This window comes from Chiroxiphia lanceolata, chromosome 20, assembly GCF_009829145.1.
Source record: "Chiroxiphia lanceolata isolate bChiLan1 chromosome 20, bChiLan1.pri, whole genome shotgun sequence".
Taxonomy (NCBI): domain Eukaryota; kingdom Metazoa; phylum Chordata; class Aves; order Passeriformes; family Pipridae; genus Chiroxiphia; species Chiroxiphia lanceolata.
The window spans coordinates 10371513-10439590 of record NC_045656.1 but is presented as its reverse complement, the minus strand read 5'-3'; the positions used below and the strand labels follow the sequence as shown (position 1 = coordinate 10439590).

Sequence of the window (68078 nt, the reverse complement as noted above, 5' to 3'; positions counted from 1 at the left end):
TCTGCTTAGGACCTGCTCCCCTGATGCTGCTGCTTGACTTGCAGCACCAGTGCAGGTGGGATGACTCTGATGTTTCACTTGGTGGGCAGCAGTGCATGTGTGTTCCTGGCTCTGGGATGGGAGCTGAGGAGGAGGATGGGCCTTGTGGTGGCTGCTGGGGTTGTGGAACGTGCTGTGTTAGAAACAGGGTGAGCAGCTGCCCTGGCTGGTGGAGAGGTGTTTCCCCATTTGCAGGAGCCCGTTAATTGTTTCGTGTTTGATGACATCTGGGGAGCTGTTGGTTCCCTCTGTAGCAGCTTCTCAGAATGGTCAGGCAAAGTGCTTTTGGAGGAGGGAGGTGTGACTTCAGAGGCAGTGCAGTCCTGGCACTTGGGCTGGCATTTGGGCCTTGCTTGTAATCTAAGCTTGAAGGTAAAGGATTCAAAGGTGTCTCCTGACTTCTCAGATCACTTTGAGGCATGACTTACCTCAAAGTGCTCGGGGCAATGCAGCCTGTAAAGTGAGTGAGTGCAACAGAAGGCATCCAGAAAGAAGTTGGCCTTTATATCCTGAGAGTGTGTTGGGAGGAGGGAAGCAATTTGATGCACCTTCATGCCCTGGCAAGAAAGCCTTTTCCTTACTTCAAAGGTTCCCTGCAAAGAACTCAAACTGTTGCTGCTGTCTGAGACTAGCACTAGCTTTAATCTTGGATGTTGAGTCTGTTCTTCTGGCTCTGTCTCAGGGGAGAGAAGGGTGTTCTTGGGAGTTGTGTGTTAATTAGAGGGAGGAAAATGGTCTTTAACCCTATCCTACCTGTTAAGTAGGAGAAGACTACTGAACCAGCATTCAGCTTGCTCACCTCTGACCTCTTGGTCTCCATGTGTTCTCTGGGCTGTGGATCTGCCTGCTCATTTTCAATGTGGATTCTTTCCCCTTTATGTGTACAAAAGTCCTGAACAGCAGAAACCAGGCTTATTCCTTTTTTTTTAGGTGACCTTTCAGCTCCTTGCTGGAGGAGACATGCCAATACTTTATTTTTTGTGAGTGGGTTTGGAATGGGAGAGAACTATTCCCCTAAGTAGCCTACACACAGGGCCTGGATAGTGCTGTTCTGAGGAGAGCTCTTGCCTCTGCTCTCCCTGCCCAGGGCTAATGGGTGCTCCAAGGCTCAGGAGTTGTTTTGCTCCAGTACAGAGGTCTGGTTGCTTAATAGAATGGTGTCTTCCAGTGGGGAATCTCAAGATGCTGCAGGTGGGAGGAGAGGCGATAGTGCGTGAACAGAACCAGCTCAGAATTTGTGCTTAGAACTATTTTCATGTGGGCTTTCTTGGCCTTAATGCCTCTCTTCTCTTTCTTCAGGAATTTGACAAGAAATACAACCCAACTTGGCACTGCATTGTTGGCAGAAACTTTGGCAGCTATGTAACACACGAGACAAAGCACTTCATCTATTTTTACTTGGGTCAGGTTGCAATTCTTCTCTTCAAGTCTGGATAGGAAGTAGGAGCGAGTGAGATTTGGACTGTAATGCACTGATGGCTGAAGCCACGACTCCCTCTAACATGGCTATGCCGCTGCATGGACTGTATACTATATTTAATGTGTATATGTTGCAGTAAAAATCTACTTCTGTTTAGTTGCCTGGGAAGAAGGCGGCATTTTTTTGTTACTGCTTTTTTTGGTTGTATTGCACTAGGAAACCTGTAAATGCTTAAACAATGGCCTTTACGTGGGAAGAAATAAAACTATTCCACAACAGCTCCCTCAGTGGTAACTCCTTCTTTGAGGCTGGGAAAACTTCTTTGGGCAGGCCAAAAGCCCCTGACTTCCCTACTGAGTCCTGTTAGACTGTTAATCTTGTAAAGAGGAGCAAAGCCAGTGTGAGCCTCTGTCCCACCCTGCAGACTGTAGAGAGCTGGCTCTCCCAGTACCCTCAGGGCAGGTCTTAAACCTTCCCTGAAAGCTGGTGGGGTGGCTCTTGGTGCCGTGGCTTCCACACCCAAGTCGAACTCCACCTCGGACTGTGATCCAGGCTTGCAGCTGGCACCCTCCGTGTTCGCGCTCAGTGCCCATCGCTGTATCTTTGGCTCTGCTGAAACGTTGACCTAGACTTGTGTAAGCAACTCAGCCTGGTCTAGAAGGCTTCAAAACCACCCCCTGAGCTGCTGCTTGCTGCAGAAAGCAGCATCCTGTGGCTGAAGTCTTTAGACCTTGATATTGAGCTCTAAAGCCACGTGGCCCAGCCCCGCAATGGAGTAGGATATCAAATTGGTGACTACTGACAACAGCTCTATTTGGCATGTTTGTAGCCAGTTGTCTCAACACTGCCTTAACTTGATGCTCTCCTTAAAGCAAGCTAAGTCGTGTGGAAGACTTGTAAGTGGCCACTGTCTTTTTTTGTTTTAATTTTATTTTTATTTTCTGTAGCTGATAAGCTATTTCTGGAGGACTGTCCTCCATGTTCTGATATCTGCTTTTGTTCTTAAAGCACAGTACCAAGAAGTTAAATTTACATGTGATGTTTGTGTGAAGGAAACTCATGTGACATCTGCTTCAAAGGCAGACAAATGTCTTGGTCTCCAATAGGTTCAGCAGTGATGTTGTCTTAGTATGTACTGACTTGGGATTATGCTGCAGGAAGTTCTGATCTGGGTGTGGAGAAGTACTCTGTGATGGCAAGTCAAACCCTGGTGCTTGTCATAAGCTCTATTTATTGGTTTGCTGACTAATGCATTGGCAATATCACTGAGCTGCTGAGCCCACCTCGTGTCTCTGAGATGCATTTGGTGTTGGGAACAAATCACTGCTGGGTGGGGAAGGGCAGAGTGAAGGGAGTGCTTTGTGAAATGACTTGGTGACCCAGGTTCACGACTTCCTGAAGTAAAAGTCCTTCTTGTCTCTGTGCAAAATCCAAAGTATGCCTAATTTTGTATTATGGATAGAACAATGTTGTAACTAGAAAGAATGTAGCTGTCATAATTTCATGTTGATGGAAATGTCTGCACTGGGGTAACGTGCCTTGGACTGTCCGGGGCACTCGTGTGGTCTTGTCTCTTCAGAACTCCATTCTGGGTCTGAAAGGAGAATGTTTTGGGTTTGTTTTTTTCCAAGCATGAGTCTAATGTGAATCTGTTCACGGTCTCTCGTGGAGCAAGGTCTGTTCCCTTCATAACTGCAATGGCTCAAATACCATTTATTTTTTTTTCAAACATTAAAGGTGAATTGACACATTTATACAGCCTCTGGTTTCTTCTTCTTCCTTACCAGCTGCCCTGAGCAAAACTTGTGAGTTCTCTGCCCTGGAATGTGCTGACGACCCAAAGGAGGCAGGTCTGTGAGGAATGGCCTGAGGAGCACGTGTGGTCCCTCTGTGCTGGTGCTGACTTCCAGCCTGGCTCAGAGGCTGAATCAGAGGGAGGGATCAAGGGAATTGTGTCCTGCTGCACCCTGATGGGATGTTCTGTGCCGAGCGACCTGGATCTGAACGTGCTGGGACTGACCTCTTAATGGCTTCAGACAGCCGGGGGTTGGTACAGCAGCTGGGATCCTGGCTCCCGCACACAGAGGTGTCTCCCTGCTTCCCAGGAAAGCAGGTTTTCCCTTCAGGCCTCCTCCCTGTGTTGGAGAGAAAGCTGAGAGCTGAACTGATGTGTTTAATACTTCTCTCACCACGGGGGCTGCGGGCTTGCCCTCAAACAACCCCCTCAGCTTGTTATCTTGCTCCTGCTGCAACCTACATTTGTGGTTGTGGCCTCTGTGATATTTTGGAAAAGCTGTGGGCTCTCCCCAGCTACAGCAGGGTAGCAGCTCTGCCGTGGCACAGTAACACAGTGTGACTCATAGGGAGCAGCTCCCTGGGGCTGCACCGGCGCTCGCAGCACCGCCCCGGCTGTTACAGCCCCGGCTGTTACACACGGCCCATCTGCTCCCCCCGCGCCTGCCAGGGCCCGAAAGCAGGGGTGGTTTCTACTTTAGGGGAGCTGGGAGTGATGTTCTTTTCTTGGTAGCCCCAGCCTTTTAGCTGGAAGTGGAGTTGCTGTGCTTAAGCACCAGGCAGGCTGTGCTGGGGCTCTGCATTCCAGGCCTGGCACTGTGGCTCCAAGGGAATGTGCAGCCATATGGGGCTGAGCTAAGTGAGCAAATGGCAGAGAAACTGGCTCCTGAGTGCCTGCTGCAGCACAGGAGGCTGCTGATCCAAACCCCAGGTGAAACACTTTCCTAGCCTGAGTTCCATCTGGAAAATCCCCCCTTCCAGCCATGTATCCAGGGGCTGTGGTGCTGCTGGAAATTGATCCCTGGTGGGAAGGGGAGGCCCTGCCAGGGCTGGAGGGATGGTGTGCCCCGGAGCTGACACGTGCAAGTAGAAAGTGGGCTTGGTGCTTCCTTGGATGTGTCACTGCAGCAGGAGTCCTGCTCCAGGCTAAGGAAAAGGAGCTGTAGCTCGCATCTTCAGGAATTTGGCAGTAAAATGTAGCCCTCTTTCCCCTGAACCATCTTCCTTGTAGCACTGGGGCCCTGGAAGACCCAAATTGCCTGAATCTGAGCAGCGCTTCCCTCTACACAGCCAAGAGCAAGGGGGGGTCTGAACATGGAGCTTTGTGTCCTGCTGCCCTCCCCTCCCGCTCCCCAGCAGCTGCCTGACAGCTTTTGGCTTTGACTTTTTCCATTGCTGGGCTCCACTTTGTCTCCAGTTTCCACCAGGCACAGGTGTCCTGGATGAAGCCTCGGAGCGTTAACTGTTTCCATGCTGGAGAGGCCAACGGCAATCCACTCCGTTTTGAGCTGTTTGGAAACATCTGGATCTGGGACACTGAGGGGAAGGTATGTATCTGGGGGGGAACATCTGGAGAAAGAAACTGCTTCCAGATGTGTTTGGGCAAAGCCGCTATTGAAATGTAATCTCAGCGTGTGCTGTCCTGCCTCGGGGCGCTGAGGAAGGGGGTTTGCAGGGGAGGCTGAGGCTGCTGCTGGGGGTGAGCTCTGGGTGCAGATGTTTCTCCAGATGTGTGTTCCCGCGGGGGACGGTGCAGTTCGTGGTTGGCGAGAGTGTCACATTGTTTTCTCTCCTACAAGCCAGCTCACTCAGTTTTTTATGCTGAGTATTTCTTCCAGATGTGGAAGTGCCCTACAAAGCAGAGCTTTGTGGCACTGGAGAGCAGGCAGGCTGGGGTTTGGGAGCTGTGCTCCGTGGGTGTCGCTCCTAGACATTATCTGGGATTCATTCTTCTACAGAGTGAGCATGGTGGAAAGCCATGGGAGAAGGTGTGTGACTCCATCAGCAGGCAGCCTGGCTCCCTGCCTGCCTGGCACAATGTTCTTCCCCTGCACTGTGACCACCTGGGACTCCAAGAAGGGACAAAGTGACAGCGCAGGGACCTGGGAGTTGCACCTCCTCCTCTGGGAACACCCATGCTGCAGGTCAGTGCTCTCCTTCCCTCCCAGCCAGCCTGCAGCACTGCCATTGCAGTGCTAACCTTCCCCAGGCACGTGGGAACAGAGCCTGTCGCTGGAAAACCCAGTACCCAGTGGACCTGTTCCTTCTCCCAGCATTTTTTGCAGGAGGTTTGAGATGAAGAGAGAAAACACAGAAATAATTTTATATCTGGCTTTCAGCCTCTGATGGGTAAATCCTGAGGAGGCCGGTGGCACGCGGTGAAGGAAGTAGGGCTGTGCCATCCCTGCCCACCCGAGGTTTCCCTCCTTTGTTCTATTTATTGAGCAAGGATCCTGACACCCTTTCCCAGACGGTGACTCACAGCAGCTCTGTCTGTGCAGAAGCCATGCGGCTCCGAGTGCTTTATAGATACAGGAGCTGCAGGAGCCTCGCAGGAGCCAACTGTGTTTATTAAAAGATGATCAGATGTTTCCTTCCTTAAGGCAGTGTCTAGCTGAGGCTGAGTAATAACTCATTACCAACGAGACAAATAACTGCTCATCGTCAGGTCACTGCCTTCACCAGCCCTTCTCACAGTGGTGGCAGGTGCTCCAAGCACTGGTGGGCTCAGCACCCAGCACAGGGGTAAGAAAACCCCGCTCCAGTCCCTGTGCCTGAGCAGGGGCAGCCTTGGGGAGGGCAAGTCCAGGCTCTGCTCTGCTACTCAGCAGGGCTTGGCCCTGAGTTAAGCTCAAGGAACAGTTTTATCTGGCCCTGGTGCAGTGTTTTCCCTCCTGCCTGTGCAATCAGGCTGCTGTAGTAGCCTTGCAGGCCACGTCGCTCCGTCCTGGTGCTGGGGACTCAGAGCCAACGTCCCAGAGCTCGTTGTGGCCTGGTGGAAAAATCCCTGGTGGGCCAGGGCAGTGCCACGGAGGCGTCCTGGGAGCGCTGCCGGGCCGTGGGGGAGGCGAGAGGTCACACTGCCACGTCCCCTGTCCCCACATGCCCTGTGCTGATGGGCCTCTCAAGGGCTGGGCTGGAGAGAAGCAGGAGAGCAGGGCTAGCGCTGGTCCCCTGGCAGGATGTGGGGCCGGACCCTCAGGGGCCAGCTCAGAGTCTTCCCTCTGACGCCATCCCCCGGCGCAGCTCTTCCCTGCCAGATGCCGTGGCATCCCTCCATGTCCTTTGTTCCCTCCCTTGCTTACGCCTCTCCCTTGATTTATGGCCGTTGCGGAGCAGCCCGGCTGCAGCTCAGCTGCTTGCCCAGAACCCGGCCGGGCTCTGTGCCCTCGATCCCAACCTGTGGGCAGGGAAGCTCTCGGGGAGCTCTCCAAGACCCCCCCCCTGCATTTGGGCCCCCCTACATTTAACCATGTGCGTGGCTTTTTCTTTTGCCTCCTTCCAGCCCGGGTGTGAATGAAGTGCTTTCAGGAGGGAGGAGATTGCTGGGATCCCTGCTCTCCCTGTGCATTGGTTGCAGCCCATAGAAGCATCCCAGGAATTCGCCTCTGCCGTCCCTGTGCGGGGTGAGCCACTGAAAGCCGCCCTTTGTTCCCGCAGCCCCGGCCACCGAGTCCCACACACGGACAGGGCTGGAATCTGCAGAGCTGGCTGTGTGCTCCCACAAGGTGCCACGCTGCACCGAGACCCTCGGGAAAGGGTTTTCCCACGTCTCACCCTGGCCAGGGCGAGCATGTTTGGCCCTGCAGAGAGGCTTTCCCGGGGTTTGCAGGCAGGTCAGGCCGGGCGCACGGCACGTGGTGTGAGCCCCGCGCGCTGCCTGAGCTGAGTCAGAGACGGAAATCCCTGCTTACAGGGATCCTTCCCCACGCAGTGTTTGATTACAGGTCTGGGGTGTGATGTTTCCCGCTGCGGGGCCGCTCTGGCCGGGAAGGGAAGGGAAGGCCAGGCCGGGGGGCTGGTGGGAGCCAGGCCGAGCCGCCGCCGCAGCCCGCACACAGCCGGCTGGCGCCCGGCCCAGAACATGGCTCTGGGAAAAAAGAAACGCCTTTGTTGTGGAGGAAAGCCCAGAACGCTCCGACAAGGACACCACCTCTTCCTAAGGCTGGGTTTCAAAGCCCTGGTTTCTCGAAGGGTTCAAAATGACCCGGCCAAAAGCATCTGCTCCTCCGTGGGTCAGCCCGGATGGAGTAAATCCTGACCCCCCTTGCAAGGGGTCCCTCTGAAACCACAGCCTGTGGGGGGACCATGTGGCCCCTTCCAGCAGGGTCCCCACCCCGGGGTGCTGACAGGGGGTCCCTGGAGCTGTTCCCTGTTATCATTAGCAGAAGGAAAGTGTTGGGTGACTCAGCAAACGTTGGGTGCCAGGCCAGGGCTCAATCTCTGCCTCTGATTGATAAATGCAGTTCAGGCAGAGCCTGGGCTGGCTAAAGATACCGTGGTGCTTAAATATTTTATAGAAAATCATTAAGCAATTAAATCTGGCAGATCTCACACCGTAGAAAAAGCAGCTTGAAGTCTGTGCAGTAAACAGGGCAACGCTTCCTGCTCGTTTGGGATGTCTTCTTGGAGTCTTAACTACAATCCTTGCTTGAGAATAACTATAATTATCTCTTAATTGCCATTATTGTTTAACATTTTTAGCATTTGCAAGTGCAAACTGTTACAGTTTTCCGTGCAGATACAATCGGTAGCCAGGGCTCACAATGAAAGCAGTTAAAATCCTGTGATTATCACAAGGCTGCGTGTCTATCCACCAGCTTCAATCTGCATCACTTGCCAAGATGTAGGCTAGAAACTCAGACAAATTTAGCATTTATTTAGTAACCCAGCAAAGCTACTACCTCTTGCTGCCTCCAATGATTTGCATCTACGGCACTTTTTGGAAGGACGGGAGCGGGGAGGGGAGAGAAAGCAGTTTCTAGAATACATCCCGGGAGAATATACAGCAAAGACAAAATTATGCACATGAATTATGCATCTGAATTATGATTTCACTCCTATTTTTGTCCAGATTAGCTCATGTTTGGTGTGCATCCCTGGCAGGGTGCTGGCAGAGCACACTCCAGCTCCCAGCAAGTCACTGCGGTTTCGGGTCCCACGGTCCCTGCTCTGCTGGCAGCAGCTTCCCGAGGGCTCACGGAGCTTCCTGGGGATCCAGCCCCCCAGTAACGATGGCACCCCTGCTCCTGCACTGCTCTTGGGCTGGGCAAGTTGTTTTTCTGTGTTAATTGAATGCATCTCTTCTGTAAACATGCAGTGGATGAAAACAGATTTAGGTATAGACTAAAAAAGCAGGTCTGTGCTATTTTGTACAGACAGGGAGGTGTCTGTAGGCTCTGCTGCCACCAGCCAGGCTTCTCTGGTGTCCCCCAGGTCCCCACCATCTCCTGGGGAAGGCAGGCCTGGAAACATCCCAGCCTCTGCCAGCTCTGGGGAGATAAAGCCCAGGAGAGGAGCACAAGGGGAGGGCCAGTAGGAGGGTTTCCAAAATGTGCTCACCAGGTCCACAGTCAAATAAAGCCAGCACTCCTTCCAGGAGAAACAGCTTGGGAATCCCCAGCCTCCTTCCCAGGAGGGCTGGTGACCCCAGCCCATGGTGTTTCCATGGAATTTCAGTGGCCCTCCTTGCAGCAGGAGAATTATCCTCACTGGCCAAATCACCAGGGCACCTGTACCCAGGTGGGGTCCAGGTTGGGGTGGGTGTGAGCACAGGCACCTTTCTGTGATGGGAGCACATGGAGAGGCTTGGGGGGCTGTGGATGATCCCTGGCTGGGTCCTTCCCTCCCCAGACTGCACGTCCCATCTCTGCTGCTGCCTTGGTTTAACATCCCTGACATCCCTGCAGTTGTTTGCATGAGAAAATGAGATTAGGAAAGTATTTCAAGCATTTGTGTCTGTTGTTCAGTGGCAAACAAGGCCGGAGCCAGTGTTGTTTGTCCAGTCAGCTGGCCCAGAGCTTGGAAAAACAGCTGGGAAGGCAGTGGGAGACACCCAGCCAAGCACCAAGGGCTGAATTTGCACATGCTTTTGGAGAGTGGGAAATGCAGAGCGTGGTGCAGGCAGGAGCACGGACTGAATCCCCTCCCACACCTGTGTGTGCACCTTTGCAGGTACCCCTGGGGCTCCCTGGGACAGCCCCTGCCCCTTCACCCATCTCCTGATGGGTGTTCCTGATGCTCCTGTCCCCAGCCTGGCTGTTCTGCTGCTCTGACCTGAACAGGTCACCTGAGAACCAGCACAGCTCAGGACACTGGTCTGGAACCCACGGAGATGCTCCATAGGCAGCCTGTGCACTTCCCTGGTGGGTGAGAACCCCAGAGGATCAGGATTCTTTTAGGTCCAGGTGTTTCTCATGAGCTTTGAAATGCTTCTGATAGGAAGTGAAAAGTCAGTAAATTTGGACAGTCACAGGAAAGAGGAGCAAAGGCAGGACTGATGGAAACAGCCCCCCAGGAAAAACTGGGACTGAACCCCCAGAATTCCCCTCAGTGTTTTGGAGCAGTTGTGTTCCCAGAGTGATCAGGTTAAGATGAACTCTCTCCATTTTGCCTTTTGCAGGAAGAGACACAGCTGATGAATGTGAGAGGGGAGGAGGAGGCCAGGGGAGCCACAGCAGCTCCAGGTCACCACCACTTCAGGCTCAGCAGGTACCTGCCGTGCCCTGGAGCTCTCCTGTGGCTCCTCTTCAGTTTGGCTTCCCCACAGCACTGTCTCTGTGTTATTAACCACCTGCCTGAATGTCAAGGAAGTCATCCGTATATTCAACAGGAATATCAATCTCCAGGAGCTCCTGGGGACCCAGAGATCAGAGCAGCTAACACAGGGATTCTGCTGAGCTGTACTCATCCCACTGGAGCTGGAATTCCTCTTGGATAGGGTGTCTGCTGGGGGCTGCAGGGAGGTTGGGGGTTGTTCCAGCTTCCCCTGGTCTGTCTGAGGCTCAGCTGTCCTGAGGCTGAGCCTCCATCCTGGCAGGATCACGGCTGGTGGAACCCAGCCCAAGTGATGCAGCCCAGGGAGGACACTTTCTCCATGTTTTTAAGCCAGAGGTCGCTGCTGAAATCAATACTGAAGGAGATTCCTCTGCAGCCTGGGAACCACCCTGTCCACATTCTTCCCTGAGGCCTTCAAAGGAGCTGAGGAATCCAATTCCCACTAATTTGCTTCGAAAACACCAACCTAAAATTGTAATTACAGCATGGTGTCCTAGGGGGGAGGGAAGACCCCAGCAGACTGCAGCTTCCTTGCTTCCCTAAGACATCAGTTTTGATGATTTATTAAGACTTACATTTTTAACAATATGATGTTGGTTAATGTTGGAAGATGTTCCTACAATTAATGAAATTTTCATAGACTGACAGGGGAAGAAAGAGACCATTTTATGTCCCCTACCAGATGGCCTAGACCAGCTGCTCACTTTTTTCTTTGAACTGTGATTCTAATGACTTCTCTGTCCTTTGAAGTCTGCTTGGAGCTGCCGAACCAGATGTATTTGCATGATAGTAGCAGAGCACGTTTAACAGTGGAGGACTTGTGCTATTTTCCCTCATGGCCACTGCTGGAAGCTGCAGTTTGGGGATTTGGAGGCGTGAGTAAACTCGGAATATTGCCAGGCACTGGTAAAATGTGTCTTGATGTAACATCAGTGGCTTCAGTGGACTTATTCCCAAAGCCACAGCATCCTTACCCACCCCTAGCAGCTGCTCCCCTTGGAGCAATGTCCGGGCTGGGCTGGCACAGAGCTCTCTAAAATCATCCCTGCACAGCAATAATAATATGCTTGGGGCTGTCTCTGTGCTGTGTTTCCCTGTGCCTGCCTTACAGAACAGTTAGGGTCTTTTGAGGATCCAATTGTAAAGGATAAATGGGATGATAAAGGTAAGGAGCAGAGCAATTAGCCACAACCAGCCAGCCCAGGGCACTGGTGGCACATTATGTACTTTTCTTACTCGAGGTGGTCATTGTGATAGGGAAATGGAAGGAAGGTAAACCAGAAGTAAGGCTTTGCCTGGCTGTGACATGGAAGGAGAGGACACGGTGTCCTGGCCCCTGAGCCCTCCTGTTCTCTCCCAGGTGATGCAGATCCAGTGCTGGCAGAGGTCCACGTGCAGCAAGGCAGCAACACTTGGCTCAGCCCTGTTCAAGTGAATGTCCCCATCAACCAGGGCCTTTCAGTCCTTGGCTGCTCTCCCGGGATCCTGTTCACAGGGAATGGCAGGAGACAGACAGCTGATTGATGTTACCCATCAGTGAGAAATTAATTCCAGTGAGGTGCAGATCCTGTCTGGATCGATGTCTGTAAGGTGAGGGGGTTCCTGTTCCCAACCACTGGTCCCAGTGTCCCCAGTGCTGTCGGGCTGAATGTCCGTGTCTGTGCCTAAAACAGGTACAGACAGACCTGCGTTCAGGACAGAGAGATGAGGGTGTGGGACAGGAGCACCCGTGGGCCGTGTCTCATTTTGGGTTACAGCCATCACATCCTCCCTGTTGGATGTTGGGAACAATCCTTCATGGAAAGCGTGTCCAGCCTTGGCACAGGCAGGGGTGGAGTCCCCATTCCTGGAGGGACTGATGTGGCACTGGGGGACACGGGTTAGCCACGGACTTGGCAGTGCTGGGGGAACGGCCGAACTCGACGGCCTTGGAGTCCCTTCCCAACGCGAGTGACTCTGTGGTCGCACAGTCTTCAAGCCCAGCCGGCGGTGCCCGGGCGGGATGTCCCACAGACGGGCGGCATCGCCACCTGCCGCGGACCCGTCCCTGTGCCCGTCGCCCTCCCTGTCCCCTCCCGGCCGCCGTACCTGCGCGGCCCCGGAAGGTGCGGTTACCATGGCGACGCGGGCGGGGCGGCGGGGCGGCAATGGCGGCGGCGGCACCGGCCGAACCGGGCCCGGGCGGGGCGCTCCGGCGCTGCCTGGCCCGGTTTGGGGCCCCGCGGCCGCGGCCCGACCGCACCGAGCTGCACCTGCTCTTCGACCAGCTCATCTCCGAGAGCTGCGGGCCCGAGCCCGCGCCCGCTCCCGCGCCACAGGTACCGCGGGGGGACGGGGCTGGGACACGGCGGGGACCGGCGGCTCCGGGGCTCCGGCCGCCCGCGGGGATGTGCCCGCGTGGGGAAGCGGAGGAGGAGCAGGAGGAAGAGGGGTCGCTCGCACGTGTCGCGGGGTGTGCGCACCCACCACCTCCGCGTGGTGCCGGTGTGTGGGACGCGCGTCCCGAGGGCGGTGGTCAGCGGGTGTTTGCCCCGCCGTGCCCACCCGTGGGTGTGTGACGGTGGCCTGGAGACCCCGCAGGGTCCCGCCGATGCCCCGAGGCAGGAGCCCGGAGGGTCCCAGCCCGCAGCCCCCCGTGGCAGGCAGGGCTGGTCCCGCACGCCGTCCTCGCCCCGTCTGTTGTCTTCCACGTTTCTCCTGCCTCCACCCTTCCCCACCCGTTGTGGGACACAGAGCTGCCCTGTGCCCGAGCCCGCGGGCGGAGGTGGTGGGTGACACCGGTAGGTGGGACTGTGGGCACGGGCACTTGGCGATTTTCATAGTCTGTTACTGAAAACATAAAAGCTTTTTAAGCCTTAAAGCAGACTCTTCAAAGCTGAGCACTGTAGTTGTGCAGAGTGGATGCTGCTCCCTTGGGAACACGTGGTACTTCATTATTACACTGACTTACTGGTTTGTCTTTGTTTTAATTCCAAAGCAGAATTACTTTGCACTTTGGAATGTATTGGTTTTTGGAGTCTTCTGTTCCTCGATCTAACTTTCTTTGTGCCTTATTATTGGCTTTGTTTTGCTGCCACGTTTAAGTGGTGTTGCCTGAGCAGCACTCCTGCAGCCTGAACCCATGTCCCTGTATCCCTGTGTTGGGATGAAGGTCTGTGGGTAAATGAGGGGCAGCTCCTGAGCTGGGCATTCACTCACTTCACTGCACTGACTGTGGGTACTGGTGTCAGTGGTGCCTTCACACAGACCTGGCTCTGTGATCAAAGCCTGAGCCAGGTTTCCACCCTGGCTTTGTAGTCACTAAATAATGAACAGAGGCTTTCTTTTCCAGGATGTTTGTGCTCTGCTTGTCCAAGCCTGTCAGCTGGTTCCCCTTGATCAGGAACATCTTGTCAGCAAAGTCTGTCAGCTTATCCATCACTTGCTTAACAGATATCAGGTAGGAAAAGTTTGGTCTTGTCCCTCCTTTCTCTCATGCTGGTTCCTAGTCCCCCACTAAGCCAGGGGGTCCTCTGTCTTTTTCCAGGGCTGTGGAGCCAACCTTCAGGCAAAGTTTCTTGTATTTTCACTGTATTAGTTAGTTATTTTTGGCTGAGATTCTGATCTGGCTCTAGTATGATTCCTTATGTAAAACCAGCTCTCAGTCAGAAGTGATTCACCATCAGAAATGCTCTTGGCTTTAGGACACTTGTGTTGATTTATTCATTGCTTAAGTGTCAGCTGATTCTGTGCTGGTGTGTGATTTTAACAGCCAGATTGCCCCAGTCTGTGACCAATATCTCTAGATTTATTGACTCCAACGGTACATGATGATGTTAATCTTGAACACAGTCCTTTTCTGTTGCCACAGGTGATGGTTGATGAGCAGAACTTGAATTTCCTTCTCTCCTACTGCATCTCTACTCTGAAGCAGTGCAGCTCCTGGACACACGTTGAAATTCTGCAAGCCTTAGCAGCTCTTTTTTACAATAATGGGCCTAAATGTCAGAAGGTGAGTTTACAGACTAAGAGGAGTAACAACAAAAACATTTGCACCATTTGGCTGTTTCTTCTTTATTTTATTCCTCAAAGAAAGAATAAAAAAATTCTCAAATTGTGTTACCTTTCATGCTAAGATTAGTTCCCATCTAAATAGTGATGGATGTTTATGAGAAAGTTGAATTTCAGGTGTACATACTAATAATAAGAGAGGACAAGATTCTTCTCACGTGGGATACCTCTGTACCTGCAGCTGCAGGGACCATCTGGCCCCAGCCCTTAAGGAAGGGCACCAGGCTCAGTCTGCAGACCAGCCACCCTGTGTATCAGGCAGGCAGAACACAGGGAGCTTCAAATTGCACATTACTCCACAGGCTCCACTGGGGATCCTGAAATTCATCCTGTAACCAGACCAGGTGTTTATTGTGCAGTGGGCTCGGAGCCGTTTCAGGTGGAGACTCTCAGGTATCAATCCTCTGTGAAGCTCCTTGTTGCTGCATGGTGACAGTGTTTGAAATGCTGAATCCTCCTGCTGTCACCAGCTTGTGGCAGCTTGCAGAGCAGTCTCTGGGCTGAGCATGGGGTGGTGATGCTCACAGTTTTGGAGCTGCCAGCTTGTGTGGGTTTGTAGCCCATGTAACAGCAGCAGTTTGGTGCAGCAGTTGTTCCTAGCTTGGCTTCATGTCTGGGAAAAGAGCATAAACTGGGACTCAGCTGAACTGAGCTCACACTCGATCCCTTCTTAATGCAAAATAAGAAAACTTAGGGAATTAAGTTTTTCATGCTGTTTTTTATAAACATAATCTGTCTCTGGAGTCTGGAATTGCAGCTGACAATTTTTAGGATTTGTTTTACTTCTCATTACCCTGCTCTGGTTTTGACTGGTAATAAATTCAACTAATTTCCCTAAGTCAAGTCTGCTTTGCCCGTGAGGGTAATCAGTGAGTGACCTCTCCCTGTCCTTAACTCATGAGCCTTTCCTTTTATTTTCTCTCCCCTGTCCAGTTGAGGAGTGATGGAGCAGCTTTGGTGGGCACCTGGCGTCCACCCCACTTAGCCACGTTTAGCTGCCAAACCCAAGACCCAGGAGGCTGAGGGTCATTAGCTGCCCCCTAATGACTTCTGGTGTTTTGTTTCAGTATCTCCCAGATTTGCTGGGCAGGCCTGGGCTCCTGGTGCAGTTCAGTGACCCCGCTCAGCCCGATGTGGAGCTCAGGAGAGCAGCGGTTCGCAGCATGGCAAACCTGTGTCTCAGGTGGGTACGAGCCTTTCTGGGTGGTTTGGAAGAGGTACATCTGCCAGCACAGGGCCAGCAAGGTGTATGTGCATGAACCTGAAATTTAAAGCTTTAAGTGCTCCAAGATACTGTGTCATAAAACAACATACTCTCAGTCTTCCAGAAGTAGTGTTATGGGGATTAGTTTAGAGAAGAAAAGAAAAGGTGTTGTGCTCTCTGGTCCCTGCAGTGATTCTTTGTGCAGCAGGTTTCCTTTTGTTCTCTGTGTGGTAGAGCTGGTCCCTTTCAAAGAACCATCCATTCATCTGGGGCTCTTCAGGCTAACAGAGGGCTTGGATATGAGTTTGTGTAACTTTATGAACCTGTGGACAGAATTTAAACCAACCTTTTGTCTACTCCTGCTCTAATTGTAGTGTGCCTGGACAGCCATACTTGGATGAGCCCTACAGAAGTGTCTGTTTTCAAACCTTCCTAAGTGTTCTGCAGTCTTCAAAAACCTCTGATGTAGATGACATCACTTTTTGCATGGTAAGTGTGAGTCTAATTGTCCAAAATACCATGATTAGGAGATTGTGCTGCTGGAATATATGAAATTTGGAATGTTGTCAACTGAGATTTTGCTTTAATAGTCTGTAATTTTTTATTCTGTCACTGTAATTATGCTGAGCAAAACTGTAATTGCCTATAAAGTTACTTGAAAGATGTGAACCTTGAGTGATTTGGGAAGGAAAAGTAAGTAATTCTGTGTTTTCAGTTACTCCAAAATGCACTGAAAGGCATCCAGTCGCTTCTCAACGGTGGGAAGATGAAACTAATGCAAACTGACCAAATTGGAGCTCTTCTTGCAGTATTAAAGGTAAATACTTAAGTCCACCTTGAGAAAGAGGCAGACACTGGAAGGTTCCAGATATTGTTAAGTGGGAGACAGGAGATGAGCAAGAGGGAGCAGAGAAGCCTGAGTGTGGGGGGAGATGGAGTGTGAGATACAAAGAAAAAGACACTGAGTTTCTCTCACAGCATCTTAACTGCACAAAAGTGAGAGAAAGATGGGAAGCTTGGGTTTTTTTGGACCTATTTAAGATCCTTTTGGACGTAGTTGAATTTCAGAGGTAGCAGGACTGTTCCATGTGGGGAGAGGCAAGACCTGGGGGAAGAAGGAGCACAAGCCCAGCTGAAAGTTGGTGAAAACCTGAGTAAATACACAGTAAATCTTTGTGCATCAGGGAGGGACAGAACACTAATGTTTGTATTCCTGCTGCAGAAATGCATGTTCCACGGGCTGCCAGGACTGAGCATAGAGGTGCCCCCAGCCCTGTACCCTGCTCCGTTACCTCAGTATGACAAAAGGTCACCTGTCAAACAGGAACAGGCAGAACCAGCCAGCTTTAAGCAGACAGGGGTAAGCTGGGATGATCCTGATTCTACAGCATGTTTGTTGTGCTTGTGTGTTACCTGCCATGAAGATGGCTCTTCATGTTCTGAGCCTGGGATAAATTCAGTTCTTTGCTTTAAAGGTATTGATTAGAAATTCTGCACTGAGTAAAATTGCTGTGTGAACTCAGCTCTGCAGAGATTGGCTTTCCTGAGTTAAGCTGTGTTTAACAGTTACTCATCCATAGCCAAGAATTCCTGGCCTGCAGGCACGGGATTGATGGGTGCAGACAGGCCAAAGCTTTTGATTTTATAAGTTACATTTTCTCTCCTAACACTTGCACAATTGTTTGACTCTTCCTTGGGGAAGTCAAGTTCATCTAAAGACTGATTTCTTGCCTCATCTGCTTTGCTTAATACTTCTACAGGTTATTTTTTAACCCTGTAAACATTTTGGATTACTGATTATCTGAAAGACATTAGAGAAAATAAAGTTGCATACTCATGTTGACTTGTTTCTTTTTAGGTGTTGAATACCTATAGTAAATCTAAAAGAATTACAGAAGTATTTAATGTTCTTTAGTCACTTTTGTGTGAAATGTGATTTTTAACTACAATTTTTCTTAGAAATACTTTGCTTTACTGATAAAGCATCCAAAGCTTAATATTTGAGGCTCTTCAATTACAAATGCTTGCTTACACTAAGGTATTACTGAACTGATGTGACTGTTGCTACTAATAAACAGAATTTATAAGCTCAGATACTAAAGATTGACTGTTTCTGTATGTACAGTGTTGCACAGACATGTAACTGCATTTATGGATTGGTTAAGTATTGGCTACACTAAATCTTATCTAAAAACTCATTTAGAAACCTGTATAATGTGATGGTAATATACTATACAGGGGGCATGATTTATTATATTAAACTATGCTTTTATTCTGGTTTAGCAGTTACTTTTGTTTTCAGATGAGACCCTTTTCCCTTAGATTTACAACTACAAAACCTTTGCACATCTTTCTGTGTATTATTTCAAAAGATTAAAAGAAAAAAAATCCATTTTTTGTCCTTAAACAGAACCGAAGAAAAAAATCCAAAGGGAAACAAAAGAAGGGAGAGGAAGAGGGAAGAGAAGATTCGGGGGATGCAGGAAATGAGTCAGTCCTTGGAGCAGACATGCTGAAATTGCACTTGGGGGATGTGCAGAACAGTCCTTGTCCGGATCCTCGGCCTCGTGCCTCGGGTGCTGCATCTGTGTGTGCTGGGAAGGAGCCCTTGTCCTCCCAGGGCACTGGCTGGAAGAGGATCAGCAGCAGTGAGTCGGAATATTCTGATGCTGAAGGTGGAATCCAGAGCAAAGTGAGGTGATTGTTGTGCACACAAACATAAAACATGAGACACTTCCACAGGATCCTCGCACTTTGTTCTAATCTGCTAATCTGTTCTAATCTAAAACTGCTGAGGAAATCACTTTCCCTTTTGATTTATGAGATGATACAAGAAAATTGAAAAGCAGTAATTTGCGTTGGTTTGAAAGTAAATTTGTCCTTCCTCTTCCTGTTCTTGGTCTAAAGAATTTCCTCTCACAGCCAGGCACTAATACAAGTGAAAGAGGTGAAGTCCATCAGTTTTTCCTGCTATTTTCATTAACCTTTTTGTTTGTTTTTAAGATCTTACCAAGCCAATGTTCGTCAAGGGGCCCTGGCCTGTTTCCTCTCTGCTATAAAATCAATAGAGAAGAGAGTTCTTTATGGCTACTGGTCAGCATTTGTCCCTGATGCCCCTGGTATTGGCAGCCCCCAGTCAGTGTCCCTGATGACTATTGCTCTAAAGGACCCATCTCCAAAGGTGAGGCACTTCTGAGTACAAAAATTGTTGTGTTTTTCCCCATATTAATCTTAGGAGTTGTTGTCTCTGGCCTTCAGTAAATATTTGGCTACTGTGTCACTGTACCACAAGAAATAAATAGGATGTATTGGCTAAGGATTGGTTCTGTACTTCTTAAAGTTACTAGAAAAGATAGTTGGAGTTGAATTTTCTCTTGCTGGAGAAAGATTTTCACGCAGTTAAAAATTCTCAATCGGCTCAAAGGAGGCGTTAAGAGGTAACAGAAATGTTTTATCATTTCAGACCCGTGCCTGTGCTCTTCAAGTCCTCTCAGCCATCCTGGAAGGTTCTAAGCAGTTTCTCTCAGTTGCTGAAGATGCCAATGATCACAAGAGAGCTTTTACTCCCTTCTCTGTCACTATTGCTTCCAGCATCCGGGAGCTGCACCGCTGCCTGCTGCTGGCCCTGGTGGCAGAGTCCTCTGCTCAGACACTGACACAGATAGTCAAGGTAACTGCACTGGAAGTGGGTCAGATGCTGCCCAAGAGGTGATATTAGTCTGTAGATTAAGTCCTGAAGAAAGATTGCAGAGAAATGATTGTGGCTGTGGAGGACTTTGGTGGTGGGAAATAGACTGTTGTCATCTCACAAGGCTTCATTCACCGAGTCATAGAATCCCAGAATGGTTTGGGTTGGAAGGGACCTTAAAGACCATATAGTTCCAATTTCCCTGCTGTGGGCAGGGGCACCTTCCACTAGACCAGGTTGCTCAGAGCTCCATCCAGAGTCCCAGGGATTTTTTTTCAGCACAATTCTCTTGTTTCTGCTTTTCCTTAGTCTTTTTGGAGCTGAATGAACCTATAAAAGGTTCATTCTGAAGACTCACATTGACTTTAAAACCGGAATCCAAATTGATAAAAATATCTTTCCATGGGCTATTGAAATTCCTTGGTCTTTATGCCACATTATTAACTCCTTGTTCTTTGAAGCCAGGTTTGTAAACAGTTTTCACACAGAAGATAATTGGGGCCTTTGTTTTCAGGTGCCCTCACATAATGAGCTGAGTGACCTAAATTACAAATGTGAAAATAAACCTGTGGAAGGCCAGGCTGACAGTGTAACCATCACCCCACATGTTCTTTTGTGTGTTCCAGTGCCTTGCAAACTTGGTTTCCAATGCACCCTACAACCGATTAAAGCCTGGGCTGCTGACGAGAGTGTGGAACCAGATAAAGCCCTACATCTGTCACAAAGGTTTGCATTCTCTCTGTGTATGTTCTGTCTTCATTCAGCATTGGTTATTACCAACTCTGTAGATTCCCTTCCTCCTCTGTGCTTCATAAATACAGAATTCACTAGCAATAGATAAATGTTTATATGTTCTAATCTGTCTTGTCTGAAAGCTGCTGAAGGAGGATAATGATGGACTGGTTTTTTGGCTCTTTCTTTCCCCACCCTGTTTTCTCCTGCAGATGTTAACGTTCGAGTTTCCAGCCTGACATTATTAGGGGCAATAGTGTCTGTCCAGGCACCTTTACCAGAGGTGCAGTTACTTTTGCAGCAGCCCAGCTCTTCAGGGCTGAACAACAGCGGCAGCACAACCCCTCGGCGCTTTCATTCCTCTGAGCAGTGGAGGAAAGCTCTCCCCTCAGAAGGGGAGCCTCTGGAAAATCCAGCAGGATGTGTATCTCCAGAACCCTGCTGGCTGCTCCATCTCTGTGTTTCCATCATCGTTCTGCCCAGAGAGGATTCCTGTTCTGACAGCGACGTGAACTTCCCGTCCTTGTCCAGCGTCTACGAACCGTGTCCCCTCCGACTGGAATCCCTGCAGGTGGGATGAACAGCAGCTTGGTGCAGTACCAAACTGCCTCCTGGCAACCAGACCTCAGTTGTGGGTTGCCTTTGTTCCGTGCTCTCTCAGGGAGATTTTTATCTTCGTTATTTTTAAATATTATTTGGTTGTGTGTACTGGCACCTGGTGAAGACTGTGAGTCTTCCCCGTGCAAACTCCTCCACAGAGAATCTAAAGGAAAGTTTTGCTGGAAAACAGCAAAGAGCCCTGCAGTCAAAGGACAGGGAACTGTGGAATGATGCTGGTGTGACTCAAGGAGTACCTGTGAATGTTGAGGCTTGGCCTTGTTTTCCTCATGTAACCACAGAAAAGAGTAAGATTTTGTAAAATGCATCCCGAGAAGTCTCACTCTCTTCCTGGAACAATAAATAATTGTTAAATCCAGCTTCACAGAAGGCAGCAGCAGCATTACAGGAGGTACAGAATGTCTTGCTCTTACACTCTTGCTTATTTTTTTAGCTACAGGAGTCCTCACTCACAGTAAATAATTCATGGTGTTGCTACCTGATAGTGCTTCTGTGGCTCTTTTTTGAACAAGATAATGGAGCAGGGAGGTTTTTAATTAGCTCTACTATTCTAGAAGTTGTGCTGCAAGGTGTATCTGTTACATCAGAGTTCAGTACATGGTGCCAGGGTTGATTAGCCCATTAACATCTTGACTCTGTGTGTATTTGGGGTATTTTGGGTTAACAGAAGGGAAAAACACAGAGTGGAATTTCTTTTGTCCATGTCTAGGTGTTGGCTCTTCTTGTGAAAGGTTATTTCCCTATGGCTCAGAGCTATTTCCTAGAACTTGGAGAAGTGGCCTGCAGATGCATGGAAGAAATGGATCCCTCCATTCAGCTTCATGGAGCCAAAGTAAGAGCAGAGGACACATCAACTTTGTTTTACCCAATGAGTTTTATCTGAGTGTGCTTTGCAAACACAGATGAATAGTGATGAATATTCAGAGCATCTGTGTGTGTGATGTAGAAATGCAGTATCCTGACACTATGAGAAATGCACCTTCAGCTTCCAGTCTTGAAGTCTCAGCAGAATTTGGTTGCTCTGCTGAGTCACCAGGAAGCTTGGGAAGTGCAAGGACTGGTCCTTCCCTGATTTAGTATCAGCTGGTGCAGGGACTGTAGTCTGTCACCCAAAGGAAAGCTCAGAGAGATTTGTCTTTGTGCAGCAATTTTTCCAGCTGAAGGCCTTATGTAAGAAAGGCTTTTTTCAAATTTCTTCACTAACAGGGACAGAATAGAGTCCAAAACAATACTGAATCTTTTATTTTTGCTCCCTGGGTAAGTATGGTCCTAGATGAAGGTTGCTGTAGTTCCTTGGTTCTTGAGTCATCCCTGATGAGGACCTCCTTGGTTTTTCTTCCTCTGCAGCTTCTGGAGGAGCTGGGCACAGGTGTCCTGCAGCAGTACAAACCCGACTCACCCACTGCCCCTGCTCAGAGAGTGCCAGTCAGCCTGGTAAGTGTGAGATTCCACTGCACTGGACTCTGCAAAGTCACTGGCATGGATACAGATAAATCCTGCAGGGAAGCAGGAAGGGACTCGGTACTCTGTGGCCTTACAGATGCTGATATGAAGAATTTTTGTAGACTTCCTGCATTATTTTGGCAGTTTTTGTCGGTAGGCAGGTGTGTTGGTTTTCTCTCTGCCTTTCCTCTTCCTGCCTCTTCCTGCCTGCTTGAGATCCGGGGGCTGGAAGAACAGCACCAACTCTGCATGTGTCATTACTGCTGCATAAAACTTTTAAGGTTTTGGTGAGTTTGTGTTGTTAACGAGCCAACCTACCTTTTCTGGCTGCTCACAAGTGCAGAGGAAGTGGCCAAAATCACAACAGATGTGAATGCAGAAAAATTCCTTAGCTGTTTTTTGCCTAAGTTTGCAGAAGCTGAGGAGCTGGCATCCTAGTTGGTAACACAGGCCTGTTTAAGTCTTGCTTCTGTGAACAGAAGGCAAGTTTAAAAATTTTCTTGGCTCATGCTGAGTTTTGAGCCTACAAGATAGGAAATGTGTTCAGTAGCACCGGGTTCCTATTACTTGCTATGAATGTAAATTGTCAGGCAAATGAAAATACCCAGCTGTGGATTCAGGAATGGGATTGTAACTCCCCCTAATGCAGTTTGATCTGGGTGTATGTGGCCTTGAGAAGGAAACAAATAGAACTTGGTGAAAAACTGCTTCATAGCAGTACTTAAATGTCTTTAAAATGTTTCTGAATGTCAAATATTTTGGGCTCCAAACAATTGTAATCCCTTCCATGTGTGATTATGCTTGCTGCTGTAAGTATTTCTAAAGACAATCATCTTTAAGACAATCTATTATAGAACTTGTGCATAATTGCTGAGTTTAAATGGGTAAACCTGGCTGCTTCTCCTGTAGGTTGTGACTTTCTGGAAGATGATGTTGAATGGCCCTTTACCTGGCACTCTCCAGAACTCCCCATATGCCACTCTCCAGACAAGTGCCTGTGATGCCCTGTCCTCTATCTTGCCAGAAGCTTTCAGCCTTCTGCAGGTAAGAGAACACACCTTTAAATGTGGTATGTTTACCTTTGAGGCTTTTTCCTTGACCACCAGATTACAGTAGTATAAAGCCTTTTAAAATTTATTAGGAGAGGGTGAAGAAAGCTTCCAGAATCATTAGTTTTCTTACATTCTGAACATTGTGACTGTTGAAGGCTGGAAAGGGCAATGTTGGGAGTAATTAGTCTGTCAAAACAATTAAACTGTGGGTCACAGCAGCTGTTTGGCCCTGCCATGAATACTCAACCTTGGAGATGTTGCACAGGAGATGGAGGACAAGGATTTCATGGCATGAGGGAGGGGTGAGGGATTGTTATTGTGCTGGTTAATTCTTTGAAAAGCCAGCTGAGCCAACAGCCACGGCCTGACGTTGTGCACCCGTTTCCGTGAGTGTTTTTTAGTTTTGGCTGGCTTTGAAAACACCAGCCTGTGGTGATTGCCCTGGCAGAAGCAAACAAATGTGTTGGCCTCACTCTGCCTTTGCAACATGAAATATGCTTTTAAACATGAAAGCCTTGGCAGTGGATCCCCACTGCATTGTGCAGCTCCTTCTGTGTCACCGTGCCCTTGCTGGGGAGTGCTCTGCCAGATCTCATTTGCCCAGGAATTGCTAGTCCAGCAGTATCTCTGGAATTCTCCATCCAGCTTCTCCAAGTACAGGGTGTACTTCATCCTCCTGTACTTTGATCCCATGCACTCTCTTGTCCCTGTGGCCACGTGGGGTCAAGTCAGTGTCCACTGTGACCCTTTGTCACGGGCTGGTGAACTGACAACCTGCCCAGGATGAACTTACCCTGCCTGGCTGTCCTGGTTAATGAAGAGGAAAAGAGGGAAGTAAGGAAAAAGCAACCCATTCACTCTGTTTTACCTCTGATGGATGGTAGTTAATATTTTGGTTTCCTTTGTGGTCTTGTCTTACAACAACAAGATCCTGTTTGCTGGAAGTGTTCTCGTTTCCCGTGTGGGATCCTGAAACACCAGTGAATTTACTTTTGACTATGCTCTGAGTGGAAACTCCTACAGATCCCACATGTTAGGGTCTTTCAGAGTGTTTGTGTGTGTTTGTGGGACAGAGATCTCTTCAGTCCCTCCCGTTGCAGGATGACCAGCAGATCCTGTGTGTGACGCTGCTGCTTGGCCTGAACCACAGCGAGAACCCCCTGGTCAAAGCTGCTGCCGCGCGTGCCCTGGGAGTCTACATCCTCTTCCCTTGCCTCAGGCAGGTCAGAGCCAGCCTACTTCCCTTCTTCTCAGCCACTTTAGAAAGGGTTTGATGAACCATAAGTCGTGGAACGTGGATTCTTTTGAAATTAATTGGTTTTACTTCTGGTCTGTCGTGTATTTATAGCTTTTCCTTACTGGCTCCAGACCGGCTCTTGCCTTTTGTGTGAGAGCAGAACCAGTGCAGCTTTAAGTGGATGAAGCAGAAGCCAGAGTGCCTCGTGAATGAGAGGAGAAGGAGGGAGGTCAGGATCTTCCCTGAGCTCTTAGGGGTGGAAGTTAGAGTGGTTAGGTTGGCACAAAGGAGCTGTAAGAGGTGAGGTAGAGCTGGGCCAAGGGGAACAGCTCTGCAGGGCTCTGTGGAGTTTAATGGTTGGACTCCCTCTTACAGGTCTTTTCCAACCTTTAGTATTCTATGTTTTAACAAATCTTTTATGTGAAGGCTTCAGTTTTGCTTAAACTCTAAGAAATAAGAGTTTATTTAGAGAAAAATGCTGTTTTGTTTCCACAAAAACTCACATCTTGGCTGAGCTGTAAGACTCGAAGCTTTTACCATGTGGCCTTAAATAAATGATTGTAATAAAGAAATTATGCAGTAGCTGACATTGGGGTTTGACTCCAAAATATTTCTAAAGATCCTTTACCATAGGCACATGTAATGTGCCATAGAAGAGAAAATCAGACAGGCAGCTCAACAGGGAGTTTGAAGAAGCAATTACTTTGAGAGTGGGATTTGATGAGTATAAGATTGGCAGTCCCAAGTAATTATGTTAAAATCCAAAGTAACTAAAGCACCAGTGAAATTAAATAATAGATTGAAGCCTTCCAGCAACAGCTACCCAAAGGTGGTGAACTTGGTCAGCATTCAGGCTTGGGAAGTTAATTAAGGTCAGACAAAGCTGTACAGAGCTTTGTTAAGCTTAAAAGGTGTCACCTAAAAAAGAAGAGTATATGAACAGAGCTGGTCTCTCCACAGGTATCATTTTCCCTAGAAAATCCAGAATGTATGTGTTGTACTTAAGGAAATCACCTGAGTTTTGAAAACCTTCTAACTTTGCAGCAGTTTTTGCTCTGACAGGATGTGATGTTTGTGGCAGACACAGCAAATGCCATCCTGAATTCCCTGCATGACAAGTCTCCCAACGTCCGTGCCAAGGCAGCCTGGTCCCTGGGCAACCTGACAGACACTCTGATCATCAACATGTACGTAAGGACACCTTGGCCTGTGTGTGAAACCTCTCTGCCACGTCCCCAGAGTGTCAGACACAGGGCACTGGTCTACAGGAGGACACGGCCTCAAGATGCACCAGGGGAGGGTCAGGTTGGACATCAGGAGGAATTTCTGCATGGAAAGGGTGGTCAGGCATAGGAAAGGGCTGCCCAGAGAGGTGGTGGAGTCCCCGTCCCTGGAGGTGTCCAAGTTTGAAGTTTCTCAGTTTGAAGCCATTCTTCCCTGTCCTATACATGCTCTTGTAAAAAGTCTCTCTAAAGAGAGACTCTCTACATTCCAAGTTTACTTTCTGGGTTTCTATTTCTTGTATGTTTCTTGGTGTAATGACATGGTTCCTTTACTTTCAACAAAACACAGAAGTAAAAGTAATAAATATTTAACCCTTCCTCCAGCCAAAGACTGAGGGAAGCCCAACCTACTGTTACATTTTTAACAGGAGAAATAGTTATCATATATTCCTGCTACAGAATTGCCCCTGAGCAATTCCTTGCCCTCTGTTTTTTATTACAGACTTAACCATTGCTAACCAGGTTTCTTGCATTGATAGTTTGGTTTTAAATTAATAAACATAGTGGTCACATGCAGAAACGTCTGCCTTACATATTAGCCCTCTAAAGAGTGAAGGTTGTTTGTTCGTGGGCCTTTATAAAGGGTTGTAGCACATCTTTGGGGATGGGTCAGCTGAGCTGGGTGTTCACAGGGTGATTCTCCTGCCAGGCAAACCATGGGACAAAGCTTTCAGGAGGACCTTTCTGATCTCCTGCTGCTGAAATTGTTACGGTCTGCCACAGAAGCATCCAAGGACAGAGACAAGGTAGGACTGAGGGGAAGGAGGGTAGAGTTGGTGTAGTTAACTCTTGCATTTTTATTTAAAAAGGAAGAAGTTTCTTTGGGTCTCTTTGCCCCAGCAGATGGGGGGAGCTGTAGCTCAGCATCCTCCCTCGAGTGCTGGTGTTTGGAAGTTTCCTGTGTTGTTTGACTTGCAGGCCACTTGATTGTGCTTTTCCACAGCACAGGGATTTTTGGTTTGGTCTGGGGCCATTTGCAGTGAACGATCTTTCTGGTGGCATTTAGGAAGTTGCCATGTGATAAGATCACCAGTGTGATTCCAGCTGTGCTCCTTGTTGGCTCTGAGCGTGACTTCACAGCGGGCTTGACAAACCTGGAGACCGGGGTGGTTTTTGTGTCTGTGCATTCCAGGTGAAGAGCAACGCCGTCCGTGTCCTTGGGAACGTGCTCCATTTCCTGCAGCCCTGCCACATCTCCAACCCCAGGTTCAGGGAGGCCATCGAGGAGGCTCTGCAGGCCCTCATCGGCACCGTGCAGAGCGAGGCCACCATGAAGGTGCGCTGGAACGCCTGCTACGCGCTGGGCAATGTGTTCAGGAACCCTGCCCTGCCTCTCGGTGAGTCCTGCTCCCCCTGCACCCACACAGCAGTCGGGGTTTTGGTCAGACCATCTCTGGTACCAGTGTGGTGAAGAAGAAGCAAACGGAGCTGGGTGTTGCTGTCAGAGCTTTCCCAGAGCTCTTCCCAGAGGAACAGGCTCAGCTCCTGCCAGTGCCAGCACAGGTGTAACTACTGTGTTCAGCTGGATCTGTCACGTTAGAGAAGAGTGTGAGGATGGGGTTATAGCTGTGAATAGATGCCAAATGTCACTTTTCCTCTTGGAAAATATCAGATTAACTTTTTAAACTAATATTTAATTTCATAACACCTGGTTCTCTCACTTAAACCACAATAAATACAATAAATGTAAGCCCATTAAATATTTTGGAGATATAATTACAGTTTTGTAAGTTACGGTTTTGTATATTTTAAAATACAAAATATTGAAAAGGGGTTGATTAAAAAGGGGGCTTTGGGGGGTTGTTTTTGGTTTTAGGAGAGGCTCCTTGGACCACACAAGCATACAGTGCACTCTCCTCAGTGGTCAAGTCCTGTAAGAACTTTAAAGTCCGAATCAAGTCGGCCATGGCCCTGTCCATCCCGAGCAAGAGGGAATGCTATGGCTCCACGGAGCAGTTCTGCCAAATCTGGAGTGCCTTGGTGGTGGCCTTGCAGAGGAGTGAGGACACTGAGGACTTCCTGGAGTTCAAGTACAGCTCCAGCCTCAGGACGCAGATCTGCCGGGCTCTGCTGCATCTGCTGCGGCTGGCGAAGGGCACGGACCTGCCCGTCATCTGGGGCACTATCAGGGACCACGGGGAGGCCATCAAACCCTACATCCTGCAGTACCTGAGCTCTGGGGGGGAGGACAGTGACACAGGGGCACCCATGGACCTGGGAGAGAGGGAGAGAGGATTGCAAGGAGCCATCGACCATCTCAGTGGGATAGAGAAACAGCTGGGGGGCAAGGCGAGGGTGAGAGTGTCCCTGTACCTGGAGGATGTCCTGACAAACCACACCAATGCCACGGAACTAACAGAGGCTTAGAAGGAAACACCCACTTCAGTGACCAAAACTTCCCCAGGAAGCACTGAACTGTGTTCCCTTACACAGGGCATCCAGAGGAACCATTTCCCGCTGCTGATATTAAGTATTTTGTTTCGAACTTATTCATAATGCCTGATGAAAAAACCTGTAGAACTTCATTTTTATATTATTATTTTTTTTTATTGCTGTGCTTGCTGAACTCTGAAGTTGCCCTCCCCAGGGCTGGTTTGTGCATTCGCTGTTACAGTGTCACCACTTGGAAAACAAATGCCTTTTCCTTCTTTGTCTGTTTTACAAAGCAGCCTCTTCCCTCAAAGCTTATCTCAAGCATTTTGTTCCTATTGCTGCAGGATCCAAAATCATGTTTGTAAAAGAGGGGGCTGGAAGAATTTTGTTTTTCAGAGCACTGCAAATGTTGTCACTCTTGTGTTCCTGCAATAAACCCAAATATGCCAATATTTGAAGAATAGCTCAGAGCAAACACCCTTTGCCTTTACCTGTCTGTGTTCCCAGTGTCAGACACCAGGCCTGCACCTCCCTGCTGCCTCCACTCATCCTGTCTTCCAAAAACTCCCAATTCCCTGTCTACAGGTGGATGGTACTGTGCTGTGTGAGCCAGAAAATTCCAAGTAGGTTCTCCAGGGATGGAATTTTGGCTCTTCAGGCACATCTGTGGGAGGTGCAGTGATGTTCTAAATAGCCTGTGGGTTCGTTTCTGATTCTGGAGTTCTGTCCCCTTCCCATTCCTTCCTGCTGGTGTTACTTACTCTGTGTTTGCTCTGTGCTCACTCTGCTGATACTGGGGGAGCACTGAGCCCTCTGATGTTGCTGGGGACAAGTCAGTGCCTCCAGGAATGAGCAGGGCCGTGGGGCACTCAGAGTTAAGTGCCTGCTGGCCTAACCTCGGGCTGGATGTTTGAACAGAGCTCAGGGCAAGCCCTGCCTGCCATAAAACCTCTTCGGGATACAAAATTCATCTGCTTTGTTCTTCCATCCTCACCGCTGGTTTCAACAGCCCTCAAGTGCTGTTCTGAAAACCTCTGAAACCCTCTGGAGTAATGGAGTCTTTTTTTCCCTGGGTGGATGGGGCCAGCTCTCTGCCAGGGGTGACTTCTCCTGCCATCCCAGCCTGCAGCAGGAGCTCTGCCAGCAGCTGCTGTGTGGTCAGGCTTGTCCAAGTGCTGGGAAATGCTGGGATGGAGACTGAGGAAGAGAGGGACAGAGCTGAGCATCCCTGCTGGTCCCTACTGGGACAAGGGCCCTACCCTGGCTCAGGAGCACCCTGACTGCTTCAAGTGATAGGTTTGCACTTCAAATGCCACTTGCTCCTTTTCTCTCTGGCTGCTGCAGTTGTACCTGTACCTGAACCCATCTTTGAGCTCCCACACCTGAACCAAGCCTGTGTTTCAGAGCTATGTTCTGCCTCAGGGAGAAATCTGCCCCATTACCACTGAGGGAGGTGCTGGTTTTTGCTCTGGCTGGTGGAACCAACTCCATCCAGCATCTTTTGAAGATGAGATAAACATCTCAGCACCTGCCTTCTCCCAGGGCTGAGCAGCTGTGTGTGTGTGGCACAGGGGCATTGCTGGGGAGACACACATGGAGGGGGCAGGTGGGGAGAGTGAGGCCTGATTTCTGGGGGCAGCACTAAAAAGCCACTGGGTGGGGACCTGGGTCAGTTATGGGGTTCAGCTGTGCCTGGCCCTGGCCCCACCAGCTACTTCTGCTGCTTGTGGCTGCACCTGGATATGGAGCTGAGGGAGCTGAGCAGAGCTGGGATGGGCTCTCCTGCCTGATACCGAGGTCAGTGATGCTTTTACCTGTCTCTTCAGTGTCATGCTCATTTTTGGAGCCCGGCAGAGCCCTGGGGGCTGTGTGTGCCCTGTACCACCTGCTTGCTGCCAGCGAGAGCCCCAGGGTTGGATGCAGCCTCTGTCCTCGGCCGGGGCCTGGTGGGGCAGGAGGTGCTCAGGGCCAGGGAAAGGCAGCACCTTCCCCACCCCGGCCAAGGTTTTATTGTGCTGCCTCTTTATTGTTGTGTTTACAAGCCAGGCACTTTATAGGTTTTCCTATGAATAGTTCCAAGGAGAAGGTAATTACCTTATCACATGCAGGATGATTTATAGCCAAGGTGGCAAGGGACATTCAAGCTCCACATCGGCTCCGTTTGAAAGACAATCCTCCTGTTCCTCCGCGGGGTCACTGGGCGGGGGAAAACAAAAGGGCTTTAGTGCCCGGCCTGATCCCAGCCCAGGGCTGTCTCCTGCGGCTGAGCAGCCCCGGAGGGAGCGTTTCCATGGGCTTGTTGCCCACCTGCAGCCCCGTGGGTGCCCCTGGGGCTGCCCGCGGTGGTGAGCTCTGCCCTGGGCACCCCTGGGGGTTCAGAGCTGGGGTGGCAGCTCAGGTCGTAATGCCTTATGGTTGTAATGCCCTTTGTATTTACCTGCATTACCCTGGTGACCACGCAGGGACTGTCCCGGTGGCTGTGTGGCAAGTGCCAGCGTGGCTCTCGGTGGGACCAGGTTGGCATGGGCCATGGTGGCTCGGTGAGCTGAAGAGCTTGGGTTTTTTTGGCAAAACTCCTCACCCGCATCTGCAGATCCACTCACAGCATCCGTTAAACACCCCGTCCATCTGCACCGAGCCATTTTGAGTGCTATTTTAATCGGGTTTTTTCCTCCTCCCCCCAGTAACTGTCTGTGTGGCCTGGGAGCAAAGCCAGTGATTTACCGGGTACCCTGTGGCTTTTTGGGGCCTCAGCATCCCGGTGCAGCCGCCGCCGGGTCGGGCAGCGCCGGGAGCGGCCCCGGTCCCGGGGCCACGAGGTGGCACCATGTCCCCGGGCACGGCGGGCGCGGCCCCGGCCCCGGCGGCGCCTCCTGCGCGGGGACCCCCGGGGGCGTCCCGGGAGCCCCTCGGGAGGGTCCTGAGATCCCCTCTCAGAGTGCTCAGGTGTCCCCCGGCAGAACGTTTGTTCGCCCCCGGGAGGGTCCCCGAGGCCGCGGCACCCGCAGCTCACACAGCGAGGTCCGAGCTGGTGCCGACACGAGTTTCCCCGTGTGACAAACAGAACCCTTCTCCGTCCGGTGATTTTCCATCTCGATGGTTTTGGGGCGCTGGGAGGGCCTTGACGCCCCCTCCGTGCAGCCCCCGGTGTCAGTGAATCGGAACATGAGCAATGGGGTGGCGAAGGCAGGGGTGACTTCCAGTGGCGGGGTGAAAGGGAAGAGGCTGATGCTCAGTTCATGCCTGCTGTCTCTCCCATAAAAAATGGCTCCGCGCTCTCTCTCAGGCCGTCCCTCCCTGGGACCCGCTAATTCGGTGATTTTTATCCTGTCTGGTTTCCTTCTCTCCCCCCTGCCCCGCTGTAACCTCCCGGCGCTCCTCCCGGGGCGGCTCCGGGGTCGTGGCTGATGGATGGTCCCCGGCAGCGCCCGCACGGAGGAGCCGACGGCTGGCGAGGGGATTTCGGCACAGCCCGACCCTCGGTGGGTCTTACCCGGCCCTCGCACCAACCTCCGCTCCCAGGCCATGCTCTCCTGGGAGTTAAAGCCTGTCTCAGGAGGCATCCCAGCGGGAAGAGTGCGGGCAATGAGGGAAGAAGTGCAGAAGAAAACCACGAGCCCCAGGGCTCCTGGCACGGGCAGGGCCAAGCAGGGAAGGGGATGGAGATGATAAAGGGGCTTGGAGAGCCCCGGGGAGCAGGATTGTCCATGGGGTCATACTTCCCTGTGCCGCTCCAGGGAAAGGGAGCCCGCGCTTCTCCGGGGGGTCCTCCGGCTCCCCGGGAGCCCAGACTGGTATTTCAGTCTAGACGTGCTGGTATTTTTTCAGTCCAGCAGATTTCCTTGATGGCCCAGCGGTGGAGCACGGGCATGCTCGGCACGCTGGCACCGGCGGCGGGGGGTTCCCGCGGGGGCACGGGGGGCACAGCCCGGGCAGGAGTCCTGCCGAGGCGACGTGCCCAATCCCTGCTCCGGGGGACGTTTGCATTGGAATGGGAGGGAAAACTATGTGGAACTTGAAATTTGCTCATAAACCCGGGCTTGCTGGGTGAGAAACTTGCCGTGTCTTGCTCGAGCACTGGCCCACGTGTGCAGGGCTGCGATGGACTGGGTGAGGGCTTGATCCAGCAGCCACCCCCATGCCCCCTGTCCCTGTGCCCACCTGGTCCTGCACCCACAGAGCTGGGCTGGGTAAATACTTTGGGGGGCAACAGGGGCTTGGCACTGCTGGAAATGTTGCAGTGACTGGGTCAGTCCCATCCCCTTGATGCTGCTGGCATGGGGCTGATGCTTTGACCAGCCTGCCTGCCCTGGACACACACCTCAGCATGCCACCCGCCCGAGGGACCCCCAGTGCCTGACTGGGGACTGCCAGGGGGACAAAGGCGGCTTTCAGGGCCCCGGCCGTGCTTGGGCGGCCTCGGAGATGTGTGAAATTCGGCTTTTGCCCAGCTCCTTCCTGGAGCGGAACTGTTCTCAGCGAAACTGTCCCCACCACCCGCCCTTAATGGCTTTTCTCTGTGCGCCCGCATTAATGAACGCGAGGCCCAGCCTAATCGGGGGGAAGCCATGCAAGTAATTGCTTGAATTTTTAATTCGGGGTTATGATAGGGGAATCAAAGTCACACGGCGGCCGCTGAGGCCGCCCGCGGCTCCGCGCCATTGACTCCCGCAATTTGCTTTTGATTTTTGCCCTCCCGGCTCCCCCCACGGCCCGGCGGGGACCCTGCTGGGGGCCAGGGCTGGACTCTCCCAGGGAGGGCACCCAGTGCAGAGAATGGCACTTGAGGTGGGGGTCCCACCTGTGGCAGGGGCTGGGGTGTGCTCGGCTGTGCCCATGGGGGGCTCTTGCCACTGGCAGGAGGTTGTTGCCAACCCCCAACAGCATTTCCTTGCTCCAAAATCCCTCTTCCACCTGGACTTCCCTGTGCTGCCTGTGCTGAGCTGGGCTTTACTTTTCTTGGAACTTTTTGAACGTTTCTGGTTCCATTATGGCAGCTCTCGCCCTCGGCCTGGGGAGCCACCAGTGGGGATTCCTGGCCCGGGGCACGGACATGCCACTGTCCGCACAGGAAGGGGCAAGTGACACAAACAGGCCCTGGTAACCATGGGGTGACACATGGGGCTGGACAGGGTTTGAGTTGGGGTACCCGGCTTGGGGTCTCCCTGCAGTACAACCAGGACTCCCACCACAGCTGCCCCAAATTTGAGACCCCCCATCCTCAGGGAGCTCCTCCAGCCCCTGAGCATCTCCTGGGCCTTGGCACTGCCCACGCTGCTTTTGTTTTCCCAGAAAACAACTCCACCTCCGCGCTGGTTCCAGCTCACTTCCCTCCCCTTTGTCTTAAATTAATAAGAAGTCAGAGGACGCGCGCGGCGCGGCAAAGCAGAATGGCATCCGTGCAATTCCTGCCCCCGTGGGGACACGGCGAGGCCGGCCCTGTGCGGCACCGGGAACGGGGAGCAGCGGGAGGAATGGAGAGGAACAGGGAGCAGCGGGAGGAGCGGAGCCGGTGCCGTGCTCCACGTCGGGCACAGCCGCGCGTGGGACGGTCCCGCGTGCTCGGGGCAGCCCAGCTCTGCTCGGGGACCCGCTGCCTGCCCGGCTCTGCCCCGTGACCCCGTGTTTGGGGTTTGGGCCGCTGTTGTGGTGTTCCTTGTGCCGCGATCCCTGGGCAGATAGCATTGTTTGCCCTGACACGTAAGCCAGTGACAACCTGCAAGGGCTCTGGCATGGATTCCGGCCCCGCTCCCAGCCTGCCCCGCTTCCACCAGCGCCTTTTTATAGCCCAGCAGAACTTGTTTTGCTGTGGCAGCGAAGCAGAACCCGAGTGGGGCTGGAGCTGCGGGGGGACGTGTGTGTGGCTCGTGGTGGGTGCTGGGTCACGTCCGCACCCCTCCGCCCCCAAACGCCCCTGTGCTGGGTCTCTGCTCCCCCACGGTCGCCCAGCTCCAGTGCTCACCTCCAGCTCAACACTTGGGGAGGCCCCCAGGCTCTAAAAATGAGGGGTGCAGGGGTTTGAGGGGGCCCAGAGTGGGCTGGGAGCCAGCTTCAGGGGAGGGGATGCAGTGGTCAGGCCACCAGAGCAGAAGGACACATTGTCATGTCCACGGGCAGGGGACAAGCCGAGGTGATCCTGAGCCTCACCGCCTGTCCCCTGAGAGAGTAAGGGGGACACCAAGCAGCCCCAGCGGGGTCCCACCTGCAGGCGAGGGGCCACCAGCACCCCTGTGCCCCCAAGAGCAGCAGAGCCTCAGTACAGGGTGAAGACGGATTATGAAAGTGTTTCTTTGCTTTGCTTTTGAGAAAGGAGAACTTCAAAGGGGCCATTTATCACCAGACAAAGAGAGTCGCGAGTTATTTGCAAAGTGTAAGGGAGAAACATTAATTACTGGTGTGACAGACAAACGCTGCTGCCGGGTGTCCTCCTGCCCACCCTGTGCCCCATCCCTGCAGCCCCCGGCAAGTCCTGGGTGGTTCCCGTCCCTCCTGTGCTCCGGCCCCAGCTCCTGCCTCGTCTCCCTCTGCCTGGGGAGAGCTGTGCCGGGTGAACCTGCAGGGATGGGGATGAGGGCACCGGGGTGAGGCATGTCCCCAGTGTGGGTGCACCCACATGGCTTGAGGGGCAACATGTGGGGTTCCCAGTTGTGCCCCTGGTGCTGGCACTGTTGACAAGCTGGGGGCTGTGAGCAAAGCCCAGTTCGTGCCAGCCCTGCCCGAGTGCTCCTGTCAGGTGAGACCAGACTGTGGTGGACACCAGATGGGGAGAAATCCATCCCCTTCAAGGCTGAGCAGCCCTGGAGCGTCTCTTCCCAGACGATGCCTGGGTTCACCCAGGGTTCCCTGTGCTTGGAGTGGGGTGGAGCAAGGGTTGTTTCCACACCAAAGCTGGAGCTCTGCAGCTCCATGACACCTTGGACACATCCTTTCCCTGGGAGCCAAGTAGGTTGTGCAGCATAGCCAGTGATGGGGTCTGTAGGGTGTCAGTGGGGTCTCTGTGCTGGGAACTGCAGACAACAGCTGGTGGCTGGGATGGGGGACAGGCACTGTAAGGCTCAGCCCACAGCTGGGCCAGCAGACCCCTGGAACTGAGCCCCTGTCCCAAAATCTCTGCAGGGGGAGAGCCACAGCTCCATCCATCACCTCAGAGAGAGGGGGAGCAAGAGCATTTATATCCCAAACCAGTGCCAAGAGCTCCAACCGCCCTTGGAGGGTGAAAGGGGCACCCATGCCACCGTCCCACCACGTCTGCAGTGCTGGGGGCTGCAGGTACTGGGGTGGTGGGTGCGAGGGCTCCCCGTGGCCCTGCTGAGCGAGCCCTGCACAGGGCGGGCAGCTCTCCCTTTCATGTCTGATCCCTCCCGAAACCACAGCTTCCCTTCGCCCCGCGCGGGGATCAACGGCGGGTCATATTTAATAAAGGTGGGGATGGGAGAAGGCTTCAAAACATTACGTCACCTCGGTGTGGGGGAGGCGGAGGCAGGCAGGGAATGCGAAAATCTCAGCGCAAGTGGGGGCAGAGGAGAAAAAATCTCCGTGAGGGGGTTTAATGGCCCTGTTTTGGTGGGAACTCTCTTGCCCACTGCCCGCGAGGTCAGAGGCGGTGTCTGCACGCGCTCAGGCGTTAAATGAAACAGTAAGGAAAAAATGAGGGGCAGATCTGAAATGCATAAGTGTGTCCGTGGCAGAAATCCCCCGGTGCCGCTGCCGTGTGAGTCACGGCGCTGCGCCCGCCGCGGTGGCTCACGGGGAAAATCCCCGCTGGTCCTTTGGCTCCCGTGTCCCCCACGCTGCCCGTGAGAAGGTGGGCACGAGGCTGCCCCGGCGAGGACATGGGGGTGCCCTGGCACCTGGTTCCTCTGCCTGAGATGCAGCCGTGCGGTGCCAGGAGCAAAGTCCCCCGTGCCAGTGCTGTGCCCGTGGCTGACCCCGCGCTGGCCACGGCGGTGACGGTTGGCACCGATGGCTTCGCTGCCGGGGGGAGCTGTGGCCAGTGCTCGGGGCAAACGCTGCTGGCCCCTCCGTGGTGATGGAGGATTTGGCTGTGAGTAAGGGATGGCCTGGGCCTGGTCGAGGCAGTTGCTCCAGGATGGCCTGGGATGGGAGGGGATGAGCGGCTGGTTTGGTACTTGGAGCCTCTCAGGTGCTGGGAGTGATGGGGAGCGGGAGGTGAGGCCGCTCCAGCCCTTGGAGCTGATGGCCAGCGTGGGCTGGATGCAAACCAGTGGTGTTGGATCGTTGAGGGGCAGAGCAGAGCGTGCTCAACTTAAAAAACCCACCCTGTACAGCTGCCCTGCGTTCCCAGCCGCAGTCACCTCCCGCTGAAAGCTCAGGCTGATGCTCCCGCCAGGCGGGTGCTGGGAAACTATGTGCTCCCAGCCCCCGGGGCACCCACGGCCCCCCGAGCCGTAATGACCGAGCTCTTCTGCTGAGAGGAGTTAATGAGCTGTGCCGGACAACGATGGGAAAAGGCCGGCTGCAGAGAGGCTCCTGACATCACTCGGAGGAGCGGGGCGTGGAGGAAGGGGGAAGAGCAACAGGGTGAGAGAGATGGACCAGAAAACGATATCCACTTCATTAGCCAGGTGGTTCTAAATGTGTGGAAACAGGACAAGGTCCAGGTCACCCACTGTGACAGAACATGATTATCATGCGATGCCATGAAGCCTGTGCAAAGACCAAGTCAAAGCTCACCAGCCCACTTGAAAGGGAAAGGAGACCTTCTCAGAAGAGGAGCCAGGCTGTTCCCAGGCCAGCGCAGGGTGGGGGGTGTCACAGCCCGTGCCGGGGGGGTCTGGGCGCTCAGCCCAGCTCCTGCCTTCCCCTGGCACCTGTGGAGCCTCCCACAAAGTCTGCCCCGGGCAGGAGCCTGTCTGTGGAGGGGCAGCGGTGGGAGCACAGCCTGGGGGGCACGGTGGGCGTGAGTCCATGTCCTGGGGGCAGTGGGTGGCTGCTCAGGGACAGTGTGGGCTCTGCACAGTCCCCCAGCCCCAAAGGTGGGAGAGTGGTTCGGTGTCCCCCCATCCCCTGAGATCAGGGGAGCTTTGGGGTGATCAGTGACCTGCTGTGGTGTGAAGGATGAGAGGACCTATTGGTGCAGGGACCTGGTGGACATGAACCACTCACCCTCACAGGAGAGTAGGGCACAGGGGGGACACTCATCCAGCAGCCTGGTCCCTGCATCCTACATACTTTTAGGTGCCAGGCACAGCAGAGCTGAGGAGCCCCTCGTCCTCACTGCAAGGCAGCAGAGCAAGGATTCACATGGTCCAAAAATGGGTGTGAGGGAGCTGCCGCTGCCTCCTCAGCTGAGCAGCCTCAGCACGTGGGAGCAGAGCTGGGAATTTGCTCAGCTGGGCTGAGGGCTCTGGGCTGGGAGCAGGAAGGGTCTTTTCGGGATTTGTCAGTCCTCTCTTCTCTAGGTTGTGCACAGGCTGCTGTGTGCCCATTGCATGATCACCCACAAACTGCCAACACATGGAGACCTTTGGAATATCCCTTTGGGATCTCCCTTTGGGATACCCCTGAGCCCCAGCCTCCTATGCTTGGCTGTGGCTCTGCCCCCCACCCTCCAAAGGGCAGGGAGACTCTGTGGGTGCTGCTCTGCCATCCTGGCCCCAGGCTGCTCCTGCTCCAAAGAGCAGGAATGGTTTTATGGACTGCAGCAGCCTGTTCAGTCCGTGCAGCTCCCAACACACTCCTGCTGGCAGGTGCAGGCTGTTCCCAGCTGAGCCGTGGGGCTTTTCCCTTTCCTCTCTTGGAAGTCAAACTGCCTCCAGCTCCCTGGGGTGTTTTGCTGGGAGGGGACCCGTGGCCAGTGGTGTCAGGGACCAGCAGTTGGGCTCCTGTGGGGCTCTGGGGCCAGGCTTGGGGTTTGCAGTGGGTGCTGGTGGCTGGCAGGATTTTCTGTGGGCTTTGAGATGCACGGGTGACACGAGTGCGCTGAAAAAGTCTGAATCTGGGCTGGAAATGTTGGGTTTAAAGCTCTCGGCCTTTGCCAGGGCTGATGTCCAGGTGCCAGCCAAGAGCAGCAGGAACTGGGATACCAGACTGGAAGTGTTTTGGGAAACTGGGTGGTCATGAATAGAGATTTCAGCCCTGCCTTCCACTGCAGGGTCCCAGACCCCTCCACACCGTGCTGTGGGTGTTGTGCTGCCTCTTGTCTCGTGCCTGCTTTGGTTTAAATGAGTTTGTTGATCTTTGGGACTGGATGCCTTTCACAGCATTAGGAAAAGCAGGTTTTGTTCAGATCCCAGAGCCCACCTTGGATCTCTTCCTCTGCCCATTCCCAAACCCTGCTCCCACCCCTGACTGCTGCCAAGGGTCAACGGGAGCTTCGTGTCCTCTGCAACCCCAGTCCTTGCAGTGTCCCCTTTGCCAACTGGATGTCCTTCCATGCCCTGCACAGCTAAATGGCAACGAACCTGCCCCCAGAGCTGCCCCACAGCGGGAGCCACGATCCCCTTTGGAAACCCCCGGCTTGGGGGTGCTCTGCTGGACCCTCACAGCCTGTGCCCACTCTGTGCCAGGGCTCGGGCAGCGGGACCCCGCACGGTGGGGGACACGGGGGGAGAAATCTCCCCTGTGAGCCGTGGGGGGGGTCTCAGCTCCTTCCAGCGCGGGGCACAGCGCCCGAGGGAGCTGAGCCCACCGGCCCCGGGGGTGCGGGCACAGGAATGTGCCCCGTTCCTCGGGTGCGACCGGCACCGGGACCCCCGACGGCAGCCGGGGCTGGGGCGCTCAGGGCCACCTTCCCGTCCGCCCCGTCCCGTCCCGCCCGGCGCTGCCCCCGCCGCTCCCCCGGGGCCTCCCGGCGGCGGCGAGGCAAAGTCCGCCCCGGCGGGCGCTAAGGGCCGGGCCGGGCCGGGCCGGGGCGGGGGCCGGGGCCGGAGGAGAGGCCTCGGCGCTGATTTGCATAGGGTATATTGCCTAATGGTGGCGGTCATGGCTTGGTAGAGGGCGGCCCGCGGCCCGCAGCAGCCGCGGCCGGGGCGGAGCGGGGAGGCGGGAGGCGAGCGGCGGGGCCGGGAGGATGGTGTCCCAGCTGAGCGCCCTGCAACGGGAGCTGCTGGGCGCCCTGCTCAGCTCCGGGGCCACCAAGGAGGGGCTGATCCGCGCCCTGGAGGACATGGTGCCCGCCGCCGGCTTCGGCGTCAAGCTGGAGAACCTGCCGCTGTCTCCCGGCGGGCCCCCCGACGGCAGGGCCGCCCTCCCGCCGCTGGCCAACGGGCACGGCAAGGGCAAGCTCTCGGGCGACGAGGGCTCCGAGGACGGCGACGACTTCGACACGCCGCCGATCCTCCGCGAGCTGCAGTCGCTCAACACGGAGGAGGCCGTGGAGCTGCGCTCGGAGGTGGACAGGATGATCAGGTACCGGCACCGGGCGCACCCGCGGCGCGCAGGGCTCCGTCCGCAGGCGCTCGCTCCGACGGCCCCGGCCCCGAGCGTCCTGCGGAGGGGTCGTTCCCGGTGTGTGGGTCCCGTTGCGCCCCGCCCGGTGATTCCCCCTCGGTGGCGGGTCCCGGTGCTCCCCGCCCGCCCCGCCGTCAGTCCCGGTGCTCCCTGCTCGGTGTGTCCCACCCGGTGCCCGGTCCTGGTGCTCCCTGCCCGGCGGTGTTCGGGAGCCGGGCGAGGACCCCGCGGCCGAGGGGAGATCGGAGCCCGGTCCCCCCGCCCCGTCGGGGGCCGCCCGTCCGCCCGTCTCGGTGGGCCCGGGTTGCCGGGGCCGTGGGGGCTCGGACCGGCCGCCGGCTCCGTCCCTCCGCGCCGGCAGCTCAAACGTAAACCTCACCACGTGGAGCCCGGGGCGTTATTAATTTATTTCTATAAATCATCAACAGAAAGATACACAAAGGGCCGTGATCGGGGTGATCGGGGCGGCGGGTTATTCATTGTCGGGGTTGTAAAGCGGCCCGGGAGGGGGGAAGGAGGAGGGAACCCCCGACGGCGGCGGGCAGGACTCGGCTCCGCTCCGGCCCGTCCCGGGATGCGGAGCGGAGCAGCCCCGGGCTCGGCGGGGCGCGGGCGGCACCGACCCCTCTCCAGACCCCCGGGGCAGCGGCAGCCGCCGCTTCTCCCACGGGCGCGAGGCGACCGTGGCTCACCCGGCGGTGGCCCGGGGCGGTGTGAGCGAGTGGGAGTCCCACGGGGACATCCCTGCGTGCAGCGGGAGCCCCTCGGGGTCCGTCCGTGTGTCCCCCCGCCGCTCTGCTGTTCGGGTGCCTGTCGCGATGCCCAGCGCGCCCGGCGTGCGGCACCGATCCGTGCCCTCTGCCAGCCCGCAGAGCCCAGGGTCAGCCCCGGCTTACCCCCTCTGACACCCCGGTGCCTCAGCAGGGACGTGCTGCAGCCGTGCCCCGGTACCAGCAGGGCAGACGGTGCCCTTTGGGGCCGGGGCAGCACCACCTGTACCTGCCCAGGGGCTCGGCTGGGACCCTCGCCGTGCCAAAAGGGCTCCGTGTGAGGGAGAATCCATCGCAGGCCTTTCCCGATGGGTTCCCACCCCTCCCTGTGTAGCACCGTGCCCTGCACCCCTGGGTGCTCCCACCTGTCCCCAGTCCCCCCTTGCTGGCTGCATCCCTGCCGGGGGTGCCCGCGTGGCCGTGAGGGGGCCGAGCAGGCAGATCCCTGGGATCTCTGCTCTCCCACAGGTGTTTCTGTGCAAAGTTTGCCTTTGGTGCAAACAAGAGCGGGCACATGTCCCTGAGGAGCCTTTGCAAAGAGCTCGTGTTTGCTCTAAGAGAGGCCTTTGTACTTGGAGAGGGAGCGGGTAGGGGAGTTGGGAGACACTGATTGCAGCCACTCTCAGGGGCTGAACCCCCTCTTCTCCCGTTCCCCTGGTGTCCCGACCCCAGGGCTGGCTCTCTCTCAGGCCATTCCCACATCCCTGGGGTGCTCAGCCCCGCAGCTCTCTGGGACCCAGCACGGTGGGTGCCGTGGTCCCAGTCAGTTCACCCCGGCAGGCAGCACATCCCAGAGCCACCCCACGGCTCCCTCCCTGCCCCGTCCCACCTGCCAGGGCTCACCCAGACCCCGCTCAGGCAAATAATATATCCCAGAGGCACCCAGATCCCATCCATGGGCTGGGGACTGTGGGAAAACCACAGCACAGCCACCCCCAAAGGTGTGTGGAGTGGCGGGTGCAGCTGATTCCTGGTGCACAGGGAGATGCCGATCAGGGAGATCGTTTCTGTAGGGAGCCGTGTTTATAATCCATCTGTATAAATTCTTGGCATATTTCTCCAAGGATGTGGAGCGTATTTACCTGGTTTCCAGGCTGAAAAAGGGGTGAGTGGGTCTGAGAATCCCTGGGGAGAGGGATTTGCTCCCCGCCTGTACATAAGGCTGGACGAGGAAATGATATCCTTTCTTGGGCAGCATTGGTGGCCAGGCTTTGTTGGGGCTAATTTTGTGCAAGAAAAACCCGCCTTTCCATGATTTTGGTGGAGAATGATTGTGGAGTCAGGGCTATAAACTGGTTTGCTGGTATTAGAAAGCACTCCTGGGCTGGGCCAGGGGTTTGGATTTTTTTTTTTTGTATGTAAACTCCTGGTGGAGATTGGACAATCAATGTTTGTTTTATTTCATTTTGGTGACAGGATGAAAGAAAAAGAGCTGGTGTTGACTCAAAAGGTTTTCCTCTCTGGCTTTTTAAGTTAACCAAAAAAGAAAGAAAAAAAAAAGAGGCCAAACAAACACTCAAACTTTCATTTTGGGTCAAGTCCAAACATTTTGTTTAACATGAAACAAAATGTTTGGGTTTGGTTTCAGGTTGTTTAACCCTTTTGAATACGGTCAAGTTGATTTGTAAAGGAAAACTCACTGCTCGGAAATTAAGAGCTGAATAATTGTTTTGAAAGCGTAAGTGTGAAACACACTGGAAATGTCAAGGTGAAGCCTTTCTTAAAATAATGAAATTGAGGGACTTTTGTCCTAATTCTCACATATTTTTTTTTTCAGCCAAAATGCTGCCAAATTTTATTTGAATTCCGAAATCCCACCTGTAACTCCCGAGCTGCTCATTTGACATTTTCCAAGTGTGCTCTGTTGCACCAGCTCACGGTTTCACTCTGGGAAAATGCCTCCCTGGGCTCGACTGTGAACCAGACCGCTCTTAGAAATGATAATGACCTCTGTTTCATTAACTTATTATTAATCAGTAATTAGTGGGATCAGTTAGGTGACATGAACTGCTTGTGACAAAGGTCCGTGCGAGCCCCTCGGCTCGGGCACGGCGGACGGCGGCTTTGCCCGGCGTCGTTGGGAAGGACATTTTCTCCACATACTTCTCCTTGTTTCCCACCTTCTCCTGGGCACCATCACCACGTAGAGGACCCCCATATACAGTGGGACTCCCCTCCCAGGAGGATGCAGGGTTGGGCACAGGCTCAACATCTCCAGGAAGGCTCCGTGGCTCCTTCCCGGGGTGTGACAAAGCCCCGGCTGGCTCTGCTCCGGTACTTTCACTGTGGATCCAACCAGCTCTGTTTTCACGCTGCATTCAGGACAAAAAGTAAGAAATCTACTTGTTGGTGGTTTTCTTTTTTTTTTTCACTTGACAAGCTGAAGGATCCAAAATAAGTAATGAATTGGGAAAGCAGCCGGACGGTCGTTCCAAGCACGACATTGGGGTGTCGCATTATTTGAGTGCATGACTGTGACCAGGTTTGGGCTCACACTGATTTTTTCAGCACTAAAATGCTTCCTTTTAGCCCAGAATGAATGTGGGGGTCTTGGATACAGCACAGATGTGTTGGCCTGTTCTGGCTTTGGACAGGGCTAAAGACTGAGGACAGCATTTGGATTTTGGGCTGCAATTTTATTTATTCCCTGAATCGGTGTCAGCTACCCCAAGGACACCAGAGTAATGTGATTTAGTGAAGAGTAATTTACATCTGGATCCTACAGGAGCCAAATTAAGGAGTTTAATAATACTCAGGAATGACTTAAAATTATTGAGGTGTTTGGTTTTGGTTTTGTGTTCAGGGACTCGCTGGGGTTTGTGTGCCTGGTTTGACCTTGGCTTCTCAGCCTCTCAAATATGGTCGGTGTGTGCTCTGCGCTGCTGTGGGAGCGAGGAAATCAGGTCTCTTTTGAGTGAATATTGAGATTTTTTTCAATCATTATCCCAGTGGGAACGAAAGGGAGAAACTACAGGTGGGATCCAGTGGCCATACAGGAGTCCTTGCCAGCCCGTGGCAATCCCAGGGGCACAGGGCACAGTGTGGGTACCACACTGGTGAGCAGGGGCAGGAAAAGCAACCCCAGCACCTCCAGGTGAGGGGTTTCTCTTTCTTCAGAGAGACACCAGGATAGGCTCCCCATATCCCAACATGTGTGTGTGTATCCCACTGTGCGTGCGTATCTTCCAAAGGAGAAATCGCGGTGAACGCAACTGCAGCAGTTCATGGACAGGTTGTGTTTCTCCCTGGAGGATCTGGAGGTGCTTTACTGTAGCAAGGAGACCTCAGTGTGTCCCATCAGAACACCGGGATCCTCTTTGCTTCTCCTTCCCTGGGCAAACAGCCTGACTGGCATTCCCAGGGTGGCCGTGACCTCCGTGAGCCCTCATCCCACCAGTGTGGGGTGGGACGGGGCTGTTTGTGGGGAAAAACATACACCCAAGGGATCTTGTGTCCTTCTGAGACAGTTTTAATAATAGCAGTAGTAGTAATAATAATAATAATAGGTTTCTATTGTGGGAAGAAGCAAATACCAGGTGCTTTGCCCCCTCCAGCAGAGATTAACCCTTGCTTTCCCTCCCTGCAGCGAGGACCCGTGGCGGGCGGCGAAGATGATCAAGGGGTACATGCAGCAGCACAACATCCCGCAGAGGGAGGTGGTGGATGTCACCGGCCTCAACCAGTCACACCTCTCCCAGCACCTCAACAAGGGCACCCCCATGAAGACTCAGAAAAGAGCTGCCCTGTACACGTGGTACGTCCGCAAGCAGCGGGAGATCCTCCGGCGTAAGTACCCGCGGCAGCGCCCGCCCGTCGGGGCTGGAGGGAGGGCGAGGGGGTCCCCGTGTCCCGGTCCTGCCCGTGGGTCCCAGCACAGCCCCTGGGCCCCAGCTGTGTGGCATCTCCCCAGAACAGCTTGATAAGTAAAATGAATTTAAGGTGCAACGAATTTAAGGGGTTCCGTCCACACGGCTGAGTTTCTGGGCATTTATATTTTTTTTAGAGCTGGGAAAGCAATTAATGGTGACTCACAATTAGGTGCCTTTCCCACCTCTGCCCCCTTTTACTCGCTCTTTCTCAGACTGCTCATTTTCTGCAACTAAGTGCAAAAAATGTAAAGGGAGAGAAAAGAAAAAAAACCCTAAATTGCTCCTGTCTGTAGCAGGTTTTGGGTCAGCCTGTGCTGTTTAAAATGCAGATGATTTTGATCAAGTTCACAGACTATTCCTTTGCGCTCCTCTCCCACTGTCCCCTGCCACAGAGTCTGTCCTGTAGCACTTGAAACAGCCCCATTTTGGGGCAGTTTGGGGCACTGACAACCCCTGGAAAGGGCTCTGCCTCCCTCCTCCAAAAGGATGCAACATCCAGCAGATGGGAAGTGCAGAAAGGCGTTTAGCACCAAATACCATTGCTCTGAAAACACACCTTGAGTTAGAGCAAACACAGCCTGCTCCAGGCTTGCCCTGCATTTCCCCCCGTCACAGGGGGAAAGCCATTATAAAAAGAGGGAGAATTCCCCTGCAAAACTGGGAATAATAAAACCCTCCCATTAATCTCCCTTTACTGCCGTGGTGACAAGCGCCGGGGCTGAGGCGGCTGCCGAAGGTCACCTCTGGTGCCGCCCGCCCCGGGCACGGGGCTGGGTCCCACCGGGCTGGGACGGGATGGGAGCTGGAGCTCTGGGTGAGCAGAGAGGGGCACCCTCTCGGGGGGCTTTGCAGTCGTCCTGCCCAGCTCCTCGCTTGCAAAAAATCCTCCCGAAACAAGCGCGGGTTGGCAGGGCCCCTGCCCATGAATATGCATGGACATACACATGCCCTGCACATGCCTCCCCATTAAACAGGGATGGCAATGGGCTGGCCCCTTCCCAGGGTGGGTGGCAGGGAGCACCTGACTTGCTCCAAAACCTGCCGTGGGCTCGGGGTGCTGCGGGAGGGGACACGGGGGGGCCACCTCGGCGCGGGACGGTGACTGCGAGCGGCAGCTACAGGCCGGCTCACGTCTGCTCCTTTCTCTTTCAGAGTTCAACCAGGCAGTCCAGGGTTGTGGAAATATGACAGACAAAGGCAGTCAGGATCAGCTGCTGTTTCTCTTTCCAGAGTTCAATCAGCAGAACCAGGGGGCTGCCCAGCTCGACGACGCCTGCTCCGAAACCCCCAGCAAGAAGATGCGCCGCAATCGCTTCAAGTGGGGGCCAGCCTCCCAGCAAATCTTGTACCAAGCCTACGAGCGCCAAAAGAACCCCAGCAAGGAGGAGCGGGAGACTCTGGTGGAGGAGTGCAACAGGTAACAGCTGCCCCACGGCACCTCCTCACCTGCCCTCAGCCCTCCTTCGGAAAACTGAGCGTGATGACGGGCTCCCGGCTCACCGCCCCGGCCGCTGGCTCGTGGCACAGCTTTGCTGAGCTCTCTGGCCTCTTCTTGCCTTGTTTTCCCAGTCTGGGTGATGTTTGGGGCTGAGCGAGCTCCCTGCTGGAGCAGAGATGTGATAGGGATGCTGCAGGGATGTAACAGGGATGCTGGAAGGATGATGCAGGGATGTGACAGGGATGCTGTAAGGATGATGCAGGGATGTGACAGGGATGCTGTAAGGATGCAGTGGGGATGACTGCAGGGATGGCCACAGGGATGCTGTAGCGTTCCAGCAATGTCAGAGGGAGCAGGGATGGCTTTTAGAGCGTGGATGCAATTGGAAAGAGCAGCGGGGCTTGTAGGAAGGGCTTAAACAGCCCCAGATCTGCCTGTTGTCCCAAGGCTCCTGTTCCCCCCAGCAGCACCCTTGTTCCAACGTGTCCCCCTTGCACGTGCAGGGCCGAGTGTCTGCAGCGAGGAGTGTCCCCCTCCAAGGCTCACGGGCTCGGCTCCAACCTGGTGACAGAGGTCCGTGTCTACAACTGGTTTGCCAACCGGCGGAAGGAGGAGGCTTTCCGACAGAAGCTGGCCATGGACGCCTACAGCTCGGGCCAGCCCCCACACAGCATGAACCTGCTGCTGTCCCACGGCTCCCCCCACCACAACCAGCCCAGCGCTTCCCCTCCCAGCAAAATGCCAGGTAAGCCCTCGCTGAGGGTGCTTGGGCAGTGGTGGCAGAGCTGGCTCCCGTTTTGGCTGGGGACGGAGGTGCTGTGAGTGGGGAGCCTTGAGGAGGGGGAGGATGGTTACCCCGGTCCCTGCTGCAGCCTCGATGAGGGGTGGGGATGTGGAGAGGAGCACGTGCTGTCGCTGCAGTGTTATGGCCGGGAGAGGCACGTGCTGAGGGCTGGATTTCTGTCCCGCTGAGGATAAATCAGTGTTTGCTTGTTTGGTTTAACTTGTCAGAGTTCCTGTGTGGGCTCGGCTGGGCAGGAGGAGGTTGTGCCTGGCAGGGCAGGAGGAGCTGCTCCGTGCCTGGTGTGCCAGTGCTAGGGCCACGGGGTACAGCCAGTGGGGAGCACTGTTTTTGGGGGTGCACAGGCAATGCTGCAAAGCCCATAGGAAGATGTGGGAGCATGTCCTGGCCTCACTGCAGGGCTGAAGATACCCCAGATGCACAATTCTGCCCCGTCCCTGGGCCAGAGAACAGGGAGGTGGATAAAGGAGCTGCTGGGGGGTGCAGGGCTCACCCCAAGCTCCGTCTCTCCACACCATGGTCCAGCCCCGCTGTGCACAGCGAGGAGCCGGCTGGGCAGAGCAGAAGCGCTGAAAACTCCCGGGGGGGTTAAGCAGGAGATAACGCCTCGATGAGGGGGCTGCGCGCCCGGGGAGGCTCATCAGGGCGGGAGGCATTGTTGGGAGAACAATGCCCATTGTCCCTTACCTGCCCTCCGCAGCCAGCCGCCAGCCCCCGGCAGGCGGGACAGGGGGCTCAGGGCTGGGGGGTCAGCGCGGGGACTGTGTCCCAACCACCCCGCGTTCCCCTCGGACACAACCCGGGCACTGGCACAGCCCGGCCGGGGAGGCTGAAACCAGCCACCTCCTGGAAGTGACCCTGCCCGGGTCGTTGCACACACCCAGCTCGTTACAAAGGCAAGTCAAAAGGAACCCGTGTGGCGGAGAGTCCCCGCGGGAAGGGCAAGGTGCCTGCGGAGAGGAGGAGCGGGGCTGGGGACGCTGCCAACGCGCGCCTGGACATCGGTCCTCGGGCGCTGCAGGCGAGGGCAGCCCCCCGAGCGGTGCGCGGGGATGTGGCAGCCCCGGGTGGGTGGGCAGCCCCCGCCCCAGCTCCCGGCCGTGGGAGGGACCGGCAGCATCCTGTGCCTGACATCTGTAACCCGCTCCCGGGTACCGCTCTCCCCGCAGGGCCGGCCAGCGGTGACCAAAATGTGACCCTGCCCCAGGAATGCCCCGCACAATGGCGGGGACAGGGAGGACGTTTGCCCTCCTGTCAGCAGCTGATTGCTTACAAGGTGCCCTACAAGCACATTGTCAGCAGAATCAGCTGTTTTCGGTGTCGCGGCGGGCTGTACAATGCCCCACCAGCATGCAGCCCCGCATTGTCACGGCGTTGTCCCCCGTGCATGCTTAATTGACAATTAAGCCGGGGCTTTGAACGAACCCCGTTGCCTTTGATGTGCCCCCGGGCTGCCAGCGCACATGGGGCTCCCCCCGAGAGCCTTTGTTTTCTTCTATTAGGGGACAGCAATTACTGTAACCGCGGGCATTTATCTCGGGGCTGGAGGGCCGTTAAGCCCCAACCTTTATTTTCCCGTCGGAGCGGTGCCAGCAGGGGCCGGTCCCGGCTATAGGGCCGATGACAGCCCATTCGGAGGGGCTTTTGAGCAGGGCAGGAGTGATGGCCTCAGAGAAAAGTCTCTCCGGAGGGTCAGGAGGGCTCGGCTGCCGGAATTGGTTGGCGATCAGTGCTCATATCCATCGTCTTTGCTGGGCAGGAGGAGATGGGCATGGCGAGGGCCACCGTGGGGTTTTAGAGCCGGTTTTGGGGAGACAGGCAGGGATGGAGCTCAGCCATAACCCCTTCCTGACCTCTTGGACCAAGCCTTGCAGCTTGCAGCTCCCAGAACACCGCTGGGTCCATCACTGCTTAGACCTCCTCCAGGAGATGTTTGGGGAGCTGCTCCCGGTGGGGCACAGGCAGTGCTGGCAGATCCATCCCCAGTGCCTGGCTGACCCCATCCCAGCTGTCCATGCTGGGATTTGAACTGTCCTTGCCCCGCGTGCGGCGGCGTCTGGAGCCATCAATGCCTTAACAGCTTAATGACGGCGCTGGGACACTACCCGTGCCCTGCCCCTGCCTGTCCCCTTCCCCGGCAGGATACGGTGGGGCAGGGCCGTGGGGCAGCTGCAAACTGCTCCCCATGCCTGTGAACAAAGAGGGGTCACCTCTCCTCAGGACTTTGTCAATGGGGTCTTGCAAAAGGGTGTAATGACAGCAGGGCAGGGAGGAGAGCTGTAAAAATCAAACATCCTCCGGCCTCTTCTTGGGGACCCATCTGTCAAGCCCCGAGCTGTAGTTTTTAACTACTTGGAGGTAAATACTTAAAGCCTTTCTATCTCAGAGGCTCCTCTCAGAGGCTGGACTTTTCCCTTACTCTGGGTTTTATCAGTGATCTTGGTTCCCTGTTTGATTTGAAGGTCACTCAGGGCTTTATCTTGGTGCCATGCTGTAGACTCTGGCTTATGCCATTTTTATCTTCAAGAGCCCCGAAGACAATCGGAGCACTGATGAGATTAGGTGACTGCACCACCAGCCCACAGCCACCCCCCACTCCCACCCTGCATACAAAGGGCTGCCCTGGCCCTGTGGCTGGGGGGTCACAGCGTCACCTCCAGCCTGTCCTGGGGGGCTCCATACCCGCAGAGGGTTGGGATGTCTGTCCACCCATCCATCCACTCATCCATCCATCCACCCATCCACCCATCCATCCACCCATCCATCCACCCACCCATCCATCCATCCATCCACCTCTGCTCTGCAAATATCAGAGTAGCAGAGCAATATCAGAGCAATCATTCATATATGCATGTGTATATATGTGTGTGTATATTACTTACATATGTGTTTAGACGGAGATAACAAACACAAAAATATCTCAGTACCACCCCCAAATTCTTCTGGAAAAAAAAAAAAAAAGGGCAATTTAAGTGCTTTAACTTTTCCTTAAAGAGGAGCCCATCAATCAACCCTTGGTCTGGGGGTACCCCTGTTTATACCTGGATCCTTCCCGGTGTTCCCTGGGGTATGTGCTGGTTCTGACTGAGGACCCAGTGCCAGCAGTTGTAATATTTTACTGTTGGGTGCATTGTGGGGCTCGGTGGGTACAGTGCACTGTTAGGAGCTTTTCCAGGTTTTATGGGGGTAATTAGAACTTTATGACAGCAGCGAAACGGGAGGGGTCCAGTCCCCATAAACGGGTTTATAATGGATATAAACTATGCACCTCTGTAACTGAGCAAGATTAACACTTTAGGGACAATTTGAGTGGCAGCCCAAAAATCAGAGCTGCCCTCGGTGCTGCCTGGACCTGGATTTGGGAGGGTGACAGTCCCAACAGAGACCCAGCTGTCTGTGGTGTCAATGGGTGGAGCATCACTGAGTCCAGCATGACCCCAAAGATTATATTTTACCTTTCTCACCCCACTTTCACACCCTGGTCCATGTTGGCGGCTGCATCCCTGTGGGTTGGGCAGAGCCAGAGCTGAATCCCTGCTGCAGCTGGATCCTCAGTGACTTTTTGCAGTCTATTTTGGGGTCAGGCATTGCTGGTGATGTGGAGGGTGTGGCAAAGCTCTGGGCAGAAATGCAGCCTGGAGCTGGGGGAAGCGGCAGACGCTGCTGCCAGAGGTTGGCATGTGCTGTGGGACAGTGGCAGCAGGGAAGGACAGTTAAAAGTACAGTGAGTTTTTGTTTTAAAAAGTACAATTTGCTTATATCAACATGACTTAAGGCAGAGCAGAACCAAGCTGCTTCACTGCTTGTCCCTACCAAAGGCACAGGACTGGTGTGTTCCGAGAAAATGGCACAAGGCTGTGATGAAAGCGATAAAGGTATTGATCGTTGCCCCAAACCCCCCCACTGCCCTCCCAGGTCGGGTCAGGGGGATTGTTCTGGCACCCTGAAGAAGATGGGGGTGGTGGGGCTGGCTGTGGAAAACCATGGGTGCACAGGACCCCCTGCCCTGGGGGCTGTCACACTGCCTGTCCCCATCCATCGGGTTAAGGCTGCAGGAGCTGGACCCCGTGGCCTGTCTGGAACAGGGGAAAGCAGTAAAACATTTCACGGGCTGTGCAGCTCAAGGGCCACACAATGGCCGGGTCCCATAAACAGACTGTTATATTATGGCTGTAGCTCCAGTAAAGAAAAAAGCCTTGAGGAGGGCAGGCTCCACGGCCAGACCCACTCCTGGTGATCCCCATCCAGACTCCTCTCTTGAGCAGCTGTGGGGAGAGACTGAGGAGGAATAAATCTCTTTGCACAAGGGCTGCTTCCAGCTGTGGAGGCGCAGGAGAGCAGCAGGAGAGCAGTGGTGTCGGGCTCTGATGGCTGTCTGAGCCCCAGCTCATAAACCCTGGACCCCAACTCACTCCGGGAGGAATCCTTCAGTCCTGGAGATATCCCTGTGCATTCACCCTGGCTGGGGGTGTCCTGTAGGGGGGTCCCAGAGGCTGTGCTGTGGGGAGGAGGCTGTATCCCAGGGCTTGGTGATCCCTGAGATGGCAGAGCGTGCCAAGGAGGGTTTGCTGGGAAGCCCAGGGAGCTCGAAGGGAAGGTGGTACCATCATCAGGGAGCTCGATGTGTCACAGCAGTGACAGCAGCAACAATGCCTGGTGCTGGTTTCCTAATATTAATTATCTGATCTGCCCAACTCCAACCCAGCCCTGGGGGCGTATAAATAATAGCACCCATCCCATTCTAGGAATGGGAAAACCCCAAGACAGGATAGTTGATGGCTTCCTAAAGGAAGCTTTGGCAGAAGGCTTTTCACTGCCCAGCAAGCGGTTTCTGGGCAGACCTGGGTGCTCACAGGTTTGGGGGACTCAGGATCCCCCCACCAGCCGGTGACCACTGTCACCAAGCCAGAGCCCAGCCTTGCACTCCTCAGGACAGTTAAACTTCATCAAGACTTGGAGTCTTCAGCGGTTTTATCTAGAGACCCAGAATCTCGGTCTCCAGACTATCTGGGAATCTCGGCGCTGGTTATTGTTCCTCAAACAATCAAAGTCTCCTCCTTGGGGTTGCAAGGAAAAGCTTGAAAATCAGCTTTTAACCTCTTGTATGTTTTAAAGCCAACTTTATAACTTCAGCTGTCTAGGCTCATAAGTTAGAACATCCTCAGTTGGATATGGCATGATTTGGGGTTTTAAAAGGGCTTTTTGTTGTTGTCGTTGTTCTTACTGAACCCAAAAGAGCTTGAAGACAGCAGAAACTCTGATTTCCTTTCCAAGAGGAGGTGCCTGTGCTCCCGTCTATCTTCCAGATCGCGCCCAGAAGAAAGAAAGGGCTTTATTTTATCTCCCCTCCCATTGTTTAACCAGCGCCGCGGGATCCCGGGCCCGGCGGCTGAAGCACCCTCTGCACGAGGCCGGGGCCGCGGGAAGAATGTGTGTGACAGTGCCCTGGTTGAGTAATGTTTACCCTGTGCACGGCAGGGACGTCCACTCGGGCCGGCAAATATCCACCTGCCAGAGGACATTCTTTTATTATCAGGGATAAAGGGGTTTGCTGGGAAATGGTCAGGAACCAGACATCGTGGGGAGATTCCTATCTGTGGGACGTGTTTGACCAGCTGATGGGGAATATTCGGAGGCGATTACGGAGCGGCTTTGCTGTGGTTTTGGTGGAGGGTGTGGGTGGCCCTCTGCGCTTGAGCAGATGCTTTTGGAGCTGGTGGAAAGTTCCTGGGCTCCAGTTATTATTTCCTTCCTTTTCCTTGGTTCAGAGCTTAATTTTAGGGTCGCCCTTAGAGCAGCTTCCACCAAGCTGCTCACCATCAGCTCTTCCCCTCAGGCTCCCGGGAGAAGGACGTCCCAAAATCCCAGGAGGAAGATGCTTTCCTGGGATGGGTTTGTAGCTGGGAGTGTCCATGCTGGGATGGGACAGCTGAGACACCACTGGCAGTGTCCACAGGCTGAACTTCCCCTGCTGATGGTCATTTTGGGGAGCTGTCCCCAACACCCCTGTGCAGTGGCCAGAGGTCATGGGTGGATGATGCTTATGGAGCTCTCAGTTGGGAAGGTGGCTTTGCCGTAGTTTTCTTTCCCAGGAGAGCTGTGGGCTGCCAGTCCCTCATCCACCACTTCGATCCCAGGGCAGTGAACCCGGCTGGGAGCACAGGGCTGGACTCCTCCTAATAAATGGCTTTTCGCCGTAGTCGTCAAGGCAGCCCCGTAAAAGACGCTTTTGTTTCCCATGGGTTTCCCTGGGTTAATTATTTGTGATCTGTGGATGCCTTTCCATGACACATGGCTGATCATATGGTTATCAGTGCAGGCTGCTTTAGCCAAATTAAATATATTTATATAGAAGACCTGTGCTCGAGCCAGATTTGCCTTCTGGGCAGGGGCGGGCTGGGGTCTGATCTGAGGGTTGGTGTGTGCCTGGTCCTTCTGCCTTCCTGTGGTGACCTGTTAATCCTACACTTGTGGAAAGGGTGTCAGGAGGGAATCGGATGCAGAAGGACCTGAGGAAAGAGTGAGCTGGGCAGTCAGGATGGCCGGGGGCTGCAGGGAGCTGGGAGAGCCTCGCAGAGGGATGAGCTGGAGGATGCAGAGTCACTTCCCACACCTCAGGGTCCCCAGGCCAGTGTCCAGGAGCCAGGGGGACATCACAGGGATTTGCACGATGGGTGCAAACTATGCACATGACAGCACAAGGGTGCCGATGGCTGTTGGGCTGCTGGCCCAGGTTGGGCTCTCTTTTCCCCCTGTGGCATCAGGGCCCATGGGTAGCGTGGGATTGCAGCCCTGGTGGGCGCTCAGCATCCTCCCCTCACTGTAATTCAGGAGATGGGGTCTGGGCGAAGCTGGGAAGCAGCACTGCAGGAAGGGGCACGTTTTTTGGTGCTGTCCCTCCCGGTTTCATTCAAGGGTGTCATCGAGGAGTTTGCACATCTGCATCCTTGTGCCACACACGCTGCGGGAGGGCTGGAGGGTCCCCTTTGCAGGGAGCTTCCAGAGGGGGTCGGCACGGCCCGGGTACCTGCGCGGTGCCCGTGGGTGATGCCGGCGCGGGCGGTGTCTTGCAGGGGTGCGGTACAGCCAGGCGGCGAGCGGCGAGGCGGCGTCCTCGGGGGCCATCAGCCACCACGGCAGCGGTGCCATGGTCACCACCAGCCAGGCGGTCCTGCAGCAGGTCTCCCCGGCCGGCTTGGACCCGGGCCACGGTTTGCTCTCGCCCGACGGCAAAATGGTGAGTACACCTGGCCCATTGTGGCGGCGGCGCTGATAAGATAAGAGGGCCCAGCGGGCAAAGCAAACACACTTTCCCCGGGTTTCACACGCGGCCCACGCCGAACAATGGGGCATTGTGGGGGCCGCGGGTGCCGGCCCGGCCCCGCCGCCCGCCTCAAAGGCGGCGCTCGCCCCGCGGCCCCGCCGGGACACGGCGTGTTTTCCGTGTGCTCCCGGCACGGCCCATGGATCTGGGAGAGCCCCGCGCGGGGCTCATTGATCGCACACCCCACGGATTGAACGCCCTGGGTGGATCACTGTTTGCTTTCCCCTGCCAATGACATGGTATTGATAAAATGCTCATTCATTACTTCTTCCCTAAGCCCTCCCGAGTTTGGGATTTGGCTGGGGAAGCGCTTTCCTTGCAAACAGGGGCATTCTTGTCCCAGGGCATCGCTCAGGAGATCGAAGCCACTAGGGCTGGCTCCAACCCTGGAGCTCCTGCCTCTCCCCATCCCCTTCTCCATGTCCTCGGGGCTCTGCTGCAGAGGCTTTGCTGGGCAGAGCTACAAACAGCAGCATGGCAGGAGTGGAGATGGGACATCGGTGTCCCTCTGGTGCTGGACATCTCCCCATCCAGTGCTGCAGGGCCATGGCAGGGCTGGGCTGGGTTTCCAACACCCAAGCACTTGGGGTGCCCCTTCCTCTGGTTGCCTGGTTGGTGCAAAGCCCTTTGGAGGAGTGGGTGAAGGAGCAGGGCAAGGAGGGAGTTGGGGTCAGGATGGGATGGGATGTGACAGGAGAGCACAGCCCATCCAGGCTGGCAGAGGCTTGTGTGCAGCTGCTGCTTTTCTGGGAGGAGTTTTTCTTTCCTGCTGAAATCGAAAGTCAAACATGGCACTGGGTGACGGGGCCAAGCTGGCTCTTCCCCGGTTTTCACTTCCGTTTTCAGAGGGTTGGCCGTCTCCTGGCACAGCCAGGTGGCCGTGGAAGGGCTCGCTGTCCCCTCCCTCAGCTATGGCACTGTTTCAGTGTGCCTTTCCTTCTGACTGGTGAGGGTCTCTGTGCAGCCCCCTGCGCTCTGACACTGACCCTGCAAAGCCAAGTGTCCCCCACCAAGCCGGGGGGACATTTCAGAGCGAAACCACAGCCCCCCCAGCCCACTCCCTCTGCCCCAGCACGCCCATATCGCCCCAGGGGTGTGTTGAGCCTCATAACCCTCAGCCTTGAAGCCATAAAATGAGTCAGGGATGAAGGTGGTGGCAGCAGCACCACGTGGCCGGGGTGGGGGTCCCCGAGGATGAGGCAATACCAAGCTCGGTGGCAGAGGCTGCCAGCACCCACCTGCCACTGGGACCAGTGGGAGGGACCCCTGGAAGGGGTTGGGCAGCATGGGAGAAGGAAAGGGAGCAGATTAAACTGGGAGAAGCCACTTGGTGGCTGGTGTGGGGCAGGAATAGCCCTGCTGAGTTATCCCTGAGGCACAGACACTGCCCAGCCCATCAGGGACCGGCAGGAGCGCGGCACAGCACAGCCCTGCCAGCTTATCTCTGATCTTTAGGCAGGGCTAGCTAGTGCTTGCAAGTGATTTAATAGAAATATGCTGTAGGCTGTGGTTTCTAGTAAGTAAACATGTGCCTTTAATGCCCCACATGAAACAAGGAGCTGCCAAGGAAGTTGCTGCATCTTTCAGGAAAGAGCTCTGAGGAAAGAGCTTACTAAGGCTCCAGAAATCCTTGGTGGCTCACTCTGTCATGCTCCAGTGTTTCCCTTAGCTGTGGTAGGGTAGCCAGAGGGCTTTCCCCTCAGGGTCCAGTGTCTGGAGGGTCTTTTCCAGTCATGCACAATCCAGGTGCAGTGCTCTGGGGCTAAACACCCCGTGAAAGGAGCCTGGGCTGCAGGCGAGCAGCGTGTGCTTGCCTTGAGCTGTTTGACTTGTGCAGCCGAGTGTGGTGTAACCTGGCCTTGAGGAGACTTTGAAAGTGGAAAATACCGGATCAGGAAATATGAGTCACTCCCGGGCTTTGGAATTTATTGATGGATTTGTTTCAGTTGCTATCTCCGACTCACATGTGGAAAATAAACAAGGTGCTTGGAACTGGTGTCCAGAAATGTCACCTGAAGGGCCACAGGGATGGCTCTGAGTCGGGATCGAGGTCTCTCAGTGTGAGAGGGCTAATGAGAGGGATTAGGAGAAGGTGCAGCAATTAAAGAATTAAGGCACTTAGCCCCCACTGGTCCTGGGGACCAGCTCCAGTCCTGGCAGCACACACCAAGTGCCTTTGTTCCTGATCCCTAAATCCTGCTCCGAAATCCTGGGCTCTGGCTCTGACTGAGCACGCCCGCCCCGTCTCACCAGTATCCTGCCAGCTTGGTGACTGAGATCACTACCATGAGACCCTTTTTATCTGCTTTTTGTCTCTTTTCTTCACCTTCCCAAGTTCCTATGTCCCACTTTCCCCTACAAGTGTGACAGTTAGAAGTTAATGAGTGTTGAGAGTCCTCAGTTGTCCCCAAGGGCCAGAGCTTGGGGAACAAAATGGCAAAGGCTCAGGATGTGCCATGTCCTGGTGCTGTGCTCTGATGGAGCTGGGAGCCAGTGCCAGCACAGTCCTTCCCTGCTGCTGCTTTGCTGTTTATTAACACGAAGTTGAGGTGCCTCAGCAGGGTCTGCACCCGGGGCAGTGTGGGCTGTGCCTGCTCACCTCTGGGAGGGGGCTTTGCCGATCCCCCCCGGTTTCCCTGCTGAAGTGGAGGGGGGAGCACCCCTTTGGCTGTGCTCTGACAGTGCCTGTCCCGCCTTCCTCTCTGGCAGATCTCCGTTTCGGGGGGTGGGCTGCCCCCGGTGAGCACCCTGACCAACATCCACAGCCTGTCCCACCACAACCCACAGCAGTCCCAGAACCTCATCATGACGCCGCTCTCGGGAGTCATGGCCATCGCACAGAGTAAGTGCCCCCCCAGCTCACCTCTAACCCCCTCTCCCGTGATGGGGAGGGGGACACTGCCCTCCTGGGACACTGCCCACCCCTGCCCGCACTGACGCCCCTGCTGTGCTCTCTCCCTCCTCCCAGGCCTGAACACCTCGCAGGGGCAGAGTGTGCCCGTGATCAACAGCGTTGCTGGCAGCCTGGCAGCCCTGCAGCCCGTGCAGTTCTCCCAGCAGCTCCACAGCCCCCACCAGCAGCCGCTGATGCAGCAGTCCCCCGGCCACATGACACAGCAGCCGTTCATGGCCACCGTGACCCAGCTGCAGAACTCTCACAGTAAGGGTTGGGGGGAGTTGTGAAGGGCCATGAAAATTAACTCAGATGGGAAATGAGCTTGTGTTCTCCTCATGCTCTGCCCTGCCCAAGCTGGTACCCTTGGCTGCTGCCCCTCTCCCGTGGGTACCAGCCCATGAGATGCTCAGTAGTGCAGGGTGGCCATATCCAGCCTCACGCTCTCCTTCTCCTGTGCCATCCACCTGATCCAGCCACAGCTCTTCAGTCCCCACTCTTTCCCTGAGTGAGCTGCTGCTTGGGTGAGCTGGTACCAGAGAATGCAGTGGTTTGGAAGCAAGTGGTGGGTTCCTCCCATGACTTGTTTCATCTCATCCATGTTTCCATGATGCCTTGAGCTGGTCCCTGGCTCTGCTGTGCCGTGCAGTGCACTGCTCTGCCCCGCTGTGAGGGCAGCAGGTGGCTGTTCCCTGACTTGTCTCCCTCCTCTCCACAGTGTATGCACACAAACAGGAGCCTCCCCAGTATTCCCACACCTCCCGCTTCCCCTCGGCGATGGTGGTGACAGATACCAGCAGCATCAGCACACTCACCAACATGTCTTCCAGTAAGCAGGTAATGGCCTTGCAGAGGTGGCTGAGGTGGAGCCGGGTGGGTGTGGAAAGATGGAATGGGGCTTTTCCCCCTCTGGGTATGGGTGTGGAGGTGGAAGTAGCAGAGACCCCGTCCTGCTGCCTGTGCTGCACCTGCATGGGCATCTGAGGATGAGCCCTTGGTGCTGAGAACCCCATCCCACACCCTCCACAGGCTCCAAAAAACCTGCTTGCAAGTGGCATGATGGGGATTTGGGGCTTAGTCTTAGCACCTGGTGGTACCAGCCAGGCTGTGCTCATCCCTGGGGCACCTGCATGAGAGTGGGAGCATCCTGCTGGGATGCAAACTGGGCTGAGAAAGTTGGACCAAGCACGTTCTGCTGCCTGTGTCCAGGGGGACTGACCCTGGTTGGAGTCAAGTGGAGGAGTTGTTCTGATGTGCCCTGACCCCCCAGCCCATAAACCTTTATCATCTGCCCAGTGCAGGTGTAAGGCCGGACTTATCCTGGTTCAAATCAGGTGTGTGAGGCTTTCCTCAGACAATAGTCCCTTTCTGAGAGCCAGCTCTGGGGACTGTGGGAAATATGTGGCCCTTATTGATCGCTAGATAAATAAGAGGGAGCCTTGAACTTGCATTCAGATAAACTTTCTTACCGAGGTTTGACAGGGGACAGGAAAAAAATGTCTGCAATGAGCACAGAGTAAATACAGTGTGGGATTGCTGGGAGATCCCCCGTGGGATTGCTGGGAGACCCCCCCATGGGATCACTGTGAGACCCCCTGTGGGTGCCCAGCAGGGATGAAGGAAGGGGCTGGGGCTGCAAAGGGGGGACACTGGGAGAGGGGCTGCCCAGAGGGGTTTGAGGGGCTTGGGAAGGGATGATAAACCCCCTCCCCCCGGGGGTCCCACGCTGTGCAGGTCTCGGGGTGAGTCGGTCAGGCACGGCCGCCCCTCCAGCACCATTTCCTCGGCGCGGCGTTATCGGCACATCTGCTGCGCGCTCAGCCCGAACTGCCCCTGATTAATCGAGCTCTCCTGCCTTTGATGCCGGGCTGGAGAGCCCTGGGCACACAGGAAATGTCCCTGGCAGGGAGATGGTGCCCTGCCTGGATGCTGTGCTCACCCTGTCCGGACACTGTGCTGCCTGGGGTGGGGGGTCCCACGGGTTTGTCCCTCCTGTGCACTTTAGTTAAAGCAGGAGGAGGTCTCGTGGCTCAGGAGGGGGAAGATGGGGTCAGGACCCTTTCTCTGCTGCGGCAAAGGGGCACCCACCTCCCCTCTGTCCCCCCTGTACATGATAGACAAGCACAGGCCAGTCCTGCAAGTGCCAGGGCAGGATCTGGCCCTTGTACCCCCACACAAGTCCCCCCCCAGCGAAGCCTCCCAGCCCTCAGGGTCTCTTTTTCTACCAACCATTTGATGTCGAAGCTAAAGCTGGAAAAATTTATCTTTGACCATTGATTTCTTTCTCAGTGGTCATTGATTTCATTAGCAAGGGGTGAATGAAAGTGCAACAGAGACAGCTGAGGGGGGACTAAATGCTGCTCACCCCCCAAAGTGGCTCAAATACCTGAATAATTTTGGTGATTTGGGTTTCTGTCTCTGACTGAGGATGCTGGGGGCCATCCCCTGGCTCCTTCCACACTTTGCCTCAGCATAAGGCAGACACTGCTGGGCACAAGGATTCCTGACATGACAGGCTCACCTGAGGTGGCCAGAGAGGCCAGGAGGGTCACTTGGATCCCCAGGGAGTTGCAGTTTTCGGGGTGCAGTTTGCTGGGCGAGGGCTGGTGCTGCTGGTGGGAGCACCCAGGTAAACCCTGGGAGTTCACAGCCCATGTGAGACCCTAAATCTGGGGGGTGCGCTGCTGCCCCTCGAGCACCCCTCTCTTTGCTAGAGGAGAGGCATTCCCCCATAAAGGAAAGCCTCCATCATTCCCAGCAGCAGTTCTGTACCCACAGCCCCTACCAGACCCCAAAACACTCTCTGTGGTGGAGGTGGCTGCTCCCAGTCCTGCCACGGGACAGAGGCTGGAGGGAGGTCCCTGGTCACCCCCCAGCTCTCCTCTCACACGCTGTGGATCTCTTATCAGATGTTGTTATTTAGACCTGGAAGGAGCAAATACCTCCCTGTTCCTTTGACAACGCTTGAGGCCGAGCCACCATGTTTATTACGTTGGCAAACACCTGATAGCCACAGCCAGTCCCTAATGACATGTCAGGGAGGCTCCTGGCGTCTCCTTATCTCCGTCTCACGATGTTTGCTGTGCGCTCCAGCCCACAAGGTCACCCGGCCCCCAGCCCCCCACCCACTGCTGGCTGGGGGGACCCCACATGGGGGACCCCAAGGGATGGGGAAGGGGCTGCTGCAGTGGGATGGATGTGGTGGTGGGTGCTCAGCTCCTTCCCTGGAGGTGGCAGCAATGCTGGGGGACAGCGATGAGGCCCCGGCCCCACTCCCACCCCGGCCGAGCTCAGCCTCACGCCTGGCTGCTCTTGGCACAATCTCTGCAACAGCCTGGGCACAAACAGGCCCTTTTTTATTATTTTTGGGAGGGGGTGGCAATAGCTGGCTCAGAAAGTGTTTTCCCACTGCCTCTCCCTCGGGGGTGCTGGGGAGGGCTTGGGGCCGAGCTTGTGTGGCACCACCGAGCTCCCAGGGAGGTGCAGGAGGTGATGCCTCCAAACGCTTTGCGGTGCCCCCACGACCCCCCTCCGCGGTGCTGCCTTCTCCTCCTCCTGCCTCCCTCCCTGCCCGCCGGTCACCGTGCTGTTCTCTCCCTCCCTCCGCAGTGTCCCCTGCAAGCCTGGTGATGCTCCACACCTCGCTGCTTTTGCACATAGCAACGGGATCTTATTTTCCACAACATCCCGGCGGTGAGCCGCGCACCGAGCCCGGGGAGCCGCCCGCCAGAGCACAGCCCAGCGCCGCAGCGAGGAGCCCGACAGCCCGACCCGGAGCCGGGAGCAGCCCAGACCCAGCCTCTCCTTCCCTCCACGCAGTATTTCCAAGACATGTCTTGGGGGTTTTTTTATTCTTAAGTATTCACCTAACAAGAGGCCGCTGGCTTTCCCGAGGGACCAGGCACGAGCTGTGCTGGGAACAGGCAGAAGGGGAAGATGGATCATATTGAAGTTGTTTGTACTCCTCCACCCGACGGACTGAGGGGGACTGGGGTCTGTTACTTGGCGTTTGGAGGGAGGAGTTGCATGTGCTGTTGAACTGAGCCAATTGAACTGTAAATAGAGGTACAGTCTGCTCCATCCTCCCCCCTCCCCACTCCTATACACAGAGATTTATATAAAAAAGAAGTAAATTTTGTCCAATGGATGTAAACTACTGTAATTAAGTGCAATTCCCCATCTGTATATATTGGTCCAGGATCTCTTCTCTTTCTCCCTTTTTTTTTTTTTTTTTTTTTTGTTTTTTGTTTTTTTTTTGTTTTGTTTTGTTTTTTTTTTGTTGGTTGGTTGGTTGGTTTGGTTTGGTTTTTTTTGGTAAAGGTCAGAGCTGAGGATGGGTTTGGTTTTGTATTTCTGTTTTTCCTTTAAATGAGTTAATTCAAATGCTGGGCCTAGGCAAGGACACCGACCAGGCAGCACCAGGCTCTGCTCTGCAGGAGGACAGGCAGACACGTGTCCCCTGCACGGTGACATCCCATGAAAAGGAAGGACATAGGACAAGCTGAGCAGAGCCCTGGATGATCCATGTGGGGAAAACTGCCACTACGACTTTCCTGCTTTTGAGGACTCTCAGACGGACTCTGGTGGGGTGGGGAAGGACTCAACACCCTGGTGAACACAACCAGCCTGTGGGGAAGCGTTCAGCGTTGGCAGTTTCCAGGTGAGCCTGTAGCATTTGGTGCTACAGAGGTGAAAGGCTGTAAGAAATTCTGGTGGAATCTTCCTCAGGTGGGGTTCAGAGACTGTCTCCCTTTTCTCCTCCCTCAGGGTGCAGAAGGGTTTGGGTGCCCAGCTCCTGCCCCAGTAAATGGCCAGTACAGGTGGCTTCTTTCCACCTTTAGCAGTTGGTGATGAGCCTTGTTGGCTCCACCTTTATCAGTACACACGGTGCTCTCATCCTGGAGCAGTCCCCCCCGAGGTGTGGATGGATGGGATTTGGGCTGTGGTGTGAACACTCCAGCTGCCTGCCCTGTCTCACCCCGCAGCAGCTCCTGGATGAAAAGCTCCACAGCAAGATCTCCAGCTTGTGAATGATCCCACATCCCAGTCCCTCAGGCACCTGCTGAGCACAGACACCAGAGCCCTGAAGGATTTTGAGGGCCTGAGTCCTACCTCCCAAAGCCACGGAAGCTGTAAAAGGCATCATCTCCCCCCCGTGGAACGAGCTCCTCTGTATCTGCTCCCCTCTGTGAATGGATCTAATGCTTCCCAGTTGTGCTGAATCTTCATGAACTTCACAGCGTGTGCCAGCTGCTGAGGGGGATTTAGAGAGATGGAGAGCAGCAGAAGTGGACTGATGCCTGTGGACTGATGACCACTGCCAAAAAGAAAAACACCGGATGATTTCTTTGGGCTGAGAAAGTCTCTTTGGCTCTGTTTGTCCAATGTCTAGTGCAGTGGGACCCTCACTCACACTGGGACTGAGAGGAGTTGTCCCATGGTGAATAAGAAGTCATCAGGAATTGGAGACCAATATTCAGAATGACATTTAATTTAATGTATACCATAATTAAACACCATTTCTTCTGAATCCTTGCTGCTGTGTGGTCTGTACTGCCACAGCTCCACAGTCGTCATCTGCGGTAGTTTGGCAGAGGTTGGTCTGGCAGGGACACAGGCTGGTGGCAGTGACATGTCCCCCTGATGTCCCTTGCAGTGCTGATCTCTGCAGTTTCTACCTGCTTGGATGTGGGGAATCAAGTGTTTCCTATGAATCCTCAGGTATCAGCCAAAAGTAGCAGGAGGCTCTGGGAGGTGGGGAGACCCGTGTCCTCACCCTCCTAATGATGCCCTAAGGATGCTGCCCTTAGTCCAGCACAGTTTATTCCTCATTCTCTGCTAACTTTAGCAGCAGTTTGTTAAGCAAACCAATTAGGACCTGAGTGCCAAAGCCAAGCCCCATCCGTTTTGGATGCTGAGCTGGTGGTCAGTAAAGCATGAGGGGCAGGCAAGAGGATGTGAAAAGTTTTTGAAGATCTTCGATTGCGAAGAGGTAACAGAGCTGAGTGACTCAGAGCACAGCAGTGGGAAAGGGTGGAACCCTGCTGAAGATACAGTGCAGGGCAGGTGTGGGTTTAAAAATGCCTTCAAAAATGGCTGGTTTTGGTTTGGCACCCATTTTTTTCAGAAGTTTAGTGTGGGTTGCTGTGGGAAAGGTTCTCAGGCAGAAATCTGGCGGTCACCCTTACAGCTGGAGCAGGACACCCCGATAAAAACATTCCCATGGAGTATGTTTGTGAATTTTAGCTGCCCCAGACAAAAACTGGAGTCATGAAGACTGCTCAGTCCCTTTCATGCAGACGTGGAAGTGATGCTCTCTTTTAGCAAAAGTTGGAGAGACAAGATGTGTGTTTTATTCTGAGATCCCCTTGGCACTTTCCTGCTCAGCAAGTCCTTTCCAGTGCCCCTGAGTGCAGATAACCTGCTGCAGCTGAGCTGATGCCCCGAGGGGAGTGCTGCCTTCTGGGGTTTGATTTCTGCACCAGCTTTAAGAGAGTCACAGGCTAAAAGGATGGAGCTTAGGGTGTGAAAACTATGTGTGAAGCACTCTTGGGTAAGTGGTTCAGGATCAGTGCTGCTCTCCAGAAAGCTCTGCAGGGAAGGTAAGTGGAAACCTTGGGAAAAGGAGACTTTGAGATTTGACCCCACCATAGAGGGACCTGGTGAAGGAGGGGGGACCGAGCCAAAAGAAAACTGGGGAAAAGGGCATAGGATCCATCCAAAGACACAGGTGGAGCAGGTGACTGGAGCAGAGTGTGATAAAGCAGACAGGATAAAGCTGATAACGTGAGTACAACAAATGATTAAGAACAGATGGTACTTTCCCAAATTCACTTTTGTGAATTTATGAAGTTGCCCAAAGGTGTGTTTTGTGCTGTCACTCACCCTGAATGGCAGGAGATGGAAAGGGAGAAAGCCCCGTGGACTGCTAAGGATGCTGTGGGTGCTACACATCCCTTCATGGGGAGAAAGGATCCCCTGATTTGGATTTAACCCTCTGGCTGAGAAAACCTTTCTGGGTGGTAAATACCACCCAAAACTACTTTCCAGAGCAGCCTCTGCAGCAACTGGGCTTGGGCTGTCCCTGGCCAGACCTCACCCTGCTTGGAGAAGCCCTGGGTGGGGTGTTTGCTCCTGCAGGTTCCCTGGCTACCTCATTAAGTTGTTGGAAAATACAGTGCCATGTCAAATGAGGCTCCTGGAAGGTATTTTTTTCCTCCTGTTGTTGTTGGGCACGTTGTGTTTGCGCGTGATGCAGTTGTTATGGAGCAAAGAAACTAGCAGAGCCATGACAAAGTTCATTTATGGCCAATACAGTTTTACAGAGCCAAGTGATTGCTTTACAGTTCAAAGCTGCTTATAAGGGGATTCCTTGCACATGAGGATCCACAGGCTGCCACGAGGCTTTAGCAGCCTGTCTTCATGTGAGCTGCAGGCTCCTTCCTGGCAGGGCAAAGGGACAGGGCTGCATTTAATTTGAAGTGCAGGTGTGAGTGCAAAGGAAAAATCCCCCAAAATCCCAGCATTGCCAAGGCCAAGGGGTAACAGTGAGGGTCAGGGCTGTAGTGGATCTCTGCACAGGCTGTGGGTCAGGGGAAGGGCATGGGGAAGCTCTGAGAGGTGTGAAGGTGGATGTGGGAGGGCTGGGCAGGAGCGTGACCTCTCCTTTACCTCCAGAGTCGCGCACAGCCGGTGACACCTGCCTGGTGGGTAAATCCCATGCCCTGACTGCCTCCTGCTTGTGCTGCAGCACCCTCAGTGCTGCCAGTGAAGTCACTGGGTCAAAACCAGCTGAGCCACCCTCTCCAGGTGCCCCAGGGGCCATGATAGGGCTTTATCAAACCATGAGCAGGACCCCTCGGCAGGGGCTGCAGCCGTGCCTGGGGACTGGGGCCCCGTGGCGCGTGTCACCTCCGTCACTGCGGGAGGAACAGAGCCAGGGAAACCCCCTCCGGGGGGAACACTGTGTGCTGGCTGCTGGCCGAGCTCTGGGGCACCTGGTGCTGCGGCCCCTGTCCCCAGGTGCTTGACAGCAGCCTGGTGAGGGTGAAGACCTCACTGCCAGGGCAGTACTGGGACCCCACCGCCATCCCAGGGCTCTGGTGCTGGCGGGGCTGCAGCCAGGCCGGCTCACATCATCCGGCAGCCAACATGGATTGCTGAGGAAGTCCCAGGTAACCCCTGTGGGGGAGCAGATGTCCTGCTGGCCAGGAAGGCACCGGCCTTTCCAAACTCACCGAAGTACAAGGAGCAATTCCAGCAGCTTTACGAGTGCCCTTGGTGTGAGCACACGGGTAACTGCGCAGTTGCGCAACAGCACCGGCTCAACGCGCGGGCTTTCCAGACTCGTTCTGCCAGTCCAGCCAGATGGCTGGATCTGCTGGAAATCTCAGCAGGAAAAGCAGCAGCAGTGGTGTGGGGCTGTGCAGAGGCTGGGGCTGTGCTCCCCACCGGTGCATCCTGCACATGGCTGCCCGGCGGTGCCATCCTGCGCGACAGGTCAAAAGGGAAAGCATTGTCATTCCCTGCGGACAGCAAACAGGCTCTGCCCTTTGAAGCCTTTGAGAGGATTCGGTTGGGCTGGTGGCGGAGTTTGAGGAGTACACAGAGGAATGCAGAAAGTGCTTGTGTTGGGAGGCCGGGCTGTTTGCAGGCTCTGCCAGCTCCCCGCTGCGGTCTGGCCGCGGGAGCAGGTACAAGGAGCCGGAGGAATCCCTGTGCCAGGGGGTGTGGTGTTGATCCTGTCTCCTGCTGCCATGGGGTGTCCATGATGTGCTCACAGGAGGTCTTCCCAAGTCCATGAAAATGCGATGGGGGCAGAGTTGTGAGCCATAAAGACCAGCAGAATAGCGCTGTAAGAGTTTACTGTCCTGAACCAACGCACCGTGGACAAACACTTTAAAATGCACTCAGTGTCCAGAGAAAACCTCTCTGCCTGCTCCAGTGCATCTCTGATTGCTCCTGCAGCTCCAGGTGCCGTGGCTTCCACACCTGCTGCTGCACTGCCCTGCACTGGCCTCCCCCAGCAGCCAAGGGACCTGCAAAGCTGGGGCTCACCAGGGAGCCTTGATATCCTGATATCCCGACCCTCTGCCATGACAGGCCAATGTGTGCAGTGCTCCACATCCCATAGGGATGAGCCAGGGCTGCCTCTCCACCTGTGAGCACCAGCAGGTCCATCCCTGCACACCCACCACAGCAGTCCCAGCAAACCTCCTGAGCTGCTCACACCATCTGCTCCCTAAAGGTCCTTCACAGGCAGACGCCCAAGTCGCTCACTTTCCTTCCCCCTGTGAATGTGACGAGATCTCCCACACAGAGGAGATGGGCAAGACACCACTCTGGGTCCTCTGGGGACTAGGGACGGACACTTGGAGGAAGGAAGGAGTTTGGTTTCACTGCGTGTGGTCAGGTTAAACACCTGGTGTGAACAGACTGAGCCACGGACTGTAGCACACGGGTAAATGGGTAAATAAAAGCTCAGGGTTGATGTTCCCAGGGGCTGCAGGGCTTGGCTGGCACAGGGAGCACCTTCATTTAATCCTGGAAGGTCCTTTCCCCCTGCTGCAGGTGGTGGGAGCCTGGCAGGTCCTGGTGCAGCCCTGGGGCAAAGGAGCAGCACAATGGGCTCAGCAGAGCCAGAGCGGGAGCGCTGTGGGAGCCACCAGCAGCGGCAGGGAGAAGGCTCTGACCCCCTGGACTTTATTTCTCTGACCTAGGGATAAAACTTGAAAGTCAAAAAAACCCCTAGAGTTGTCCTGTCCCAGTGTAGGTGTAATGCAGAGCCACACAAACCCTGAACCTCAGGCATTCTATGCTACCTTCTAACTCAAGGAACTTTGGTTTTACTTTTCTATTCAGCAAAATTAATTCTTCTCTCTGTAATTAATATGCTGCTCAAATGGAATCTTAATTACAGATAAATCACGAATCTACACACTCAACTGTTATGCTTTTCAAGTAATAAAACAGATCATTTGTCTTCCTCAGATGAACAGAGCCCAACCAGCACACCATTTCCCCCTTTATGAAGAATTCATTTGCCTTAGAAAGAAAGTCTTTAAAAAAACATTGCAAGGATTTCTTAAATAGGGGATCAAAGCTCTCACACTGCTGGAAACCATTTTTTGCTAAATAAGATGTGAGTAAAGGGGAAAAAAAAGTAAAAGTTTTCTTTGCTAGTGGTCGGGATTACAACACCCTCGGGAGGGACGAGGATGTGGGGTCAAGAAGTGGTGACCAGGTTAAGCGACACAGGGAACAGAAGGGGAGGACAAAGGAACAGAAAGTGGAAGTGGACAGATGAATGAGGACGCATGTTTCTGTGCCGCAAGAGAATGGGGGCTACATCAATTCATACTGAGAGCCGGGGCTGAGGGCTGGTAATGGATCGGGGGACACAGCAGGGATCAGAGGTCACCAGTGCTCCCAGCCAGGCTAATTGACTGTTATGTGCATATTAGTGATGATGATGTAGCAGGAGGGCAGGACGTGGGGGGCAGATGTGCACGAGTCCTGCTGCCCTGTAATTCCTGCCTCACACCTGTGGAACAAACGAACACACACTCACAGGGAAGGGATTGGCTTAGCTGGTTTTTTTCGGGAGGGGAGCCCACGGCTGCAGGTAGGGATCTTTGATCTGGGTGTCCACATGACGGAACAAATGTGCTCAGCTGATTTGCTTTGCCATCTTACAGGGTTTTATTTCGGCTCCATGTGTCGGGCACAGCCTGAGGATGAGAACACCACATCTCAGCTGGGATGCTCTGCACCACCACGGAGGTCCCTGAGCCCCTGGAGGGCAGGGCTGCACTGGGGTCAGGAGTGTACCTGGCTGTTTATCACCTTCTGTGGTCCCAGGGACTCTCTACAAGGATAACAAATGAAACCAGGAGCCTGGGCTCTCCCCCACATCCCAGTCCAGCCTCCAGGCATCCTGCCAGCAGCTCCAGGCACACGGGTCAGCACTTCCCTGCTCTGATATACCTTCATCCAGCCCTGGTGCATGGAAGGGCCGTGTTCCTCTGCACGTACAACCAGGTGAGAGGGTTAAAATAAAGACACGAACTGGTGCAATAAATGCTGCCACCCCTCCTGAGTGTGTCTGTGTCTGGGGGGATCGATGCTTCTCTTTTAGCTGGAACAGGTGGATGTTTCTTGTTTGCTGTAGTAGAGATGGAGGGCCAGGAATTGGACTGGATGACCCCTGTGTGTCCCTTCTAGCTCAGGATATTCCATGATTCTATGGTGTCTCACTCCTGGCACACAGCTCTTTGCCCACCCAGTGCCCAGTGCTGCCTCCTCGGAAGCAGAGCTGCTCCCTCCTTACACAAAGGGATTTCCCAGTCGCCTGATGAAGAGAATATTCCCCGTTTCCTCACTCTTGAGTCTGCCGACAGCATCCCTTGGTGAGTGATGGATATTGGAGATGATTTATAGTTCTTTGTTACACAAATGCCTCCACATTCTTCCCCATCCTCTCGCAGCAACCACAATCACTTCTCCCGGCAGAAAAGCAGGAGCCTCAGCCTGGGAACAGCATGAAGGATGCGGAGTAGGGTCTTTATTCACTGTAAATACACCACTGGGGACACAAACAGGGGAATTGTCACTGCTGTGGTGCTCTGCACCCAGGGCTCTCTGTGGCTGCTCCCACTTCTGCTGGGAAGTTAAAAGTTTGGCAAAGAGAAAGCGCTATAAATCAGGCAGAGGGGGGCGGAGGGGAGGATCAGGTTTACCTAATTTTTCATTTCAGAGTTTGTTATTAAAGTAGTGAATGTTACAGGAGGAACAGCCATTGCCTATATGTCTTAGAGCTCTTGGATTTCAGCAGTGTAAACCTTTAGCCCTTGAGATCTTT

General features: G+C 54.3%; 3 protein-coding genes across 5 annotated transcripts in view; all 3 read left to right on the top strand.

The window, feature by feature from the left end:
* The window catches only part of DYNLL2 (dynein light chain LC8-type 2), a 6978-nt gene extending 3765 nt beyond the window's left edge, over positions 1-3213 (top strand). For both annotated transcript variants that reach the window (XM_032707416.1, XM_032707415.1), the window contains one exon: positions 1339-3213. In XM_032707416.1, coding sequence (XP_032563307.1) covers positions 1339-1476 — 138 coding nt within the window. In that variant the 3' untranslated portion in view covers positions 1477-3213. The remainder of the gene's footprint in view (positions 1-1338) is intronic.
* An 8954-nt stretch (positions 3214-12167) lies between these two features.
* On the top strand, positions 12168-28173 carry HEATR6 (HEAT repeat containing 6). The gene is made up of 20 exons (XM_032707703.1): positions 12168-12348; positions 13362-13469; positions 13881-14021; positions 15148-15263; positions 15659-15773; positions 16000-16101; positions 16507-16644; positions 17695-17981; positions 18288-18465; positions 18748-18954; positions 19599-19698; positions 19917-20275; positions 21032-21154; positions 21670-21756; positions 22675-22809; positions 23918-24040; positions 25117-25241; positions 25987-26083; positions 26470-26674; positions 27154-28173. The coding sequence occupies exons 1-20, from the start codon at positions 12178-12180 to the stop codon at positions 27702-27704; spliced, it is 3468 nt and encodes a 1155-aa protein (XP_032563594.1). The 5' UTR covers positions 12168-12177; the 3' UTR covers positions 27705-28173.
* Positions 28174-38709: 10536 nt separating this feature from the next.
* Positions 38710-60371, top strand: HNF1B (HNF1 homeobox B). 2 transcript variants are annotated; one of them, XM_032707698.1, is made up of 9 exons: positions 38710-39080; positions 43479-43678; positions 44992-45178; positions 45703-45944; positions 53075-53238; positions 56035-56167; positions 56294-56485; positions 56937-57055; positions 59828-60371. In XM_032707698.1, the coding sequence occupies exons 1-9, from the start codon at positions 38743-38745 to the stop codon at positions 59846-59848; spliced, it is 1596 nt and encodes a 531-aa protein (XP_032563589.1). In that variant the 5' UTR covers positions 38710-38742; the 3' UTR covers positions 59849-60371. The 2 variants fall into 2 exon arrangements, with proteins under 2 accessions (XP_032563589.1, XP_032563588.1); XM_032707697.1 differs by having other exon boundaries at positions 38735-39080; positions 44914-45178.
* Positions 60372-68078: the final 7707 nt, after the last annotated feature.

Excerpts from the sequence above, each read along its gene's own strand:
- HNF1B (XM_032707697.1), top strand. The coding sequence starts at position 38,743 with ATGGTGTCCCAGCTGAGCGCCCTGCAACGGGAGCTGCTGGGCGCCCTG. Across the intron at positions 39,081-43,478 it reads GAGGTGGACAGGATGATCAG|CGAGGACCCGTGGCGGGCGG; the intron begins GTACCGGCACCG and ends CCCTCCCTGCAG. Across the intron at positions 56,168-56,293 it reads AGTCATGGCCATCGCACAGA|GCCTGAACACCTCGCAGGGG; the intron begins GTAAGTGCCCCC and ends CCCTCCTCCCAG.
- HEATR6 (XM_032707703.1), top strand. The coding sequence starts at position 12,178 with ATGGCGGCGGCGGCACCGGCCGAACCGGGCCCGGGCGGGGCGCTCCGG. Across the intron at positions 17,982-18,287 it reads GGAATCCAGAGCAAAGTGAG|ATCTTACCAAGCCAATGTTC; the intron begins GTGATTGTTGTG and ends TTTGTTTTTAAG. Across the intron at positions 21,155-21,669 it reads TTCAGCTTCATGGAGCCAAA|CTTCTGGAGGAGCTGGGCAC; the intron begins GTAAGAGCAGAG and ends CTTCCTCTGCAG.